This window comes from Tamandua tetradactyla, chromosome 11 (assembly GCF_023851605.1).
Source record: "Tamandua tetradactyla isolate mTamTet1 chromosome 11, mTamTet1.pri, whole genome shotgun sequence".
Classification (NCBI taxonomy): domain Eukaryota; kingdom Metazoa; phylum Chordata; class Mammalia; order Pilosa; family Myrmecophagidae; genus Tamandua; species Tamandua tetradactyla.
In genome coordinates, this window is record NC_135337.1 from 79,288,706 (window position 1) to 79,360,086 (window position 71,381).

Below are 71,381 nucleotides of genomic sequence, written 5' to 3' on the forward strand. Positions count from 1 at the left end.
ATCAAAATGGGTATCTTGGTAAGCTTATGCATAGACATAGTAAATAAAATATAATCATCGTAAAGCCTTTGTTTGTACAGTAAGTTTCATAAACCAATTTAAAATGAAGGCAAACCAGGAAAAATATATACACAGGTATTACAGTTTCTTGAATTCTAGATATTAAACCATTTGATTAGCTATCAAAACTGTGTACATTCTCAAAATATCAAGTAGAAAATTATTAGAAACTTCAACTTTGCTATAGTAATGACCTATATTTTCAAATTGTTGCTTTCAGGAGTTTGTGACTTTTTATTGCCGAGGAATATTCCACCGAGTGAACAGACCATACTTTATTCAGCCATCTGTTGAAAGACTCTTGGGTTGCTTCCAGTTTGGGGCCATCACGAAGAGTAGAGCTGCCATAAATGTTGATGTACAGGTTTTGTGTCTATGTTAAGTTCTCATTTCTCTGGGTTAAATTCATAGAAGTGGGATTGTTGGGTGCCATGTTAATTGTACATTTAATCTTGTAAGGAACCACTAAATTGTTTTCCAAAGCAGCTGCACCCATTTTGCATTCATGTGCTCCAGTTGCTACAAATTCTCACCAGCACTTAATTTAGGCTGGTGTTTTTTGGCCATTCTAACACATGTACATGATGTTAGCCCATTATGGCTTGGATTTGCATTTCTCTGATGACAAATGAAGCTGAGTCTCTTTTTGTGTGTTTATTTGCCACCTGTTCATCAGCTTGGGTGAAGCATCAGTTCAAGTTTTTCTCCATTTCACTCACTTGGTTGTTTGTCTTCTTATTATTGAGTGTTCAGAATCCTTTATATATTCTGGATCCAAGTCTATTGTTGGATATGTAAGTTTGCAAATATTTCCTCCCAGTCTGTGAATTGCCTTTTCGTTCTCTTAACTATGTCCTTTGCAGGACAAAAGTTTTTTAATTCTGATGATGTTCAATTTATTGTCCTTTTTTGGTTATGGATCATGCTTTCGGTGTTGGATTGAAGAACTCTGTTTTCTTCTAAGAGTTTTATTGTTTTAATTTAGGTCTATAACCCATTTTGAGTTGATTTTGTATACAGTATGAAGTACAGGCCAAGTATTTTTTATATTTATACCTGACTTAAAATAGGGTATATGCCTCCTCCAACTTTGTTCTTCTGTTTCAAAATCCTTTTGCTTATTCCTTTAACTTCCCATCTAAATTTTAGAATCTGCTTGTCTATGTCTACACAGACTCCTGCTGGGATTTTGATGGTATTGCATTAAATCTATAGAAGAATTTGGCTAAATTGGCCTCATAAGTATACCAAGCCCCCCATCCATAAACATAGTATGTCTTTCCATTGTTTTAGATTTTTCTTTTACTTCTCTCATCATGGTTGTGTACTTTACAGCACACAGAGCCTACACATATTTTGTTAGATTTATACCTAAGTGTTTCATTGATGGGAGCCCTTGTAAATGGTGCTGTTTTTTGTTGTTGTTTTTTTTAATTTCAGTTTCCAATTGTTTGTTGCCATGGTATAGAAATATAATTGATTTTCATATCCTACAACTTTGCTAAACTTTTACTTCCAGGATCTTTTCTGTAGACAATCATGTCATCCATAAACAGGAGTATTTTCTTTGTTCCTTTCCAATCTGATTGTCATTTATTTTTCTTGTCTTATTGCACTTTCTAGGGCTTCCAGTATCCTATTGACAACTTTGCCTAGTTCTTGAGCTTAAGGGAGAACATTAGCTCTCCAACCAGTAAGTATAACGTTAGTGGAGACTTTGTGTAGATGTCCCTTATCAACTTGAGGATGTTCCTTTCTATTCCTTTTTTGGGGAGAGTTTTTATCATGCACGAATGCTGAATTTTGCTAAAAGCATTTTCTTTGTCTGTCAACATGATCACGTGGTTTTTCTTGTTTAGTCTGTTAATATGGCAACTTATACTGCCAGATTTTTAGCTGTGGAACCTGTCTTGCATTTCTGGGATAAATGCCACTTGATTGCGGTGTATTTTTCCTTTTACATATTGCTGTGTTTGATTTGCTAATATATTGTTAAGGATTTTTGCATCAGTGTTCAGGAGAGATAGAGGTCTGTGTCTGCACTGTCTTTGGTTTTGTAACAAAGTTGTGCTGGCCACAAGTGTGAGTTGATAGAGGCATGAATAAAGCTGGTCTGGATAGGACTAATGTAAATTAGCATACAGGGTAAAACATTATATGGTCTGTATTTCAAAACTTCAACTTCTGTATGAGACCAAAGGAATAGGTGTTTATTTGTTGCAAAATGTATAGTTTTGGTAGCACAATACCTAATTTAATGTGTATGCCAGTTGATCCATAATTACATGGAATCTTGACTAGGGAGTTACATCTTGTTGGTTTGTACAGGTCAGTGTGACGCCCCTATACATCCCAGCATAATTTGGAAAGAGAATCAAAAAGTATTTGCAAAGTCCCTTGTAGGGATTGGGGAGAAAGAAGGAAATATTAAACTTCCCCACCTGGGAAATTCCTGATACTCTCACAAGCATTGGGGACAATCAATTTAATAGGCCAAGCCTTCAATCTTGGGGCTTGCCCTTATGAAACTTCTTCCTGAAAAGGAGAAACTACGCCTACTTATAATTATGCCTGAGTCACCCGCAGAGAACCCCTTTTGTTGTTCAGAGGGGGACTCTCTAAGCCAACTCAGCATGTGAACTCACTGCCTTCCTTCCTACATGGGGCTTGACTCCCAAGGGTGTAAATCTCCCTGGCAACGTGGGACAGGACTCCCAGAGATGAGCCAGGACCTGGCATCATGGGACTGAGAAAGCCTTCTTGAACAAAAGGGGGAAGAGAGAAATGAGACAAAAAGTTTCAGTGGCTGAGAGATTTCAGATAGAGTCAAGAGTTTATCCTGGAAGTTATTCTTAGGCATTATATAGATATCCCTTTTTAGTTTATGGTGTATTGGAGTGGCTGGAGGGAAGTACCTGAAACTGTTGAACTGTGTTCCAGCAGCCTTGATTCTTGAAGGTGGCTTATAACTTTATAGCTTTTACAATGTGACCGTATGATTATGAAAACCTTGTGTCTGACGCTGCCTTTATCCAGTGTATGTACAGATGAGTAAAAAAAATTAGAACAAAAATAAGTAAATCATAGCGGGGATAAGGGGTAAAAAAATAAATGGGTAGATTGAAATACTAGTGATCAGTGAGGGGAGGGTAACAGGAAGGGGATGTATGAGTTTTTTCTTTTTTCTCTTTATTTTTCTGAAGCGATGCAAATGTTCTAAAAATGATTATGGGATGAATACACAACTATGTGATGATATTATGAGCCATGGATTGTATACTTTGGTGGACTGTATGGTACGTGAAGATATTTCAAAATATACACTTTTAAAAAAATGAGTTGGGCTCTCTCTAAGTCCAACTCTGGAAGTAAAATCATTACTCTCTCCCCTAAGTAGGACATGACATTCAGGAGTGAAAGTCTCCCTGGCGACGTGGGACATGACTCCCAGGGATGAACCTGACCCTGACACCATGGGCTCAACAACACCTTCCTGATAAAAAAGGGAAAAAGAATTGTAACAGATAAGGTATCAGTAGCTAAGAGAGTTGAAATAGAGTCAAGAGGCTACTCTGGAGGCTACTCTTACTCTAGCTTCAGCTAGATATTGCTAATTGCCATGGTTTGCCAACCCCCAACCAACATCATTCCTTTTAAGCCTAAAGAACACCCAGGGCTCTATCTGAGATTCTACAAAAGTTTCACGCACTAAGTTTACTTTTCAGAAACCTAAAATCTTCAGATGGTTTCTAAGCCAGAAAATTCTGAAACCCAGAGGGGCCAGCTTCTCCAAGAACAGCAACTAATTCCATCCCCCATCCCTTATTATCAACAGTCCTTTCCAACATGAAAAAGTTACATTAGGCATAGCTCAAATGCCCCTAAAGATTGGGAGGAAGATCAAAGGAGAAGGAGGAGTTATAACAGAGAAGATAGGATTTAACAAATGAGCAGGACTTCTGAATCATTATATTGATATTTCTTTTAGTAAACTGTGAAATCTGTTCTGCGACTACTCGTTACAATATACTTTGAAATTTATTGCTTTTTGTTATATATATTTTACAATTAAAAACAGTTTTAAAAAATGAGTTGAGAAGTGTCCCTATCTCTTCTATTTTCTGGAAAGAGATTGTGAAGAATTTGGTTTTATTTCTTTCTTAAGTGTTTGGTAGAATTCAGCATGAAATTATCTGTACTGGGAATTTTATTTTGGGGAAGGTTTTTAACTTCAAATTTACTTTCTTTTACAGGTGTAAGACTGTTCACGTTATTTATTTCCTCTTGAGTGGGTTTTGGTAGCTTGCATCTTTCAAAAAATTGGTCGCTTTCGTGTAAGTTATCAAGTTTATGTGTATTCCCTTATTATTTTTTAAATTTCTGTGGTGTCAATTGCGCTATCACTTCTTTTGTACCTACTGTTAGTCATTTGTGTTCTTTTTTCCCCCTTGGTTAATCTAGCTAGCTTTATTTATATAATATAATTTTAATAGATTCATTAATTGATTAATTTTCAGAGAGCCATCTTTGATTTCATTGATTTTTCTCTGCTGTGTTTCTGTTTTCAATTTCATTGATTTCTGCTCCTATCTTTGTTTTCTTCTTGCTTTGAGTTTAGTTCGCTCTTCTTTTTCTAATTTCTTACAGTGGAAGCTTAAAATATTGATTAGAGATCTTTCTTGTTTCCTAATACATGTTTAATGCTACACATTTCCCTCCAACACTGCTTTAGCTGCAACCCACAAATTTTCACTTGTAGGATTTGAATTTTCATTCCGTTCAAAGTGTTCTCTAATTTTCCTTGAGACTTCCTCTTTAACCCACTGATTATTTAGTAGTGATGTCATTTAACTGTCAAATATTTGGGGGCTTTCCAGAGGTCACTCTACTACCGATTTCTAACTGGGTTCTGTGCTGGTCAAGAGAACTTACTTTGAGTAATTTCAACTCTTTTAAAGTTGGTGAGATTGGTTTTGATCTGTCTTGGCGATATTCCATGTTTGCTTGACATATATGTATATTCCGAGATTGTTGGAATATTCCAACAATGTATATTTCCATGCATGTATATTCCAAGGTTGTTAGGTGCAGTGTTCTATAAATATTAATTAGGTGAAGTTGGTTGATGGCATGTTCAGATAATCTATAGCCTGTTTTTCTGTCTACTTCTATTGATTTCTGAGGGCGTAATGTGTAAATCTTGAAGTACAATTATCCGTCAATTTCTCTTTTCAGTTCTATCAGCTCTAGCGTCACCCATTCTGTACACACCCATTTAGGGTTATAACATCCTCTTGACCTTACATAAGGCCCCTCTTTACTTCCTTGCCTTTCTTTATAATGATACAACTGAATGAAGCAACCTTAAAAGTTCTGTTTAATTTTTCCCCATTTTGAACTTTTTGCAAATGATTTGTCCAGCATGGATTCTGGTGTGTCTGGTTTCTAGAGATCCACATTATAATTGTGTGATCAATTCACAGGGTTGCATGTGACCGCGGTCCATTAATTCCCGTGACCACAGGCAATTCCATATGATGACACCACACTTTTTTCACCCGCTCTACCTTTGATGGGCATTTGGCTAACATTTCCTTCAGTGGCTTTGGAGGTCCCGGTGCCTTTTGATGACCATACATGTAGCTTTCCGTGGAGAGCTTCCCCGTGATGGAAGTGGTGGGTACGATAACTTTTCAGATACTAGCCATTTTTTTTTTGCACAATGTGTATGCACCAATTTACACTCCCACCAGGGAAAAATCTGGCAAATTTTCTTAGAGCTCAATCTATCCCATTAAAAATGATTCTCCTTTATTCAGAACACACTCCTTGCTCCTTTCTTTTTTGGAATTAAACGTGCCCTTTCCATTTAGAGAAAACAGGAGATTTACATAGTATCAAAGGACCTCCCTGGAAATGCCTAGAATTACAGAGGGAAAGGAGAAGCTTTGCAGAGTAGAGAAGCTGGGCCAAGTGATGGAAATGACCATCCACCATCAGTAAAGGGAAAGATAAAAAATCTCCTGTCACCTGATGGCTTTACCAGGGAATATTTCCGGCCAGAGATGCATAACCCAGACGGAACCACCAGGAAACGCCCAACAAACCCAAACTGAGGGACTTTTACAAAATAAGTGACCTGCACTCTTTGAAGGCCATGGTCACCAAAGAAGCAAGGAGCTGGCCAGGAAATGCAGGTTTTGCTGCATGCCTGCTGAGGGCTGGGCAAGTTCTGGCCAGCTCCTTGCTCCCTCTGAGCCTGTGTGCTTACCTACAAGCCTGGAAGGGGTGGACTGTAGTGGAAGCTATGAGGTCCCACCCAGACCCTCTCTGAGGCCGCGGCCCCTCACTTCCCAGCTGCTGGGGGTTCTGGTTGCCGAGGCTCACAGCTGCTGCCTCCTTGGACGTGGCTTTCTCAGGGGTGACCCCAGCCGGTCCTGGCATTCAAAGTCCCGGCCCCACTCTGAGCATCTGCAAAGGACCAGTCCAGTGCCGGGGCTTCCCGTGGGATGGGCCAAGGCCTCCTCCTCCGCCCAGGCCTTATTCCAGCGAGCCCCCCTGAATTCAAGGGGTGTAACTGGATGGTCATCAAGACCCTCTGTACCCCAAAGGCACGGACAGCCCGGAGAAGCCCAACTCTTCCCTGGTCACCCATGTCGGGCTTCTCTGCAGGGTCACAGCAAGGCGCACCTGGCTTCGTGGCTTCCCCGAGCTCCCTCTCAGCCCTGCCCTGACTTGGGGGCTTCACGTCTTGTCTCCCCAATGGGACCAGGCACCCCTACACCGACCAGTGCCCCTGGGTGCATGGATGAGAAAAAGGCCCTGGCTGGGAGTGGGGAAGCCTGGGTTTGAGTTCTGACTTGGGATTCCGACTCAGGCCCATCTCAGCCACTCGGGGCTTCTGCTTGCGAAAGAGAAGCTGGAAACCGGGGGCACTTCTCTTGGGTGCCAGAGCAGGGCCGATTTTGGGGTGCAGTGGTGCCCAGTGGTGTGAGAGGCTTGGCTGTCTTTGGCGCGGTCTGGAAATCCCACGTCATTTGTGTTCATTCTGCCCCTGTGGTGTGGCCTGTCCTGGTGACAGCTCCCTCCCGCCCCGGGAGGGTCTTGCCCCTCTGTCCCTTGGCTTCCCTTTCAGAAAAGCAGGGATGATGGCAGGGCGGGAAGGATGGGAAAACAGAGCTTTCGGGGCTGCCTCAGGCGACATCTGGTGGGTGCAAGGGGAATGACATCCACATCAGCCCTGGCATGCTCCCCAGATCCCGAAACCTACTCTCCACTCCGGACCTCTGCCTGGTCTCACCTGGACCAGCCCCGGGTCCCTGGCTCCCATCTCGGCCCCCGAGTTTGTCCTCCCTCACCTATCATCAATCCCTCCTGCAGCAGCCAGAGGGTGCCTGAGGGTCCCCAAGTCAGGGCCTGTCCCTTCTCTGCCTATAGCCCTCCATGGCTCCCACCTCCCTCGGGGAAAAGCCTAAATCCCCTCCCTGCCCTCCCCTCCTCCCACACTCCCTCTTACTCCTCCACTTTGGCCACATGGGCCTCCCTGCTGTTCCTCCAGCTTGTCAGGCCTGGTGCTGCCCCAGGACCTTTGCACAGGCTGCTCCCTCTGCCTGGAACGCCCTTCCCTCAGGTGATATCATGGCTCATTCCCCTCACACCTTCGGGTCCTGCTCCTGTGCCACCTTCTCTGAGAGTTATAACAGAGAAGATAGGATGTAACAAATGAGCAGATCTACTGAATCATTATATTGTCATTTCTTTTAGTCTCCAGTGTCTTGGAGTGACTAGAAGGAAAAACCTTGGACAGCCCAAGTAAAGCAGCAGCCGTGCTCTTTCCCACTTCCAGCTGTTGTCCTTCACAGATGACAAGCCCAGTGACAAGGGCCATCTTCCCCCCTGGGGGAGCGGCAGCCCCAGTACCTTGGCGGGCGCCAGGCACACAGGGGCCTCAAGGCACAACTGACCGATGAGCCTGGAGGCAAAGCCAGAGGAAGAGCCTCACTTTACCTAAACAGACACCCCAGGGGGCCTGGAAGGTTCAGGAGCAGGTTTCCATCCCCTCAGCCCAGCCCAGTCCCTGAAGCGAAGCCCCGCAACCTGCAGATTTCACTGGGCAGGAGGGAGAAATGAACCACGCGACGCAAACCCAAACTGGGTGATGCCAGAGGCAGGGGCTCGCAGGCCCAGGGCCCACCCGCACCCAGGGCCCCAGGTGGACATGGTGGCCCCGGGTGCTCAGAGCCAGCCTGCAGGCTCAGCTGGGGGCCAGGGGACACCCCAAGGACCCTCACCCCCACACCCTTGCAGGCAGCAACAGCAAATGAGGCCAGAAGGGGGGGGGGGCGCACAGGATTTAGGAACAAAATTTATTCCAATTTTAAAACAATTCATCTCAGGAGAAAGATATGAAAAGTTGATTTCCATCAGGTATTTCTGGATCGAGGGGCAGGGCCCCGAGCTCCGGCGCGCAGCCGCCCTGACCCGGGCCACAGAGCCGGCCCTGCAGGCGCCTCCCTCCCGGCCCCGCGCGCTGCGGCACATGCATCGCCAGTGACGGAAGGTTTAAAAACAGCATTTGATATGATGTTCTCTTTTAAATAGGTGAAGGTTTAAATTGTCTTAAGTCGGGACCGTGTAACGTACAAGGATCGCCAATTGGCGTCCAAGCGCTGGCACCTCAGCCTCGGGCAGGGGACGTTGGCACAATGACGCTTCTGGGGTGAGGGAACAACAAGGTGCAGGGGCACCCATCCGACCTGGTGCAACTCCGGACACCTGGGCCTGACGCAGGGGTGGGGGGCACTCACAAGAACACAGTGATGGAAATGACGTGTGTCAGGCAAAACAGCCTCACATATGCACACCAGCCTCTCTCACCAGCCTCACACGCACACACACCAAGTTCCCCCTCCACACACATCAGCCTCACATGCACATACACCAGCCTTTCACATGCACACGCCAGCCTCACACTACCAGCCTCTCACACCGGGATGGACGGGGAGTGTGACAGGGCTGACAGGGGTGGGTGGGGGCCCTAGGGGGCTGCCCTTCCAATCCCTCCTGCTCCCTCCTGTCCCTACCCCTACAGCAACCCCACCCGGGTCCTCCCAGGGCACATGGAATTGTCCTGCATGAGACCCTCTGGGATGGGCTCAGGCCAAATGGAATACTGGGGGTGAGGGCTCCCCAATGCAGAGGGTCCAGGTGAGGTGGTTTGGCAGCTTGGTCCCCGGGAGGCATTGACACTTGCACCTGCCTTGGCTGCATCCCCAGCCCTGGTCTGTCACCTGCCTGCACTCACCTGAGCCATAGCAGGGGCCCACGGAGGGCCCCGTGTCCTGACTGTGATGGGGTGGCAGTCCTCAGAGCTGAGGTGACCATCACTTGGCCCCCAGAGGACTTGAGCTCCTTGGGGAGGGCCACCCCTGGTCCCCGATGTGGGGCAGCTCCGCCCACCCCAGGGGCCACGTGCTCGTGGGTGGGGACTTGGGACACCTTCAGATTTATGGCACAAACCCTCCCACTAGGGACTTGGCACAAAAAGGGCCCTTTGGGTACTGACACAAGAGATAAAATGGCATGAGAATGGTGGGTGCCGGCCCAGCCCCCTTCCGCCCCCACACAGGGCTGCTCCCTGGGCACGTGGCTGCCCCCCACCTTCCAAGAAGAGCCCCCCCCGGAGCACAGCAGGCCTCCGCCACCCCAGCATGGGTGAGCAGGTGTCTGGGTGGGCTGGCTCGTTGGGTGGCTCTTTCCCGGGGAAGGCTGGCAGATCAGCAGTTGCTTGGACATGGGGATGTAAGGCCCGATGTCGCAGGGGGGGTCAAAGGCATCGCTGGCGAGTTGTTCTGTCACAGCTGTGCAAAGCCCACATCTCCTGGCGCTGGCGTGGCCAGTCGGCGGCAGATGGAAACACCACCCCCCTCTCCTGGATAGCTCTGCGCTGGGGGCCTCCAGAGTCCCTCAGGGAGAAACGGTTCTTGGGGAGCCCCTGGGCTGGGCAAGCAGGCAGCCGGCCTTCCTGCGCCCTCTGGGACCTCGGTGGGGTGGGAGCAAGTGGTGGGGCCTGAGGCACACAGGCAGCACCTCCCTCCATCTCTCGGGGACAGACCTGAGAATATTCTGAAAAAGTCCCCACGCCATCCTCACTGCTTCCAGAATGGTTACAATTCAAAAGGAAACCAGAACACACCTCCTCACCCGTGTGGACCTACTCGCATCCTCAGGACACTGCGTGGGGTTCTCCTTCGCCTGTCCCGGCTCCCCCCACGAGACCCTCGGGTATGTCCAGGCGGCAGCTGAGGGCCAGGATGGGGCTGTGGGCCGGGACGGGGCTGTGGGCCCTGGAGAGCGCTCCAAGCAGGCTACAGCTTGGCACAGGCAGCACAGTCCGGAGCCCCCACACCCCGTGTGACTCTGCAGCGCCCGCAGAGGGCCGTGGCCAAGGGCTGTGGGGGGTGTCTCTGACCAGACGGACTTCTTTTTTCACCCCCTCAAAAAATCATGGGTTAGGCACTTCCCAGGGTGGCCAACCAGGGGCGCCCCCTACTCCCGCATTTTGGAGTCGGGCCAGCAAAACCTTGGCATCCTCAGCGACTGTGCATAGAACAATAACTTAAAAAAGGAGAGAAACAAAAGTCACAGTCTCCAGGGCTCCAGAGCTTTCATAATAAGAAAACCAGGAGGAAAAAAAGGAAGAAAAAGCGCCCCGCCTGCAGCCGAGGCTGGCCAGGAGGGCAGGGGCTGGGTGGGGACAGCGGGCGCTGGGACACCTGGCGGGAAGGTGCAGCCTGGGGGGGTCCCGGGGGGGGACGTCCAGGACACAGGGCGTCCCTGGTCTCATCTCCGTTTGCTGCCTTTTTCTTTTCTTTTTTTAAAAAAGAGCGAACCCAGGTCCAAGGCGGAGAAAGGCCGCAGCGGCCACCGCCAGGGGAACTGGCGCCCCATGGGGGAGACGGAGGACGGCGGGCAGCTCCCATAACTGCAGAATAAAAACCATTTGATAAAAGTAGGAAAAAAGACTGAGCCCCTCCTGCGGGGTGGGCGGCAGGGCCGGGCCCCGCCGGCGCGCCCTGGGTCCCGCCGGCTCACACCAGGTTGTACTCCTTGAGGTTGAGCTGCAGGATGGTGTCCTTGACGGCCGCGAAGACGAAGCGGATGTTCTCCGTGTCGGTGGCACACGTGAAGTGTGAGTAGATGATCTTGTCGCTGTCGGGGTTCAGGTCCACGAACATCTTGAGGATGAACTCCCGGGCGGCCTGAGCGTCTCGCTGTGGCCCTGCAGGGCATGGGGAGCTGGGCTCAGTCTGCCGCCCCCGCCCCACTGGCAATCCAGACCACCCAGTCCCGGCTCCCCCACCACCCCGCCCCCATCTGCTGACCCCGTCCTTTCTCGCGGCTCCCCATGACCCCAAGGCCAAGTCCCAGGCCCTGCACCAAGCAGGAGCCCACCTGCCTTACTCCTGATACTTCACGCCGCAACCCCTCACGCTGGTGCTGTACCCCCCAGGCACCCACACTCGCCCACAGCTGCATTCGGGCCTCCTTGGCCCCTCCCATGCCGGGCAGGCCCTTGGCTGTCCCCTAGGGGCCGTGGGGAGACTGTGGGTGGCTCTACCCACCCCCACGGGAACAGCGGCCCCAGGCAGCTCAGCCATCCCACTCCATGTCCCAGGGCAGCAAGCAGTAGGGGGACCCCCCCCCCAAGAGACACAGTGGGCCTCCCCACCCACTAAGTCAGGCAAAGCCTCCGGGGCTCTCCCTGGGAAGCCCGGCCATACTCGAAGCCAACACAAATAAGAGGTGACAGCAGCCATATTGGGGTCCTGGAAACCAGGTGGATTCCCAGGGGGGCCCTGCGATCCCCAGCTGCCAAGGTCCCAGGGAGCCTGGCATCCAGAATGTCCCATCCAGGAGAGGCAGGGTGGGGGTGAGGGGCCCTGGGCCCCAGTGGTCCACCTATGGGCCATCAGGCCCACTTGAGTGCCAAGCCCCCAGCGGGTCTCACCGTCAAACTCGGGGAAATAGTCCACGAGGTGGGAGTACAGGATCTTGTCCTCGAGCAGGTCCTTCTTGTTGAGGAAGAGGATGACGGAGGAGTTCTGGAACCAGGGGTAGGTGATGATGGTCCGGAACAGGGCTTTGCTCTCCTCCATCCGGTTCTGCCAGTAGGAGAGACATACGGGGGGAGAGGCAGGGGTCCCTCATGGGTCCGTGGGGTCTCCAGGCACTCAGAGGCCCCTGCCCAGGCAGCAGACCATGGGCAGCACTGGGGGCCCCTCCACGCTCCCGGCACAGTCGGGGACCCCAGCCTCAGCGCCTTCCCGGTGGAAGCCCACGGGCAGCCCTGCCCCTTCCTGGGAAAGAGGCCAAGTTCGCAGAAAGGGCTCGCACCCCAGGACTCACTGCCCCCCCCCACGCAAAGAGATGGCCCCCAGAGCCCAACTCCAAGTGGAAGCCCTACTCCTGGCCCCTGCACTCTGCACCGCGGGGAGCCCCACCTCGTTGTCGGACTCCACGAGGACTTGGTCGTACTCGCTGAGGGCGACAAGGAACATGATGGAGGTCACGTTTTCAAAGCAGTGGATCCACTTTCTCCGCTCAGACCTCTGGCCACCAACGTCCACCATCCTGGAGGGACACAGAAGGGCCCAGGCAACTCAGACCCTGGGCTGGAGAACCAGGAGCCCATGGCCCGAACCTGCCGTCCCATGGGTGGGTAAGGGGGCGTCCCAGACTCTCTATTCTCCCGGGGAGGCCTGAGGCGACAGGGGACCACGAGGCAAGCCCACAGACATCCTCAAATCCCCTGCTGGGTGCTGGAGCGTCCCCCCAAGAGATCTGCCCTCAGCCCCATGAATGGCTTCACTTGAAAACAGGGTCTTAGAAAACATGATCAAACGAGGCAAAACTGGATCAGGGAGCCCCTAATCCAACAGGGTCCTTATAAGAAGAGGGCATCTGCACACAGAAACACTGGAGGAAAGACATGTGGCAGGAAGGCAGACTGGGGAGATGTGTCTGCCCGCAATGCTGGCCGGGAACCGATGGAAGCTGGACCAACCCAGCGGGAGCCTCCCCACAGGTCTTGGGGCAGTGAGTTCTTGGTGCCACCCTGGCTCTGATCTCAGACCCTAGCCTCTGGAACTAGCTCAGTGGCTTTATGCCCCCCCGGTGTGTGGAACTTTACTATGGCAACCCCAGGACCCTGACACCATGGGAGCTGGTATTGTGAAGATGCGGGCAGAATAGTGGCAGATGCCCCAAGTCACAACAGGGCCCTCCACCCAGCACGCCCACCTCTTCCTCGCCTGGCAGGGTAAGCTCACTTTGGAGAAGTGGAGGCACCTGAGACAGGAGTGGCTGGGGGCCAAGTGCCAGCACCATGAGGGAAGGTCGTTGCAGGGATGGCACACGGCCTTGAAGGTAGCAAGGAGGGTGCCCCAATGTGTGTCCCCCAGGCTCTAGGCCCCGTGGGCTGTGCAAGGACAAGAGACCCCAAGGGAGAATTCCTCGAGCCCACCAACCTGACTGTGAGCCCTGGGATCCTGCAGTATAGGGGCCGGAACATCCTATGGGTCAGCCTGGGTGGGCCCAGTCAGGTCCCTCGGGGGGGCTCTGGGCCCCCACCCTGGCGCCTTAAGCTCAAAACCAATACCCTCTCGATTCGGCTACTTCAGCTCCCCAGCCCGTGCCCCAGCAGCACCCTCTGATCCACTCAGCATGCACCCACCCCAGGGCTCCAGCCCCCACCGCCTCATCCCCATCTCACTACGCCCACAATCCCGCCCCCAAATCGGCCTGGTGCTTCCTCTGTGCTGCCACCATGCCCCCTCCCTGTGAGACCTGAGTTATCCATCTCATCTCCGGCCCTATGTGAGGGGCTCTGGGGGCAAAGATCTGAGTTCGGGGAACCTTGGCTGTCCTTCCCCCGATGCTTGGTGTCAGGGCAGTGAAGGGCCCTCTGATCAGCATCCCGTGCTCAGCGGCCACACCCTGCCCGCCGTGCGCATGCCTACCTGAAGATGATGTTCTCCAGGTCAAAAGGGTACTCGATGATGCCGGTGGTGGGCACGCGGACCCGCAGCACGTCCTGCTGGGTGGGCAGGTAGCCTGAGGTGGCGATGCGGTCCACGTCTGCCAGGTAGCTGCAAACAGTACCGGGCGGCTCAGTGGGGTGGGGCACCTCAGGGGGGCAGGGTGGCTCCGGGGGCAGGGCGGCTCAGGGGGTGGGGCGGGGGGCTGAGGGGGAGGGTCAGCTCAGGGTGAGCAGGGGGGTGTCTCCTGAGGGCGGGCAGCTCAGACAGAGTGGCTTGGGAGGGCGAGGGCAGTTGCGGGGTGGCTCAGGACAGAGGGGCGGTTCCAGGGCTGCTCGGGAGGGTGTTTGGTCAAAGGCTGCTCAGGAGCCACCCCGGGACCTTGGGGCCATCACCAGAACCCAAGCACCCCTAACGGACAGTGAGGCACCCAGCGCGAGGTCCCGGGAGGCAGGCGGAAGCAGACTCGCTTGCTGGGCCCTGAGGGACAGAAACGCCCCAGCAGAGCAAGAGCTCCAGGGATGCAGACCCCAGCTGATCTGGAGGAGGTTCTAATGGAGAACCCCAAAGTCGGGCTGTCCAGAGGGTGGAAGTGAACCCCACTGGGGCTTCCAGAGAGCCCTGGTTGGACTGGATCAGAGGCTTTTTCTTAAACGTTTCATTCGATAACAACTTAAGATTACCAGAGTTCCCATGCAACTCCACACTTGGTTTCCTGCCCCCAGGGGGGAGCTGACAGCCACACAGGGACATTAACAGAAGTCCAGGCTTGACTCGGGTTTCTTCAGTTTCTCCTAACATCCTGTGTCCCATCCAGGACCCCATGTGACACTCAGTCACCGAGTCCCCTGAGGCTGCTCGGGCTGGGCAGCTGGTGGCCTGAACGGCTCTGAGCTGAGCTGGCTGGGTGTCTGTGGGGTGCTCCCTGACCATGTGCGTCTGGAGGTTTTCTCGAGATCAGAGTGGGTGCTGGGCGCTGGGTGCTGGGAGGAGGCCCTCAGGCTGCTGTCCTTTCCGGGAGCAGCCCTGCGAGACTAAGCATCGTTGACTCAAAGTCCATGTTTCTCTGGGCTGTCCCCAAACTTCCCCATCAGACGAGGGGCAGAGGCAGAAGGGCCAGTCAGGCCCAGCCCGGTCCCCTGAAAAGAACCCCCCAGAGACCACCACTGGCAGAGGGAGGCCCGGGGAGCCACCCATGAAACCTGAGCGAGGGAGCCAGGAGGGAAGGGAAAGGAGCACCCCTCACTAGGGAGGGGGCCAGCTCACAGCCACACAATCTCCAGCCACTCATTAAAGCACAAAGTGTCCAGGGTAGGGGACAGAGAAGCCCCGACACCCCTTTAAAGTAGGGGGAGGTCCAAATGTACCAGCTTTGTCATCTGTCCCCTCTTAACCTGGCTTCTCCCTAGGGCCTGCCCCTGGGTTGGCCCCATGTGCAAACTACACACTGGTCTTCAAAACTGAGGGTGACTGGAAGGCAGCACGACCAGGTGCATAAAGAGGAGCAGGCCGGAATGTCCCATCAGAGGCACGAGGGCCAACAGTGACGCCCTCCTCGGCTTCCACCAAGGGGGTACAACCTCACACCAGCCCACTCTTGTTAAATGACACATGGCTTAGCCAGGCCGGCCAGTCCTGCCGTGTGCTGGGCTGGAGGGCAGGGTTTTATGCCTGAAAGAAGGGGTGGGAGGTAGGGCTCAGCCAAGTGTGGTTGACCCAACTCTGGGGGCTGCTGGAGGGGCTTTGGGAAAAGTTCCCTGCACTCACTATTTGGCAGAGTCAGAGAGCTGGAATTCCCGCCTCCGGTCATAGCACTCCTGGATCCCCGGGTCATTCCACAGGGTCTTGATGGCATTGACGTACTGATGCTCGAAGGTCGTGACCTTCTCCACGTCCACTTCCCGGATGAGGAGTGCGTTGGCCTGCATGAGTGGGGGTGGGAGGTGTGAGCACTGCCGGGCTGCCAGGAGCCTCACACGAGCCCTTTGCTGAGGTTCTGGCCAAGCTAAGCAGCATCCTGGTGATGGCCAAGTCGGAATCATCACCTTGAATCTCCTCCCACCAGAAAGAGACATGGGAATGGTGAGAAAGGGGGGCAATTCAACTTCCTCATTTGGAAAAGGCCTGATATTCTCGCAAGCAGTGAGGAAAATAAAATCAATAGGACGAACCCTCAATCTTGGGGCTTGTTCATATGAAATGTAACCCCACAAAGGACAGGCTAAACCTACTTACAATTAGGCTTAAGAGTCACCCCCCAGAGAACCTCTTTTGTTGCTCAGTTGTGGCCTCTCTCTCTCAGCCAACATGGCAAGCGAACTCACTACCCACCCCCTCTCTATGGAGGACATGACTCCCAGGGGTGTGTAAACCTCCCTGGCAACGAGGGACAGAAATCCTAGAATGAGCTGGGACTCGACATTAAGGAATTGAGAAAACCTTCTCGACCAAAAGGGGGAAGAGTGAAATGAGACAAAATAAAGTGTCAGTGGCTGAGAGATTTCAAATAGAGTCGAGAGGTTATCCTGGAGGTTATTAGTACGCCTTATATAGATATCACCTTGTTAGTTTAAGGCGTATTAGAGTGGCTAGAGGGAAGTTCCTGAAACGTACAGCTGTGTTCCAGTAACCATGTTTCTTAGAAGATGATTGTATAATGATATAGCTTTCGCAAAATGACTATGTGGTTGTGAAAACTTTGTTCTGACGCTCCTTTTATCTATGGTATGGACAGATGAGTAAAAAATATGGATTAAAAATAAATAATAGTGGGAACAAATGTTAAAATAAATTGGTAGAGGGAAGTACTAGTGGTCAACAAGAGGGAGGGGCAAGGGTTATGGTATATATGAGTTTTTTCTTTTTATTTCTTTTTCTGGAGTGACGCAAACGTTCTGAGAAATGATCATGCTGATGAATATACAACTATGTGATGATATGGTAAGCCGTTGATTGTACACCGAGTATGGAATGTTCATACGTTAAGAATGTTTGTGTTTGTATCTTGATTGATTTTATTAATAAAAATTAAATAAATAAATAAATAAATAAAATAGCACACACACGCACACAAAGAAAGAAGGAAGGTCTGTGGGAGACCCGTCCTCAAGGCAAGGGCCCAGAACACGACTCTGCTGGGATGGCAGCTCCTCGAGGGAGGCCACCCCTCTTGGTGGAGGTGGGGAGGAGGCCCTCAGGGGCCAGGAAAGGATCATACATACAAAACACGCACTCACTGGTGGGTCAGTAAGTAATATAACATGACCAAATGGGGCTGTGTAGACCTATAGGTCCCGCTGATGAACACTGCAAATATAAGTACGTTCTTGCATGAACTACTTCAGAGGTATGATTCTTATACAAAGAGTGTTTAAGTTCAGGGTACAGGGGAGAAACTGCTATTGCATGCCAGGGAATATGTTCAACAGGAAAACATCAGCACTACCACAGCAACACCAGGGATAAATAATGGGGGGAGGAACAAGAGTTAAGGAACTGTTTAGATTTCCTATTTGGTGAGGGTGTGTTTATTGGTTACCTTCCTCTTGGAAACAATGAAATTATCTAAAATTGAGAGTGTTGATGGACTGTGGACTTTGGACATTATACATGATGCTAATGAAGCAGGTGGTGGAAGGATGCACTGGCTGAGAAGTAGATTGGCAAAGGATGGTGTATATGTATTATCGGATATTGTGCTGCTACAAAAAGGAACAAAGTTGTGAGGTATGCAACACTGTGAATGAACCTATGGGACATTTGGTGAGGCAAAATAAGCCAGAAACAAAAGAGCAATTATTGCATGGTCTCATTTAGAAGATGCTTATAAGGAAACAGGGGTCTAGATTGTAAGGTCTTGTACCAGTCACATTTTGTTCGAAGTGGTAATTGTTATGTTGGGATTTTTAGAGGCTGTTTTATATATGTATAACATGGTATTCAGAGATAAAAATGAAGGCAATCAGGTCGGGCTTAACGTAATTCAGAACACAAGGGTAAGGAGGATACTGTGTATATTTTAGAACCTTATCTACTCTTTGAGATCAAAGGAAGAAAGGTTTATTTTGTCCAGAACCTAACTTTTCTGTAGCACATAGTCTATCTCAACCCCTCTAGACAGCTCACTCAAACAACCAAAATACACGGAGCCCAGAATAAAAATGAGGGCCTCTAATCCTGTATAGCTTAATGAAATGCCTGGATATATCCCAGAATATATTAAGCACATAATCGAAAAGTATTAGCGAAGTTCCTTGAGACATGGGAGAGAAAATACGGAACTATTAAACTTTATCATGGAGGAAACCCCTGATACTGTGTCAAGCATTAGGGAGTGAAATCTAAAGGCCAAGCCCTTGACCTTGAGGCTTGCTCTTATGAACAAGAGCAAGACGTGTAGACCTATAGGTCCCGCTGATGAACACTGCAAATACAAGTACGTTCTTGCATGAACTACTTCAGAGGTTCATGGAAGAGAACCCCTTATGTAGTAGAGAAGCTTAGCCTACCTATGGGTATGCCTAAGGGTTACTTCAGAGGACCTCTTTTGTTGCTCAAATGTGGTCTCATTCTGTCTTAGCCCAACTCTGCGAGTGAAATCATTGCCCTCCTCCCTACATGGGACATGACGTTCAGGAGTGAAAGTCTCTCTGACGACATGGGAGATGACTCCCAGGGATGAATCCAGACCTGGCACCATGGAATCAACAATTCCATCCTGACCAAAAGGGGGAAACGAAGTGTAATTAATAAAGTATCAGTGGCTGAAAGAGTTCAAATAGAGTCGAGAGGCTACTCTGGGGGTTGCCCTTATGCAAACTTCAGTTAGACATTGCTACCTGTCATAATCTGCCAAATCCCAACCAAAACAATTCCAGCCGATCCTAAAGAACACCTAAGGCAATATATACTATTCTACAAAGGTTTCACGCGCTAGGATAACTTTCCAGAAACCTACAACCTCCAGATGAGTCCCTGGTCCAGATAAGTCCTGAAACCTAGCCCAGCCTCTCCAGAACAGCAACTAGTTCCATCCCCCATCCCTTATTACTGACAGACCCTTCCAACATGGAATAGTTAGAATGGCCATAGCCCAAATACCCCTAAAGAGTGAGAGAAACATCAAAGTTAATGGCGGAGTCATACAGAAAAGGTAGGATTTAACAAACAAGTATGACTGCTGAATCACTATATTGATATTTCTTTTAGTCCAGTATCTTAGAGCAGCTAGAAGGAAAAACCTAGAATTGTGGAACTGTAACCCATACTAAACTCTGAAATCTGTTCTACAACTAACTGTTGTGCTGTGCTTTGAAATTTATTGCTTTTTTGTACATATGTTTTTTTTTTTACAAAAAAGAAAAAAAAAGTTGATTGCGATGATAAAAAAATACTTGTACCTTCTGGCTTCCAATGTTCTGGAGCAGCTAGAAAGAAAAATCTGAGAGTTTGGAATGGCAGCCCATGACAAACTCTGGGATCTGTCCTGTAACTACTTGTTGAAGAGTGCTTTGAAAACCATTGCTTAAAGGCAAAATGGTAGAGGAAAATATTATCCAAACAGTAATAACACTAAATGTTAATGGACTGAATTCCCCAATCAAAAGAATAGACTGGCAGAATGGATTAAAAAACAGGATACTTCTATATGCTGTCTACAGGAAACACATCTTAGACCCAAAGATAAACATAGGTTGAAAGTGAAAGGTTGGGAAAAGATATTTCATGCAAATAACAACCAGAAAAGAGCAGGAGTGGCTATACTAATATCCAACAAATTAGACTTCAAATGTAAAACAGTTAAAAGAGACAAAGAAGGACACTATCTACTAATAAAAGGAACAATTAAACAAGAAGACATAACAATCACAAATATTGACGCACCGAACCAGAATGCCCCAAAATACGTGAGGAATACACTGCAAACACTGAAAAGGGAAATAGACACATATACCATACTAGTTGGAGACTTCAATTCACCACTCTCATCAATGGACAGAACATCTAGACAGAGGATCAATAAAGAAATAGAGAATCTGAATATTACTATAAATGAGCTAGACTTAACAGACATTTATAGTACATTACATCCCACAACAGCAGGATACACCTTTTTCTCAAGTGCTCATGGATCATTCTCAAAGATAGACCATATGCTGGGTCACAAAGAAAGTCTTAACAAATTTAAAAAGATTGAAATCATACACAACACTTTCTCGGATCATAAAGGAATGAAGTTGGAAATCAATAATAGGTGGAGTGCCAGAAAATTCACAAATACGTGGAGGCTCAACAACACACTCTTAAACAACGAGTGGGTCAAAGAAGAAATTGCAAGAGAAATTAGTAAATACCTCGAGGCGAATGAAAACGAAAACACAACATATCAAAACCTATGGGACGCAGCAAAGGCAGTGCTAAGAGGGAAATTTATTGCCCTAAATGCCTATATCAGAAAAGAAGAAAAGGCAAAAATGCAGGAATTAACTGTCCACTTGGAAGAACTGGAGAAAGAACAGCAAACTAATCCCAAAGCAAGCAAAAGGAAAGAAATAACAAAGATTAGAGCAGAAATAAATGAAATTGAAAACATGAAAACAATAGAGAAAATCAATAAGACCAGAAGTTGGTTCTATGAGAAAATCAATAAGATTGATGGGCCCTTAGCAAGATTGACAAAAAGAAGAAGAGAGAGGATGCAAACAAATAAGATCAGAAATGGAAGAGGAGACATAACTAGTGACCTCACAGAAATAAAGGAGGTAATAACAGGATACTATGAACAACTTTATGCTAATAAATACAACAACTTAGATGAAATGGACAGGTTCTTGGAAAGACATGAACAACCAACTTTGACTCAAGAAGAAATAGATGACCTCAACAAACCAATCACAAGTAAAGAGATTGAATTAGTCATTCAAAAGCTCCCTAAAAAGAAAAGTCCAGGACCAGACGGCTTCACATGTGAATTCTATAAAACATTCCAGAAAGAATTAGTACCAACTCTCCTCAAACTCTTCAAAATAATCGAAGTGGAGGGAAAATTATCTAATTCATTCTATGAAGCCAACATCACCCTCATACCAAAACCAGGCAAAGATACTACAAAAAAAGAAAACTACAGACCAATCTCTCTAATGAATATAGATGCAAAAATCCTCAATAAAATTCTAGCAAATCGTATCCAACAACACATTAAAAGAATTATACATCATGACCAAGTAGGATTCATCCCAGGTATGCAAGGATGGTTCAACATAAGAAAATCAATTAATGTAATACACCATATCAACAAATCAAAGCAGAAAAATCACATGATCATCTCAATTGATGCAGAGAAGGCATTCGACAAGATTCAACATCCTTTCCTGTTGAAAACACTTCAAAAGATAGGAATACAAGGGAACTTCCTTAAAATGATAGAGGGAATATATGAAAAACCCACAGCTAATATCATCCTCAATGGGGAAAAATTGAAAACTTTCCCCCTAAGATCAGGAACAAGACAAGGATGTCCACTATCACCACTATTATTCAACATTGTGTTGGAGGTTCTAGCCAAAGCAATTAGACAAGAAAAAGAAATACAAGGCATCAAAATTGGAAAGGAAGAAGTAAAACTATCACTGTTTGCAGACGATATGATACTATACGTCGAAAACCCGGAAAAATCCACAACAAAACTACTAGAGCTAATAAATGAGTACAGCAAAGTAGCAGGTTACAAGATCAACATTCAAAAATCTGTAGCATTTCTATTCACTAGTAATGAACAAGCTGAGGGGGAAATCAAGAAACGAATCCCATTTACAATCGCAACTAAAAGAATAAAATACCTAGGTATAAATTTAACTAAAGAGACAAAAAACTTATATAAAGAAAACTACAAAAAACTGCTAAAAGAAATCACAGAAGACCTAAATAGATGGAAGGGCATACCGTGTTCATGGATTGGAAGACTAAATATAATTAAGATGTCAATCCTACCTAAACTGATCTACAGATTCAATGCAATACCAATCAAAATCCCAACAACTTATTTTTCAAAATTAGAAAAACCAATAAGCAAATTTATCTGGAAGGGCAGGTTGCCCCGAATTGCTAAAAACATCTTGAGGGAAAAAAACGAAGCTGGAGGTCTCGCGCTCCCGGACTTTAAGGCATATTATGAAGCCACAGTGGTCAAAACAGCATGGTATTGGCATAAAGATAGATATATCGACCAATGGAATTGAATAGAGTGCTCAGATATAGACCCTCTCATCTATGGACATTTGATCTTTGATAAGGCAGTCAAGCCAACTCACCTGGGACAGAACAGTCTCTTCAATAAATGGTGCCTAGAGAACTGGATATCCATATATAAAAGAATGAAAGAAGACCCATATCTCACACCTTATACAAAAGTTAACTCAAAATGGATCAAAGATCTAAACATTAGGTCTAAGACCATAAAACAGTTAGAGGACAATGTAGGGAGATATCTTATGAATCTTACAATTGGAGGCGGTTTTATGGACCTTAAACCTAAAGCAAGAGCACTGAAGAAGGAAATAAATAAATGGGAGCTCCTCAAAATTAAACACTTTTGTGCATCAAAGAACTTCATCAAGAAAGTAGAAAGACAGCCTACACAATGGGAGATAATATTTGGAAATGACATATCAGATAAAGGTCTAGTATCCAGAATTTATAAAGAGATTGTTCAACTCAACAACAAAAAGACAGCCAACCCAATTACAAAATGGGAAAAAGACTTGAACAGACACCTACCAGAAGAGGAAATACGGATGGCCAAGAGGCACATGAAGAGATGCTCAATGTCCCTGGCCATTAGAGAAATGCAAATCAAAACCACAATGAGATATCATCTCACACCCACCAGAATGGCCATTATCAACAAAACAGAAAATGACAAGTGCTGGAGAGGATGCGGTGAAAGAGGCACACTTATCCACTGTTGGTGGGAATGTCAAATGGTGCAACCACTGTGGAAGGCAGTTTGGCGGTTCCTCAAAAAGCTGAATATAGAATTGCCATATGACCCAGCAATACCATTGCTAGGTATCTACTCAAAGGACTTAAGGGCAAAGACACAAACGGACATTTGCACACCAATGTTTATAGCAGCATTATTTACAATTGCAAAGAGATGGAAACAGCCAAAATGTCCATCAACAGACGAGTGGCTAAACAAACTGTGGTATATACATACGATGGAATATTATGCAGCTTTAAGACAGAATAAACTTATGAAGCATGTAATAACATGGATGGACCTAGAGAACATTATGCTGAGTGAGTCTAGCCAAAAACTAAAGGACAAATACTGTATAGTCCCACTGATGTGAACAGACATTCGAGAATAAACTTGGAATATGTCATTGGTAACAGAGTCCAGCAGGAGTTAGAAACAGGGTAAGATAATGGGTAATTGGAGCTGAAGGGATACAGACTGTGCAACAGGATTAGATACAAAAACTCAAAAATGGACAGCACAATAATACCTAAGTGTAAAGTAATCATGTTAAAACACTGAATGAAGCTGCATCTGAGCTATAGGGCTTTTTTTTGTTTTGTTCTGTTTTTGGTTTTTTTTTTTTACTATTATTATTACTTTTATTTCTTTTCTCTATATTAACATTCTATATCTTTTTCTGTTGTGTTGCTAGTTTCTCTAAACCGATGCAAATGTACCAAGAAACGATGATCATGCATCTATGTGATGATGTTAAGAATTACTGATCGCATATGTAGAATGGTATGATTTCTAAATGTTGTGTTAATTTCTTTTTTTTCCGTTAATTAATAAAAAAAAAGAAAACCATTGCTTTCTTCTCTCTTTGCTTTGTATAAATGTTATATTAAACAATTAAAAAAAAAGTTAAAAAAAAAAAGAATGAAGAGATATAAGTGCTGGAGAAAATGTGGAGAACTCTTCACAATAGGATGCACCTATTCACTGTTGGTAGGGAAGCCGCGAAGTGCAGCCCCTTGGGAGGGCAGTGTGGTGGCCCCACAGGAGGCTGGGGGTGGGACTGCCAAGTGATCCTGCAACCCCATTGCTCAGTATATGCCTGAAGGAACTGAGAGTGGGGATGCGAAGGGATGTTTGCACAGTGGTGTTTGTGGCGGCAGTGCTCATGATCTGCAATGGATGGAGGGGGCCTAAAGGTACATCGACTGAGGAATGGAAGAAGGAAGTGTGGACTACTGAGCAGCTGCAAGAAGGAATGAAGTTGTCAAAATAAAGTCTCAGTGGCTGAGAGAGTTCAGAGTCAAGAGGTTATCCTTACGCAATATATAGATACCCCTTTTTAGTCTATGGTGTATTGGCGTGCCTAGAGGGAACTATCTGACGCTGTTGAATTGTGTTCCTGTAGCCTTGATTCTTGAAGGCTGTATAACGATACAGCTTTTATAATGTGACTATGTGACCGTGAAAACCTTGTGTATGATGCTCCTTTTAGGATATGGACAGATGAGCAAAAAAAAAAAAGGATAAAAAATAAATAATAGGGAGCGATAGAGGGTAAGAATTAGGCTGAAATATCGTGGGTCAATGAGAGCGATGAGAAAGGGGTATGAGATGTATGAGTTCTTTTTTCTTCTTTTTATTTCTTTTTTTGAAGTGATGCAAATGTTTTAAAAGTGTTCATGGTGAAGAACATACAACTATGTGATGAAATTGTGAGCCACTGATTATATGTTTACACTGTATGTATATGGATCTTTTTCAGTAAAAATATTTTAAAAAGGAACGAAAAAAAAAGTGCTCTTCTAAAAATCTACACGAGAGTAAGACCCATGAGATAGATTTCAGCCCCTAAACACGGAAATGGAACAAGCTGTAGCAGCAGCACCAGGTGCAGGCATTTCTAACGGGGAGAAACTGAGTCAAAGAATTGCCATTTAGGGGCAGGGGCAGGGCCAGGAATGGGCCTTGGAGTACCTGGCTGCAAAGCCTCTATGTCCAACAAGCACTTATTAAGCACCACAGATAACAGGGCCTGTGAGGCAATAATGATGGTAGGGGTGTGAGAGAGGCCATGCCTGAGTTTACAGAACGTCTCCAGGTGTCTAGGCTGCTGAGTCACACATGACTAGGGTGGGTGGGGGCATCTGACTCCACCTTACAGGCAAGGTTCAGGGTCCAGGAGCCACCCCTGCCACCACATGGGATGGCCAGGCACAGCTCCTACCTGCTTCTGCCGTGGTGGGCCTCGCAGGCCTCTGCTGAAAGACACCACTCCAGAGAGCTGCAGACACACATACACTCAAGAGGCAGTGCAGTGAACCCAGCCTGCCTGGCGTGTCTGCCCTTGGGACCACTCAGGCTTTATGACTAGGGAAGGAACGTGCCCAGGCAGAACCCCAAATGGGCAACAAGGGGGTTCTCCCAAAGGCTCCAGACCCAGACAGCTCCCTTGGTGTCTCCCAGACCTGCGAGGCTCTCCCGACTTGCCGACTCCTCGGTGATGCTCCATGGCTCCCAGTTACCCCCACCACCCAGTCAGTCAATCTTCGGCCCCCTTGGCCCCCCAACCTCGGCCCCCACCCTACCTCACCCTCCTCCCACCCTTCAGTCTGGGTGGACACAATGACATCTCAAAATGCAGTACAGGGCCTCCTGCTCTGGGAGGACTTGGACAAAGAGTTGCCAGTTCCAGTAAATCCTACTGACTTGGGAAACTTTTAGAGCAGGGGTTGGCAAACCATTACATAAAGGGCCAGAGAGGAAATATTTTCGGCTTTGGGGGGCAAGTGGTCTCTGTCATGACTACTCAGCTCTGCCACTGAAGCAAGAAAGCCACCACAGACGGTACATAAACGAATGCATGTAGCAGTGCACCAATAAAGCTTTATTAACACAAACAGGCAGTGGGCCACGGGGATCCACAGTCCAGATATGAACCTAGACACTCAAGAGACACAGGTGGGAAAGAGTAAAGAAAGAGCTGAGGCAGGAGGCAAAGAGGGACCCAGAGGGTAGAAGGCCCACCCAGGCCCCTTTATGCATGCCCTAGTCCAGGACAGCTGGGCCTCCAGGACAATGCCAGGCCCCAGGGGGATCCCTGATTTTTTTCTGGGAGGAGGGGCTATCCTCAAGAGAGGAAGACTCAAGTCCGAGACATACCAGAAATCTGAGTTATTGTTATCTTAAGCCTTAAAGGAAATGAACTAATTTGAACTACTTCCCATGTCAAGCTTCATCCCTGAGCAAAGTTCTGTGGCTGGACCCTAGGTCTGTGAGAGCAGAGTTACCAAAGGGAAGCCAAGAGCCCCTCTGCTGGAAGGCTCAGGGAAGTCACTGGCCAGGGATGCCTGGAAAGTTCCTGAGGCTGCTGGAGAGGGCCTGGAGGCCTCCATCATTTCAGAAAAGCCTCCACGCAGGACCCTGGAGAGCTGGCCCCACCCACAGCATGTGAAGGCCCCTCCAGGAACAATGCACCACTGCCCCAGTGCCCCTGGCAACAGGGTGTCTGCCAAGAGGCTCCCAAGAAGAGACAGCAAGCTGCAATACCAGGGGAAGCCTAGGGATAGCAGCTCAATTTGCTGCTAATTTGCTGTGCAACCCTGGGCAAGTTGCTGCCTATCTCTGAGCCTCAATTTCCTCATCTTTAAAATGAAGAGGGAATATTTAGAGTGCAATCATAAAGACAAATAATCCAATTTAAAAATAGGCAAGGGAGGGCAGGCCACGGTGGCTCAGCAGGCAGACTTCTCACTGGAGACCTGGGTTCAATTTCTGGTGCCTGCCCATGCAAAGAAAAAAAAAAACAGGCAAGGGAGGGTGGTGCAATAATGACTCAGTGGCAGAATTCTCTCCTGCCATGCCAGAGATCTGGGTTTGATTCCCAGAGCCTGTCCATACCCCCCAAAATAAATAAATAAAACAGGCAAGGGATTTGATAGACACTTGTCCAAAGATCGATAAATGGCCAAAAGAAGACAATGTCATGAGCCATCATGGAACTGGAGACCAAAACCACAGTGAGATCCCTTCACCCTCATTCGGATGGCTAGAATCAAAAAGACAGATAGTCATAAGTGTTGACAAGGATGGGGAGAAACCAGACCTCACCTCTGCTGTTGGGAAGGTGAGATGGGGCCGCCTTGATGGAAGACCATCCGGCAGCTCCTCAGAAGGTTAAACAGGGAACTATCACAGGACTCAGCAATTCCACCCCTAGGGACCTACCCGGAGGAATGAAAGTCTCCATCTGTAGAAAAACTTGTGCACAAATGTTTCTAGATTCATTAATTATAGTAGCCAAAAGGTGGCAACAGCCCAAATGTCCATCAACTGATGAAGAGATAAGCAAACATGGTCCACCCAGACAAAGGAATATTACCTAGCTACAAAAAGGAAGTAAGTTTGGAGACATGTGACAACACGAATGGGCCTCAAAATAATGCTGCTGAGTTAAGTCAGACATAAAAAAGATACTGTCGGCGGGCCGCGGTGGCTCAGCGGGCAAAGTGCTTGCCTGCTATGCCGGAGGACCTCGGTTCGATTCCCGGCCCCAGCCCATGTAACAAAAACGGAAAAACAAAATACAATAAAGCAAGAAAATGTTTGGAGATGTTTCCCTTTCTTCCTTCCTTCCTTCCTTCTATCCTTCCTTCCTTCTCTCTGTCTTTCCTTTAAAAAAAAAAAAAGATACTGTCTGCTTCCACTGATGGGCAATGTCTAGACGAGGCAAGTCCAGAGACAGAAAGCAGAGCTGAAGTTCCCGGGGGGTGGGGGTGGGGAACAGCCGCTAGCAGGCAAGGGCTTCTGTGGGTGATGAAAGAGTTCCCCAGGTCATGTGACTGTACTAAGCACAGCTGGACTATGTGCTTTTTAGTGGGCAGCCTGTATATTTTTTAAAAAGGGAAAGGACCAGCCCCGGTGTCCCCATGAGGGCTGGTTGCAGGTGTGAAGCCCCTGGGGAGATAGGCAGCCCCCTCGGTGCCTTGGCTTCCCCGTTACTTGGGAGGACCGTCGTGAGGCTCAACTCAGTCCTGCACCCCAAAACCTCAGCCGGCCCCCATAAGGCAGCTGGTCCTCAGCGGCCTCTGCCTCCCAGAGGGAGCGGATGAGGAGCGAGGCCTGGGAGCCCTGTCCCCCGCCCGTCTCCCAGCCCCCGGCGCACCCACCTTGTTCTGCTCGTCCTTGTAGAGGATGCGCAGAGTCTCCATGGCCCTGACCATGGCCTGCATGGCGGTGAAGATGTTCTGGTAGACGAGCTTGGTGAAGCCCCGCTTGTCCTCCTCCGAGTAGCCGGCGCCATGGATGATGCGCATCTGCTTGATGAACGTGCTCTTCCCGCTCTCACCCGTACCTGCGGGGCGGGGGGCCGAGGGGTCAAGGGCAGGGGCCTGGCCCAGGAGGAGGGACGTCTGCCACTAGGAGCGCGGGCGGGCGGCAAGCGGGCCAGGTGCCCACCACCCGCCCAGGGGTCAACCAAAACACGGGAGTTTAAGCCCCCAGAGCAAGGCCACTTGGCAGGTCGGCTGCAGAGTTGGGCTGCAGGAGCCTGTACTGCCAGCACCTTGCTGAAGCCCACCCATCCTGAGAACACGGGCTCTCGAGAGTGGGGGTCATCAGTGACCTCTCCCCAACTCCTGGGTGGCAGGCATCTGACATACTTCAACAGCAGCTGACCACCTTGCAGAGCCCTTCCCTGTGTTTGCTCTCCCCACTCACACCCTCATTTGACATAAGAAACAGGCTCACAGAAATGAAGAATGATGCTTGAAAAGCACCTGTTACCAACATATAAAACGTCCTAAGTGAATATCGCATGCGTAGTGAGTACCATGTGCTTCATAAGTACCACAGGCTTAGTGATTACCTTAGGCTTACTAAGTACCCTGGGCTTAGTAAGCACCTAGGCTTAATGAGTACCACAGGCTTACTGTGTGCCATGGACTTAGTAAGTACCACTGGTTTAGTAAATACCATGGTTTTTTTAGTAAATATTGAGCTCCCATTCCTCCCAGATAACCTGCCCAGTAAGGTCGGGAAGTGAACAATGGAATTAAAGCTCAAACCAGCTCTTCAGAGTCCAAAAAACAACAGCAGCAGCATCCATGAGGCCCCTTCCAGTAGCAACTCAGCTAGTGCCCCCAATGAGCACTTCTAGGGGTCAGGCGCTGTCTGGGGCCTTCAACCGATTTGAACACGACACAGATGAGGAAACTGAGGCACAGGGAAGTGAGATGTCTACCCACAAAGTGCTCTGGCATCTGCGGAGGGCCAGGCCGCCCTGCCTCTGCCTGAGCACGGACTTCCCGCAGGACAAGGCTCCAGGTTCAGCTCTGGGGCACTCCCTGCCAGGCCCCGTGAGGGCAGATTTCCCTTTGGGGCCAGAATTGAGTACTCGCATCCCAGGCCCCATGGCCTGAGGGCCGGTAAGGTCACACGGTTCTGTACCAGTCTGCCAGTCCCCCAAGAGTTCCCATCCCCACTGCCCCAGCTCGGCCTGGCACCATGCCTAGTGGCAGATGCCCTGCTGTGGCAGGAGGGGCCCAGACACATGGCGCTGGGTGGGTGAGCCACTACTGACCTGCATGCGTGAAAGGCATAAGAAGGGAACCTCGGCGTTGTATGTGACCACAGTGAAAATTAAAACCAAACAAAAGACGCGCTTTTCAGGACACAGAGCACGCAAGGCTGTCTATGCGGACACGCTCGCAAGGCTGCCATCACTCAGTGAGGGGCCTCCCGTTCCTGTGCTCCACGCCAGGGTAGCCTGGGTGCCCAACAGTTCTGCCAGGCCCCTCAGGGCCCATGTCCACATCCACTCCCAGCCAGGAGCCTGGATGTCGCTGTCAATGCCTCTCCTGCCGGCACCTGCTCTGCGCACTTCTGCCAGAAGCACCATGGGGGCGGGGGGGGGGGGGGCGGGCAGGAGCATCACGGACTGGCCGCTCACACCGCACCTGCCCTCTGTGCAATGAGCAAGAGTGACACGGGCCGGCTCACAGCTTCCCGGGGGTCCACTGTGCCCGTTTCCTAGCCATGGCTCCGCGAGGCGAGAGCCACTGCCACCCACACCCAGGCTGGCAGGACTGGGGCTCTGGCTCCCTGTGAGAGCAACAGGATGGGGAAGTAAGGTTGTAGAAGCATCCTGGGGAGGACCCCACGCCACACCACACCACCTGGTCCCGACCCGAGCCCCCACCCCTAGTCGCCATGTCTTTGCTGGGCCCCTACGGCTCCTCTGCCCCCATCCCTCCACCCTGCCATTTCCACCTCTCCTGCCCTGGGGAGGCCCACCCCGCCCCTTTCTGAGCAGTACGCCTTTCTGCCCACTCAGTTCCTGCACATGGAGGCCCTAACATGGTGCTGGTTCCTAAGTGTCCAGTGGCTCCTTTCAGAGAGGGAGCCTAATTCCCTCCCTTCGAGGGGGGCTAGGCTTGCTGATTTGCTTCTAAAGAAGAAAGACAACAGGAGTGATAGTATAACTTGTGAGGGTTGGTCCTTCTGAGCCCACTGTCCCCGGGCTCTCTCCCTGCCCTGGCTCTGGGGGCAGCAGCCACCATGCCATGTGGAACCACGTGGCAGGGAACCGAGGCCCCCACCCCGGCTCTGGGAAGGGACTGCCTCAGAAGCGGCCCCTCCAGCCCCAGGCGAGTCTTGTGCTGCTGCAGCTCCACCATGAGCACAACCAAAACCTCACGAGAGACCCCAAGCAGGACCCCAGCTATGCTGCTCCAATTTCCAATGCTCAGACAGTGTAAGAGAGTAAGCATCTGCTGGGTGAAGCTGCGAAGTTCTGGAGTCGGTTTTAATACACAGCAACTGACAGCAGATGTTCTCAGAATGCGCTGCTTCAAGCCCCCTACCCAATGGCCTCCTACAGGTCCCACCTGCCTGCACTGAAGCCCCCCAGCCCCCTTTTGGGGTCCCACAACTTCCCCAATGCCCCCCTCGCACTTTTCCAGCCTCCTGTCTCAGCACCTGCCAGCACTGTCCCATCAGCACTGCTGTACCTCACAGCCACACAAGACGCCTCCTGGTCAGGATCCACTCGATTCCTACCCAGCCTCCTCTCCAGAAAGACCCTGAGGCCCAGCAAGCAACTCCCCTTCGCTGTGCTTTCTGGAACATTCCCTATTGCCCAAAACAGGGTCCTCAGGTAGGCGTCTACTGCCAACCTCTTGCATGGGCGCCCAAGGACGGAATCTGCAGGTCCCAGGGTCATGTGCCGGGCCCTCAGTGCATGTCCGATGGCACCAGGCTCCTAAAGCCCTGTTCTCTCACCACCTTGAAGCCAGAGCTCGTCTGTGAGAACCGATCGCCAAGCATGGGACATGAGTGCAAATCTGCAGCCTGGCAGCACGGGTCTTCTTTCAGCATTTTCCTTTCCAAATCCTTTCCAGGATAAATAAAATTTTACTTTGCTTCTGTCATCAAGAGGTCATTCCCCCTGCCCCACAGGCTACACCCAGGGCTCCAGAGGGACCCAGTGCCCCGTTCCCCCAAAGCACGGCAAGAGATAGGGCCCTCACAGGGGAAGCGACTTCCAGTACAGTTTTCCTTCTGACACAGGACGGCTCCACACAGTTAATATGGGGCCAGATCATCCTCTAGGAAAGAGGCGTCCTGGGCCCTGAGGTGCTGGGCAGCATCCTTGGGCTCCCCCCACGATCCCAGGAGCTCCCCCTCCCAGCTGTGACAACCACAAACGCCTCCAGGCATCGTCCTATGTCCCCTAGAGGCAGTCATTCCCAGTTGAAAACTGCTGTTTTTGACAAAATATTACTACAGAAAGAAAATGGCCTGCTGATTCCTTTTGAAGGGTATTTTGCCTGCAAAAGGCAAGAAAGGGGCACCAGTTTGGAGCTTTTCACCCCCAAAGCAGGATAAGCACATCCAGGCCAGGCCGCAAAAGTGGCCAAAGGGTGTGGTCCCAAGGTAATGGAGCTCAGTGCCACATATGTGCCCCCTCGCCCCCACCCCTGTGCTGCATACGTGACTCCACAGACCACAGCCCTAGCAAGAAAGGAGCTGACTGGGCACCATGTCTTCAAAAAGGAGCAAAAATGAGGATGCTGGCCCTGCTCAACCAGGGCCACCAAGGCCCCCAGGGGTGGCCTGAGGATGCTGTGGGGACGCAGGACACAGGGGGATGCCGCCCAGGTATCCCGGGAGTACTCAGGACATGGTGGGGTGTGGCCTGGGCAGCTAGGGCAGTTGTGTGCTCACTGTACAGTCCCGGTTCCCTCAGCAGCTGTAGGGCAGGCGTGCCTGTCACAGAGAGCAGGTGGCAGCCTGCCTGGAGCCTGGAGTGAGACAGAGTTCAGGGCTAGGCCAAGGCCAAAGGGAGTGGGGTGCCTTTTGGAGCACAGGCAAAGGTGCTCTGGCAGTGGTGAGGGGCAGCCGGGTAGACAATTCAAAGACTCCAATAGGAAAGCGGCCCCCTGAGAAGCAGCTGCCAGGCCCATCCCTGTTGATCCATCCTGGAGAGCCCCCACGCCCTCAGGGCCCAGAAGTGGGTGCTGCCTCCCCCTACTAAGGCAGCTACTATTGAAAAAGCAGACAATAACAATTTGGGGAGAGGATGCAAGGAAACTGGAACCCTTGGCTGGTGGGAATGTAAAACGGTGCAGCCGCTGAGGAAGGAAATCTGGGGTTCCCCAAAAAGGCAAAGAGAACCACCCTCTGACCCAGGGATCCCAGGCCTAAGTACAGACACACAGAACGGACAGCAGGGACGCAGACAGATGCTGGCCCCTCAACGTTCATGGCAGCGATTCACAGTCGCTAGGGAAACAGAACACGGTCCACCCAAAGGTGGAAGAGTGCACGGCCATGAAGAGCCGTGAAGTGCTGTGACATGGACAGACCCTGAAAACCTCAGGCTTCTGGAGACAGGTACGTCAAATATGAAATATCCAGAGTATGCAAATTCACGGACAGTGAAAGTAGAGTGGCGGGCACCAAGGCCTGGGTCAGGTGGGGAGCTGCTGGGCAGGGAGTTTGTCTCAAAGGAAAGTTCTGGTCAGGGACAGTGGGGTCAGTGGTACAACATGGTAACGCAACTCATACGGGTGGAAGGGTGCCTAAAAATGGTCAAAATGGCTAATTGGATGTTTTCACAACAAACAGAAATTTAAAAGCACACAAGAAGTGAGCCACGTGCTACCAACACCTCTAGTCCAGGCTGGAATGGAAATTCAGCTTCTTGGGCGGCATGGACTGACCTCAGCTCGCCCCAGGCCCGTGACCCCACTTCCTGCAGCCTCAAAGTGCACCCCAACTGCTTATGCCACCAGCTCCATGCCTGCTAAGAGCCCCCAAGCACATGTCTTCACCTTCTGTCCCCCAGATTTCACACCGCAGCCCCTAGCAGCCCCATGGCCCCCCAAGAATGCAGGCTGCAGGGGATGGGGTGCACACAGGGGAAGGCAATGTCACCAGATGCTTCCAGGCAGAGGCCCAGGAGCTTCTGCGGTCCCTGGGGCAAGGCAGGAAAGTTCTCCACAGCAATATGTGGAATAGCAAAACTTCGGACACAAACTAAAGCAACAGGAGATGATAACCAAGTCTCTGCACATTCACATGTGGAGGCCGGGGGGCAGCCGGGCTCACCCACCTAGGGCATACACGTGGGGTACCCTGGACCCCGGCTGGCTGACACATCTCAACCCTGTGTCCGAGAAGACGGGGTGCTGCAGGACAAGCTCACGGGTCTGCCTGCAACAAAGCCGGCCTGAGACCTGGCTTGACTAACTCAGGGAGCTGTAGGGCCTGGGCTCCCCCGAGTATCCAAGAGGATCAGGAGTGGGTAAGTGGAGTGTGGAAGGAAGATAAGTGGGTGAGACCCTGCAGGGAAGGGAGCCTCACGAGGAGCTGGGGGCTGGGATGCAAGGGCCGGGTGCTCCCCAAAAGCAGAGAGTGGAGACTGGTGCTGCCCAGCTCCAGCGGGCTCAGGAGGATCCCGGGCGCTGCAGCAGAGCCAGTTAAGTAGTAACAGCAACGGACACAGACCATGCCCGGCACCCCTGAAGCTAGGAAGAGAAGGAACAGGCGCAGGGTCCAGGGGCCCGGGGACTCACCACTGGGGATGCTGCCTGCCCTGCTCCAGCCTCATGGATGCGGCTTACCTAGACCAACTGGTGGAGAGCACTTGTCGCCAGACAGCAAAGAGAACCAAGACCGAGAAGCTCCCGCAGAGATGCATCAGCTGGTCCTGCGCTCCGAAGCAACCGCACCCTCAAGGCCTCAGTCTCCCCATCTGAGAAATGGGTGTAAATGGGGGAGCAACTGGGAAATGGTGGGCAAGCGCCCCTCCTCGCCTGGCACCCAGCAGAAAGAGCAGAGTGCCCAAGAGCGCGGGATGGAGCTTTTTACTATGGGGGCGCGGAGGGGATGCCAAGGGGCCTGGAGTGCAGACACCAGCGCCAGGCCAAGCCTTCAGAAATTATGCGAATGGAGCCGTAGTTCCAGGTCTGTCATTCCAAAGGGACTAAGACCAGAGTTGTAGCACTAGAAGGACAAGCCAAGAGCGTCTGATGTGGGAGTCGGCAAACTTTCTTTCATGAGCAGGAAAATAGATCGCTCCAGCCTTGTGGGCCTTGCACTACTCAGCTTTGCCCGAGCGACAGGTGAACCAATCTGCACACCTGCGTGCCCCCGGCCGAGAACAATGCACCCTCTTACGGGGAACCCGAGGGCAGCCCCACACCAAGTGTTCATGGGCACGGAAGGGCTGCTGGTTGGGGGCTCTGTGAGCGGGTCCAGTGAGATGGGGCATTACCCTGTACCTGTGATGCTCAAAAAGGCAGAAGGACGGTGGAAGTCCCTCTGCGAGGGGGACAGAGGCGAGACCTCCCCCCATCAGAGGCGGAAGCCCACACTCCCACGTTTCCGCCTGCCAGGCCAGGCCCCCCCACCCCCCCATCCCACTGCTCTTTGGCTGAGATGCTGGACTGGGAAAGGCAAGATCCAGAGGAGGCCTTCAAGACACATGGTTCCCTTCAGCAAATGATGGCGGTAGGTGCTGGGCAGAAGCGTGGGTGGGGATGCAGTGCTGCTTCCCAGGGCACTCCTGGTTCAGTCGGGGAGACCAGCAACCCCAAAGGAGCCCATCTGTACCCATGCAGACCCCTCCAGGCCCGGGCCAGCCAGCACCAGGAGACTGGGAAACAAGAACCCCTTCCTGACAAAGCATCTCCCCATCTCAGGTTCCTCGTGGGAAAAACTAGCAATCGGGCACTAGGAACGACGTCACGATGGTGACAGGGGACTAAGGCTGGGGACGGGGACAGAGGGTACCTGGTGCCTGCCACGTCAGAGCCAAGAGGGACAAGCTGTCATGTCTCCACCACTTCGTAAGTGGAACGGGGATGGCGAGGGCACTGTCACGGGGCTGCAGAGGGCCCAAGGGAGACACACTCATTGGAGCAGGATGGACAGAGAGACTGAGGGCAAGCGGGGCAGAGGGTACATGGGATCTCCCAGCATAGTTTCTTATAGTGGCGTGGGACTGCAATATTCTCACTACAAACTCCAACTAAACAAAAGCCCCACGAAGTCTGCCTGCTCCAGGGACCCCAAATGTCTCCCCAGGCCTACCCCACCCCTGCACAAAATTCAGGACCCTTCCCACAGTCTTGCCTCCCCCCAGTCTAGCCTGGCCTGGGGTCGTGGCTGATCTCAAGTGTGTGTCAGGGACACAGGAGCCTGCGCCATCGGCCTCATGGCTCTCGGTGGAACATGACGGTCAACGCGGGGCCCCACAGGCAGGCAGAGGCGGAGGCAGGCGCTCAGTCAGGTTGGCATTCACCCAGAAGACGGGGCAACAGCAGCACTTTTCCCTGGGGCTGCGAGAAGCCACACTGAGATGGCGCGTGGGAAGCGAAGGGTGCGGCAGAGAGATGTGGCCATCAGCCTGATCCTAGGGTTGGCATTCATGCCCAAGGTCCTGGGACAGAACCTCTGTGACTCAGTTTCCTCAACTGCCCCACGGAGTTTCTGTCATGTTTCCTGACCAGAAACACTTTCCCTGCTCAACAGAAAAGTCATAGACTGAAAAGTCAGTGGGAACCCCCCATCCACGGTTTAGAGAATTGGACTCCAGGAGGAAAGGGGCTAAAGCCCACCACCTGCTCCAGGCAAGATGGAGGGAGCCAGCCAGGGGGCAGGGCCATGGGCCAGTGAAGACCTGGGGGGCTCCTCCCACAGAGACCAGAGGAATGGACTCCCACTCCATCTAGAAAGACCTGGGGGGGGTGCCCCACCTACAGAGACATGGGGGGAAACACTCCACCCGTAGACACTCAGCGGGGGACAATCCACCCACAGAGACCTGGGAGGGGGATGTGCCACTTACAGAGACCTTGGCGGGGGATGCTCCACCAATATAACTTGTGGGGGGAACATTCCATTACAGAGACCTGAGGGGGGACACTCCATTGCAGGGGGACAATCCACCTACAGAGACTTGTAGGGGGGAGAACTCTATCCACAGAGACCTGGGAAGGGCACACTCCACCCACAGAGACCCAGGGGGACAATCCACCCACACAGATCTGGTGGGGGGTGTGTGTGAGGAATGCTCCACCTGGAAAACAGAGCCATGATGCCTGCTCCACCTGCCCACAGGGTCCCTTTGAGGGTCAGGGGCAGTATGGCTGGAAGCCACCAGCTGCTCCATCCCTAGTCACTCTGGAAAGGGCTCGAGTCACCGCTGCTGGTGCTGAGACCAGCTTCCAGGAGAGGAGGAACAGAAGCCACCTCTGAGGAGAATGTGAATGCCACTGACCCAACTGATTCCTAGGCCAAGACCTTGAAAGGCAAAGCAGGGAGACTGAGGTGGAGCCTGGAGCCCCGGGGAACATGCCCCAACTTGGGCAAAGGAGGGATGTGGCCCGGCGTGTGGGTGGACCACCTGTAACGACCCAGCCTCCCCATCCACAGCAAGCACCACCTCCAAGGCCCCAGGGCGGGTGGCACCTGGGGTCAGGGCAACTTCTGGTTGCAGCTGGGGCAGAGCCCCATCGGGATCCATAACTGTGAAAGGTAAAATGCATAGTAAAGCCTTGACTCCGGGTGGAGGGCAGGGGGCCCAGGGGCCCTTGGCAGGGTACACACCACACTCACAAAACCGAGGGTCACACACTTGCACCTGGGAGCAGGCAGGTCTGGGCTAGGCCGGGCAAGGCTGATATTTTCAAGTGTGCATGCACAGTGTGTGTAACCATGTGGTCCCAGCCCCTGGAAACTCGGCCCAGCAGACTACCACTCCGATGCCACCAGCTTTGGCCACAGGCCCACACTCAAAGATGGGCCGACCTCCAGGCCAGGGGTCCATGAAACCAAGGACGCCAATGCGGCTCAGGGCGATGGGCTTTGGACCTGACACCCCTGCCTGACAGAGGGAACTGGGGCTCAGGGAGATGCGGTGGCTTCCAAAGGTCCCAAGGCTACCACTGTGGACTGGATGGCTTTAGGGCCCCTGGCTCCCCAGCTCGGCCTTTCCTGTCCCCCTGCCCCAGGATGCCCGTCTCCTCACGCTGCTGGGGGATCACCACTCAGGCAGAGGGAAAGCCAGGGAGGAGCCCCTGGTCAGCCTCAAGGGCTCCAAGGAGGAGCTGTGACTGTGAGGCCAACGGATGAGAGGAGGGGGGTGGGAGGACCAGGACCTTGTTCCCCGCGTGGCCTTGATGCCCCACAGGTGACCTGAGCCCAGGACTGCAACAGGATAGACCTCTGGACTCCATCCCGGCATCTTATCTCCACCAAGGCGGCAAAGTCTGCCGGGTGGCACCTGGGCCATGGCCCCTGCTGGAGGGGGCTGAGAGGCCCAGACATCATCGCCACAGGACCAGGCCATGCCACCGGCTCCACCTCCACCTGAGGGCTCTGAGCAAACAGACCCAAGCTTGGGACACTGTCCCTGCAGTATCACCACAGTATCATTCGTGCAACACAGGGTTCTGAGCCCCCAAGCCCAGCCCAATCCCACTCTCCAAGCCAGCTGGGTGCTGGGCCTGGGTACGTGCCCTGCCTGTGTCCACCCATCTCTCCAGGGACAAGACCAGACACTAGCAACTAGAGAAATGAACCCAAATCTCAACCCTGGGGGCTGCCCTCCAGAGACCCCTGCCCGGCTGGATAGGAAAGGCCCACTCAGGGGCCAATGGATGAGGGGAGGGGGGTGGGAGGACCAGGACCTTGCCCCGCATGGCCTCGATGTCCCACAGGTGACCTGAGCCCCGGGCTGCGACAGGATAGACTTCTGGACTCCGTCCCGGCATCTTATCTCCACAAAGGTGGCAAGAAGGAGGCCACCGGTCAGCAGGGATGCCACAAACGACGATGGTGGTGTCCCTTACTCGGACATGCTTTCACCCACCTCACCCTGCATCGTCCTCACAATCACCGGCCAGGTCAGTGTAATTACTCCTGTTTAACAGAAGGGGACTCTCTGGGGCTCGGGGAGGCAGATAGACGAGGTCTGGGTGGCCCCGGCTTCACATCGCCACCTGTGGCCCGGTGTCTTCCAAGCCTGGGGGTGACTTGGGGGTGACTCCCACCTCCCAAGGCCCTCCTGACAGTTATTCACAGAGAGGTGATGCAAAGCGTGTAGCAGCAAGACCAGAGGTGACAAGACAGAGCAGCCAGCTCCCCCTGACGAGCTCTGACCTGCCCAAGTGCTTCTCTGACTGTCGCTTGGAATCCTGTGGGGGGGGGCTGCACCCCCATTTTACAGTTGAGGAAACCAAGGCGGTGAGGCATGGCTGGCTCGTCCAATGCCCCCCATCCCACCCTCCTCCGAGGGTCTCATCCACTGTCCCCTGTCAGCTGGCACAGGGCAGCCCTCTGAGTGACCCGCCTACCCTGAGTGCAGGGACAAGGTACAGGCCACGGAGCTGCCCCTGGGGCCTTGTTTTTCTACAAATCGGTGTGGGAACCACGGGCAGGTGGCAACGAGCCCCCAGCCACCCTGCAGCCCCTGTTAGCATGCATTCACTGGGCCCGATGGGCTCACCCTCTCCATCTTCCCTGGGGGTGTAAGGCCAGTGATCACACTGCCCCTCCAAAGCCACTTCTGGCAGGCCTGGGACCTGCAGGGCTCGTGCTGGTGCCTGGGAGTGGGGGGCTGACACCACTCACTGCTGCCCCATAGAGGGAACAGTCGGGGGCCCAGGCAAGCAACGGGGCTCACAGGCATGCACTCAGTGATCCTCAACAGGGGATGAGTTGGACCGTCTGGTGATGTCTGGGGGCATTTTGTTTTGTGCTGCTGGCATCGAGTGAGGGGACCCCAGGGAGGCTGCTCAACACCCCACAGGGCCCAGGACTGTCCCATCCCACAGAACGAGCTGGCCCCGTGTCAGCAGTGCCAAGGGGAGACCCTAATAGAGGAGCACTGCTGAGCAGTCCAGGAAGGGATGTGTTCATGGAACAGATCCTGGCAGCACACCTACCACGTGCCAGACACACACTGGGGGTTGAGGAAATAGTGAACAAGTTGCCATGACAACGTAGCCATGGTGGCAGCGAACATGGGAGGGGGGGTGGTTGACACAGGGCTGAACGTTTATCGCAGGTCCTTGCTGAGTCCACGACCTCAACCTCCCTTTACTCACAAATGAGGAAACTGAGGCACGGGCCTGAGGTCATACAGCTAAGTAGCAGCAGTGGGCCCTGAATCCCAGCCGTCTCCACAGCCCATGAGGGATGCAGGTCCATGGACCCAAGGACTGCCCACGGGCCCAGCAGGAACCGAACACCCGGTCCCTGTGCTTTAGCAACAGCCTGGCAGCAGTGGGGGGCAGAGGGGCAGAGAACTCAGTCAGGGGTCTTCTGCAGGGATGGGGAGGGAGGAGTGGGGCCGGGGGACGCTGGTGCAGTCAAGTGCAGGCAGCACCTGGACGACCCACCTGGAGGCACCAGGCCCCAGGGAAACTGGCCGGAGCAAGACAGAAGCTATTGGAGCCTCGAGGAGTTGCCAAAGTACCCCCCCAAACCTCTCCCCCTGCCAACAACGCCGAGGTCTGGGACCCAGGTTCTGGGAGCAGCCTCAAGTTCGGCCAGGATATCTGCACGTGGGGATCTCCAAAGCCCGTGGCTGCCCTGGCCAGGAGGCCCAAGGAGCTCGCGGTCCTCAACAAGCAGGCCAGCAGGCTCGAGTCCATTACCGGCCGCCACCGAGTTGGGACCCGGCCCAGTGGCCTTCCCAGAGTCCTCAACCAGGCACCCCGCTCCCAGCCCTGTAGTCAGGGGGACCTTCCTCACTGCAAGCCCCACCTTCCGGGCCAGGAGTAGCGACTGAATTGAACGCCCCCCAGGTCTCACCACGGAGAAGGCTCTGCCACAAAAATCAGAAAGTGAAACCTGTGGTTAAACATCTGCGGGAAAGCACTTCCTTGCCCTCACCGCAGCGGCCGGTGGGCCGGGACTGGAGGCTCTGCAGCAGTGTGTGGGGGTTCAGCCTGGGACCCAGGCCCCGGTTCGAGAGGCCGGCACAGCCAACCTGGGGGGGCAGGTAGGGAGCCTCGGGGGGCTCCTGGAGGCTTCCCTTGCGGGGAGTAGCCTTGGGCTCTGGCCAGGACCCCTAGCACAGGAAGCAAGTGCACCCCAAGATCAGCACTTCTCAGGGCCCCTCCTGGGACCAGCAGGGAAGTTGAGGAAGAGGTTAGCTCTGAGCAACACTTCTGGGCTCCAAGAAAACAGATGCCTTTTAGCAAAGAAAAAAGACATTAAAATTAAAGTCCAGAGGCCCTCCGAACGCTCTGGGGTGAGTCACTGATCAGCCCAGCCCTGCTCAGGGCCGTCCCGGGCGCCCTTCCTGCCGTCGGCAGGAAGACAGCACCATGACCCTGTGCGGAGCCTGTGGTCCCACTACGTGCCCGGCCCTGGAGGCACACCCTTCCCGCGGGGTCGCCCCGCCCCACGCCGGATTCCACGCCGGATTCCGGGCCTTCTCAGCGTCCTTTGGGGACCCGCAAGGGCCGGACAGGAAGCCTTCAGAACTAACCACCCTGCTTTATTTAGAAATCCCGCCGCCGCGCCAGCTGCCCCTTGCTTGGGGACATGGGGACCCCGGCCACAGGGATTCCCACAAAGTCATCAAGAGGAAGCCGCTAAGTCTGCCACAGCCAACAGAGAGGGGCCCGGCCCAGATGGTGAATGGGAGAGCCAGCAGCCCTGCCTCTGCGCCCCGGCACCCCTGCCTCTGCGCCCCAGGCCTGCGGCGGGGGATAGAGGATGCCAGTCAAGCACGCGCTCAGTGACCTAGGCTCATCCACCCAGTCCTCGCCACCAACAGGCCAATGATTGACAAGGATGGAGACTAGAGTCACAAGCCTAATAAACTCTCTCTACATATACACAGACGTATATATGTTCACATATACACTGACTCCTGAAAACACATACACACACACCCACACACACACACACACACACACAGCTTTGGGTCTTACAAAAATATTCACTTTTTGAGGTAATTCAAGCAATACCTATACGATTTCTTGAACCACTTATGGTGATTATACCCCAGGTTTTCAACAAATGCTTTATGCTGTTCCACCGTTTGAGAACTGGTGGGGGCAGTTCTCAAACGGGGGTTCTGCTCCCCAGGAGACATCCTCGGTTGCCATGAATGGAGAGGGTGCTGCTGGCATCAGATGGAGGGGAGGGGGGCCCAGGGAGGCTGTTCAGCACCCCACAGTGCCCAGGACACCCTCACCCCAGAGAACAACCAACTCCGTGTCACAAGGCCGAGGTGGAGAGACCCTGCCTTATGGAAAGGAGATGCACGTGTGAGGAGTAAAACGACTTCTGAAGTGGAGCTGCAGAGGCAGCACGGGAAAAGGCCCCGCTGGTCCTAGAGTCCAGCTCACCAGAGACCGGCTCCAGGACCCCCAGGGCCAAGTGGAAGGTGAGCGAGGCGGTCAGCAAGTCAACACGCTGCTCCACCTGGCTCCACACGCAAGTGAAAAAGTAGCAACCTTGGGGCCGAGAGGCCAGAGTCTCACACCCAGAAACCAGCCCTCCATGGCAGCAGAGGCCACAACCCGCTGTACCAGCCTCCCTGTACCCCATCACGAAACACCTCAAAGGAGCCATGGAGGGGCAGGGGAAAAGGGCAAGGAGTCCCGTGGAAAGGGCTCCTGCATGGGGCTACACCAGCCAAAGCATTTTGGCACTGGACCACAGAGGACTGGAAGGGATCCAGGAAAAGCAGACCCCAGCTCCTACCCCCGGTCAGCAGGAGTGCAGCCACCTCCCCACGCTGGGCACCTGTGCCTGACCCTCCATTTTCCTCCCTGCAAAATGGGGACATGCACTGGCTGGCTGGAAGGAGAGGATGAACCACAGAAGTGGGAGGGGCCTCTCCCTTGCCCCCTCAGCCTACAGAATAGGGACTCGCAGCCCCTGCCTCAGAAGGCTGTTACCAAATTCAAGGCTTGAACGGTAGCTAGGAAAGCTGGTAAGGCAGTGCTGCTGACCCAAGGGCCTGGCGGGCCAAAGTGAAGACTGCCATGCTCAAGCAAGAGATCCAGGAGCCTTGAGGCTGGAGGACTTCCCATAGGAGGCAGAGCCGGGCTCAGCATTGAGGGCTTCTCCTCAGGGATTCTGCACGCTTTGGGGTTCAGGGATCTCTCTGAGAAGCAGATGACCCTGGACCCCCTTACCCTCTGGAAAGCTCACAATCCAGCAGGACTGGCTTCTCCATGGAGGAGCCCTGGCTAAAAGGGCCTGAGACTGAGGCTTGAGGGGACAAAGGAGAGGGACACTCAAGGGGGAAGGGAGTCACCCAGTGGGGAGGGGGCACCCTTCAGCAGACACCAGGAAGCTTGCGGGGCTGAACAGCAGCACTTTCAGATTCACTCCAAGCCTCTGCCCCAGGTCCAGGCCTGGCCGGGTCTCCCAGACAGGAGTACGGAAACTCAGCCCTACGCTGCGGCTACCAAGCTGCTCAACTGCATCCTTGCCCCCAAGTTCTGTCCTAAATCCAAAGTGTCTCACCCGGCCACCCAGGCATGATGCTTGAAGCGTCATGCCACCAGGGCCTTCCAACCCTCTCCTTCCAAAAGGAACACATCCACCACTCACCACAAAAGCTAGCCTGTCCCATGCCATCCTCCAAAAATGCCCCTCAGATTTCACTGCAAGAATTGCCTCCCAATTTAAAGTCACCTCTCTGCTTGTGTGAGTTTCCTGGAAAGGTGGCCTGTTCTACAACCTTTAGGTCAACTGGAACTTATGTTTTAAAGAACACAGGGCAGGTCTTTCATCGACAACTCCTCTCAAGCAATTTCCCGCCAAGACCAGCCACCTTCCAACCCGCTGACCAGCACCAGTTTCTCCACCATCAGACTCAGCGCCTCTATACCACGGCCATTCTTCAGAGCCCCCCCACCCCCCCACCCCTCTGCAGCAGCCCCTCCCTCGCCCCCTCCAAGCTACCTCTGAGCAACACGCAAGCATTCCCACCTTGCCCACAGTCCGGGAACTAAAGCAGGAGCTGGGGAGGGGCAGGGAAGGGAGCAGGTTTCTGTTTAGTAAACGACCTCCTGCCTTTGACTGCAAAGGTGCGTCCTTCCCCAGCCCATATTTGGAGTGACAACACTTTGCAGACAGCTGGGCAGACTTGCTCCCTGTAACAGGTGTGCCTTGGGGAGATGAAGACCTGAACTCAGACTTTCTCCAGGAGGAGGAGGATAGGGAGGGCAAACTGGCCCCAAGGAGGCCCTTCGGGTTAAATCCACACCCCAACTCCCCTGGAGAGTTTAAGGAAAGGAGGGGAGGGTGGAGAGTTGGCCAATTCTGAAAACTCAGGCAAGCTCCCACTGTTGTCAACTCCGCCCCAGCCTCTAGCTACAGCAGGGAAACCCCAGGGAAGAAAGCTGGGCTTCTTCCCTCCAGGGCTGTATATTCTGTGGGAGCTGGTCCACCCCCACCCCCACCCCCCAGCAGAGGAAAAAGGAGGCAGGGGAAGGGTTCTGAAGGGTCAGGAGACATCTCTGGCGGGGGTCAGACCTGTAAGTAGGGGACAGGGCTCCACCTGGTGGGAAGAGTCAAAATGGGATCCTGGGAGAGGAGGGGTGCATCTTGCAGAAGACTGCCCAAAGGTCTGGCCCTGAAGAAATGTTGGGGGCAGCAGGACAGGGTCAAAGGCCAGCCCTGGGCCTGGAGGAAAGGGGTGGGTGTGGGAGTTGCCCCATGAGAAGAGGCAGGGAGCAGACCCTGAAGGGTTCTCAAGGCCCAAACTGGACAGTAGAAGCAGAGGCTGACTCCAAAAGCTTTGGGAGACCCAATCTGGACAGCAGAGCCAGATACTGTCGTGGGAGGGTTCTGGGGCCCCAGCTGGAGAGCAGAGGCAAGGACTGGCTCCAGTGGGGTTTGGCACCCAATCTGGACTGCAGAGCCAGGAGGTGACCCCAGAGCATTCTGAGGACCCTAACTATTAGTACAGCAGTAGCAGGGGCTGATCTCAGAACTTCTTGGACCTTAATGGCCAGTAATGGCAGGTGATCCTTGAGGGTTCTGAGGCCCAAACTGGACAGCAGTGACAGAGACTGAACCCGAGTTCTGGGGCCCCCATGGACAGTAGAGACAAGAGCCGGCCCCAGTTGAGTCTGGGACCCAATCTCGACAGAGGCAGAGGCTCATCCCGTAAGGTTTGGGGACCCGAATTGGACAGCAGAGCCAGGAGGTGACCCTGGAGGGTTCTGGGGCCCCGATGGACAGCAGAGACAAGAACTGGCCCCAAGGGGGCTTGGGACCCAATCTCGACAACAGAGGCAAAGGCTGATCCCGGAGCAAACACAAGGGCTGGCCCCAGTGGGGTCTGGGACCCAATCTGGACAACAGAGGCAGGGGCTGACTCCAAAAGGTTTGGGGACCCGACCGGAGAGCCGGGGAGCGCCGGCAGGCCCTCCCGGCCGCACTCACCCAGCAGCAGCAGCTTGAGCTCGCGCCGGGCGTCGCGCTTGTCCCGCCGCAGCTGCTTCTCGATCTCGGCGTTGATCCGCTTGGATTCCTTCACCTCATCGCTCAGGCAACACGCCATCATGGACTCCAGAGTCATCGTCCCGGCCCCGGGCCGCCCCGCGGCCGCCCCCGCCTGCCGCCGCCGCCGCCGCCGCCCCCCGGGCCCCGGGCCCTGGACGGAGCCGCCTTGGCCGCTGCCCGCCTCGGCCCTCGGCCCCCAGCCCGGCCGGGTCCCGCCTCGGCCACCGCCTCGCGCAGCCGGGTCCCTGCTCGGGCCGCGCCAGCCGCGCACTCCCGCCCGTGCGCCCGCAACCCTCGCGCCGCCGCCGCCGCCAACCGCAGCCGCCGAGACCGAGCGACAGCGCCGGACAACCGAACCTTGGGCCGGGAGAGCCGCGGCAGACGGGCAGGCGGCCCAGCCAATGGCAGGGGGCAGAGGCCCCGCGCGCCCACCGGCGGGGGCGGGACTAGCGGCGCGAGCCGGGCCTGGGCGGGGCGTCGGCTGTGTGCGGGCGGGGCGAGGCGGGGCCTGGGCGGGGGCAGGGGCGCCCGCGGGTTAGGTTGCGCCGACGTGGGAAGGGGGACGCGCAGTCTGGAGTCGGGGCGGGGCCGCCCGGGATTGTGGGAATGTGGAGGACTCGGCCTGGTTGGCTCGGCCCCGCTCGGCTTCGCTCGGCCCAGCTCGGCCCTCGCTCGGCCTGGCCAAGGAAGCAGGGGCGCCGCCTGGACTGCGGTGGTCCTTGGGGGTTCTTGGACCCCCTGACGCGCGATACGCCGTACTAGCCTATCCAAGGTCGCCAGTGTGCGGGAAGCTGCCTCTCCCGGGAAGTCCGCTGGGAATGGTCCTTCCACGCATCCATTCTTGAAACAAGCATTAATGAAACACCTACTGAATATAGCAGACGTGGACCAGGCATTAATGTGGCGCTTACTATATGTTGAGAGTGGAAGAAGCATAAACCAGGAATTAAACCAGCATTAAACAAGCATAAGCCAGCAGCACTTGATATGTATCAAGCATAGTTCAGGCATTAATGTGGTACCTGCTATATAGCAAGCAAGGAATGTGCATTAGGGCGGTGCCTGCCATATGCTGGTCATGGAACAAGCTGTAATGCAGTGCATGATTGCAGAACTTGCCATATGTTGGGTATGGAACAAGCATTAGTGCAGCACCTGGTGTATGCCAACCAAGGAATGTGCATTAATTCAGCCTCTGCTACCTACCGTGCATGGGCCAGGCATTAATGCAGCACCTGAGAATTAATGGAGTGTCTATTATATACCAGAGGGGGTATAAGCTTTAACGGAGTGCCTGCTGCATACCAGGCACTGCTTTATACCAACTCTACCCAGCTGCTATTTTTAGCCACATTTTGCAGATGGAACTAAAGCAGCCACCGGATACTAACGACATAAGTGTGTTCCCATTGCATTGTTGAATTTGTCTGTAACCCTTCTCCCTCTCTGGCCTCCCGCCCGACTCCTACTTATCCTCTAGGTCTCAGTTCTAACATCACTTCCTCAGGAAGACCTTTCCTGACTCCTCAGATCGTGCTGAGTACCTCTCTTGAAGCAAGATTTGAAATCATAACTTCTTCCGTGGATGTATCCGTTGACTCAGTTTCCCCAAACGGAAGCAAGCTCCTTGAGGGCAGGAAGGGAGTGGTTCTAGACATAGTTGGAAAACCATGGCTCTCAGGCCAGGTCTGGCCCACTGCTAGGCTTCTGTACGGTTCACTGAACCTTTTTAAAGGGTTTGGGGGGGGGGGGCGGGAAAAGAAATAAAATAATATTTCCAGATGTGAAAATTATATGGAATTCAAATTTAAGCATCTATAAACAAAGTTTTACTGGCACACAGCGACACCCGTTGTTTTTATGTGTCTGCGCTGCTTTCCTGTTACCGTGGCTGAGCGGTGGTGCCAGATGCCCCACAGACCCAGAAGTATTCCCTACCTGGCCCCTTACGGAAAAAAATCTAGGACAAAGCCCAAGCGCACAGTAGGTGCTCAATTGATGCTTTTCAAATGAAGGAAGAAAAACAAAGGCACCTGGTGTGTTCTTGGGACTGGAAACCCATGTGACAGCCAGGGAAATCGAGGCCCCATTGCTCACAGCTTCCCTGGCTATGGGACACTTGGCCTGCCCCCTGCCCCCACCCCCTACCGTTCTCCCCACCTGGCCCTGCCCAGATTCAAAGCTTTTCCTTGACATGCTGTGCCCCCTGCCTTGAGATAAGAGGGAGAGCAGAAGGTCAAAGTTTCCGTTTATTAGTGCATTGGGTGTGGGAGAAGATTCGCTGCTCAGATCCCGTAGCTTAGAGGTTTCTATCCCCCATGTCAGCTGGACCCAGCCCAAGCAAGAGTCCCTAAGGATCCCCCCTGCCCCGCTCCCACAAATAGACAGAAACTTCATTTATGCAAAGAACCCACATCCAGGAGTAAAACTGTGAATGAAAATATTGTCCTTCAAGCCTTTGTCTCAAATGCCTCCACCTCCAAGAAGTCTTCCTGGATCTGCCCCAAACTAATGCCATCCCCTCACCCTGACACTCTCTCTGGCTACACCCTGTTGAATTTCCTAGCACTTTTCATTGTCTGAAATTATCTTCTTTATGTCTGTCTTTACTCATTGATTTTTCCTCCCATCCTAATATAAGGTATCTTTGTGTGCCTTGGTCACTGCTGTATCTAGAATCTGGCTGGCACACAGTAGGTGCTTCATACGTATTAAAGAGAAGACTGAATAAGTGGATAAATTATTGCTATTGTTTGTCTGATGCGTTAAGTGGCCTCATCCTTTTTACACCAATGGCGGTTATGGATTTATTTGCCTGGTTGTTTGTTGTCCATCTCGGCCACCAGGCCATGAGCACCAGGACAGTAGTGGCCAGGAGGGCACATCTTGGTGACCTTTGGGTCACCCATGTTCAGCACAGGACCTCAGGCCTCTTCCCTTCTCCACCTGTAACCCCACCCGGGCCACCCATATCCATTCTTGGGATTTTTAGATGTCCTGACAATGCCCGGGGTCCTGCCTTAGCTCCAGATGGGAGGTTCAGCTGCTCCTCAATGCCCCCAAGGTAGGGAGTCACCTGCCATCTCACCTTCAACATGGGACAACTGGGCCCCAATCTTACTTCCAGATGGTTCTACCTCTGAGCCTTTGCATCTTCTGTTCCCTCTGCCTGGAACAGCATCCTTGCCCCCCACTCCAAACCCACTCCCCCAAACTCCTACTCCAGGTCTCATCCGAAAAGCTTCCTTCCTGACCCCCCAAAACTCAATTACACCCCCCTCCAGTAGTCTCTCTCTCTCTCGTATGCTGTGTCCTTTTCTTTCACAGCGTTTGTCACAGTTTGGAATGGGATCTAATCATTCAGTGATGATTCTTTATTGAGCAACTACTATGTGCCATGAGCCAGATTGGATATTTTATTGCTGGAATCGTTTTACTACATGTGTGAGCTCCATGCACACTGGCAACTTACCCTTTTGTTCACGGCTGCGTCCCCAGGTGTATAGCAGGTGCTCAGTAAATGTTTGTGGAATTGATAAAGCAGCCCAGCTCTCCCAGGTATTTCTCCTCTTTCTTTGAAGAAAATAATATTAATAATAATTGGACTTGCCTCCTTTTTTCCCTTCTCTGCTGCTCTTCCTTGCCTCCGTCAACCTTAAAACTAGGGATCGAATCTGACTTGATCCCCAAATTTGACTGCTCGTATGGATGGTGGAAAGGTGATTTAACTTCTCTGTACCTGTTTCACCATTTGTAAAAATGGTTATACTATTAGTTCTCTCTCAAAGAGCTGTTATAAATATCCGACAAGAAGGTTCTTGTAAGGTACACAGAGGTGCTTAATAGATGCTTCAATGTTTCAATAGTAGGAGACTGTCATGGGTGGCCTCTACAATGGCCCCCCAAGACCCCTGCTTCCTGGTATACCCAGCCTTGTATAATCGCCTCCTTGGAATGTGGGTTGAATTTAGTGATTTGCTTCTAAAAAATAGCAGACGGCAGGTCTGATGGACTGTCATTTGAGAACTTAGGTTATAAAATGACTATAAATTTCACCTTGGGTTACCTCTCCCATGCTCAGAGAGCCCAGCCGCCAGCTCAAGAAGTCCAGGCGTCCAGGCTATCCCATTGGATAGGTCACGTGGTGGAGAACTGGTCCCTCCAGCCAAGAGCCAAGTGAGGGAGTCACCTTGGAAACAGGACCTCGACGTCCGGGGAAACCTTTGGCTGCAGCTAACATCTCAACCACAACTTCGTGAGACACCGTGAGTCCGAAAGACCTGCAGAGTCACTTCCAAACTCCCAACCCTCAGAGACTGGGCGAGATCATAAAGATTTATTGTTTTAAGCTACCAAGTTTGGGGCTATTTGTTACGTAGCAATTGGTGACTGATACATGCACCCAGGAGCCAGGAAAACACATTTCCTCACAAAGTCTTGGACACAGATGTTCACAGCAACTTTATTCATAACTTCCCCAAACTGGTGACAACCCAGATGCCCATCAATTTGCATAACGATGCCCTCAATTTGCATAAACAAAGGGTGGCCTGTCCATCCATGGACTATGACTCAGCAATTAAAAGGAACAAACCACTGAATCCTGCTGCAACGTGGCAGAATCTCACATGCATCATGCCAAGGGAAAGAAACCGGACCCCAAAAGAGTATGCGCTGCGTCATTCGTTTTATACAAAAGTCTAGAAAATTCCGACTACAGAAACCTAGAGTGACCAACAGTAAGTTGGCGGTCAGCTGGGGACTGAGGGCTCAGGGCAAAAGGGAACTTTGGGGGGCTTTGGAAATAGCTATAGGGGTTGCCCAGGTGTATACATAGGTCAAAACTCATGAATTACTTCGAATACCAGCAGTTCACTATATGTCGATTGGGCCTTAATGAAGCTGTAAAAAAAAAAAAAAAGTTCAAGGCAATGGTGCTTATAAAGTACAGAGTAGGCACTAAATGAATGCTTAAAAGTTTAAAAACTGAAGACCCAGAGGTAGGTGCAGGCAGGCTTGGAGCTGCAGCAGTGGCAAAGGGGCTAAATAAGGTGCGAGCAGCTTGGAGCTGCTGTTTGGTCCATGAGTACTTGTTAAAATCCTCCAGCCCTGCCCTCAGCATTGAGTAGTCCGGAGGAAGATAAAGGGGGGAACAGAAGCCAAACAGGGAAAAGGGAGGGTGTCTTGTAATTCTCATCCCTTCAGTAAGTGTGCTGGGTGCCAGGTTGGGGCCTGGCAAAGCCTCCAGTGGGTAAATTCAGACCCTGTCTTGTTAACATCACTGCTTCCAGATGGGGAAACTGAAGCCCAGGCAGCGATGGTGAACCAGCCCAGAGCTAAATGTTGACTCCAGCTTCCCTAACCTAGGCCCCGATAAAGGCAAAGTCCGGGCCACGTGGGAGGGCCCTCCCTCCTTCCTTCCTTCCCTCCCTACCTTGGAAGTTTGCTTTCCCTTATCTTGGAGAGCTCGATTTTATGAGGGTTCCAGGGGCCAGGATACAAGGTCAAGGCCATTTCCTGGCCCAGAGCTGAGAGCAAAGGTGAGCAGGGCCCAGCCCCGGGGGAGGCAAGTTAGAGGGGCGCTGGGGGCCACAGCAAAGGACTCCGGGCCTCGGTGGTGAAAATGGGGCAGCCGTAGCCTGGAAAGAAACTCATCAGTGTCTCGTGACACATGGACTCTCAGCGAAGATTCAAAGAGGTGGCTCCCGATTTCAAAGTCCCTGTGTACCCCGGCACTGCCCCAGCCTACAATCATAGCAGGTAATTTATTTGCTTGCTCTTTTAAGTTTTTTTCATTGATGACAAAATCCAAGAAGAATTTTGCATCTGTCCCGGTCACAGCCGTGTCCCGGTGCCCAACATGGGGCCTGGTTTACAGTTGGCACTCCATAAATGTTTACTACGGAGCCCAGGGAACATGAGCTCTTACTCTCTACAAAAGATTATATAAACGGCCAAGAAGCACCAGAGGAAAGAGCAACTCCAAACCACAGCGAGATGCTCCTGCATGCCTGCGGGAGATCACTTCGGCTAACGTTGGCCCAACTATCCCAGGAGGGGTCTTAATCCTACAACTGGACGTCTTATAGGGAAGATCACAGAGAGAGAGAAACCACGTGCAGAAGCCAGGAGCAGAAAGTCAACAGAACCCAGAAGAGAAAGATGCCAGGTTTCAGAAAAGCTCAGGACCAAAGGATGGCGGGCAGCCAGCTCCAGAATGCCACAGCCTTGCTGATGCCCCTAGTCTGACCCTCTCCTCACCTCAAATCCATGAGCTGATCAATTCCTGTTTAGCAGCCGGGAAACTAAGACAATACCCAAGAGAATGGAAAACACGCATCCCCACGAAGGCTCGTAGGTGAATATTCATTGTAGCATGATTCACAAGAGCCCAAGATGGAAGCAACCTCAGCATCACAAAATGTGGTCCAGCCAGCCAATGGAATATTATTCAGCCATTAAAAAGGAATGGAGTGCTGGTCCATGCGACAATGCTGCCGCACTTTGAAAACGTTTTGCTAAGTGAAAGAAGTCAGGCACAAAAGGTCACACGTGGGATAATTCTATTTATATGACCTGTCCAGAACAGGCCAGGGGCTGGGAGGGGGGTGACTGCTAGTGGGCTTGGAATTTCTTGGGGGGTGATGGAAAGTTCTGGACTAGATGGCGGTGAGGGTTGCCCAACTCTGTGAATGTACTAAAAAAAAAAAACAAAACACCAAATTTATACTTTAAAATGATGTACTTTCGGGTGGTTCAGTGGTAGAATGCTCACCTTCCATGCGGGAGACCTGGGTTCAATTGCTGGACAATGCACACCCCCCAGCCCCTAAAAAAAAAAAGGTGTACATTATGCTATGGGAATTATATCTCAAAAACACACATATCAACAATGGAAAAAAAGAATTTCCATCCAGGCTGGCACACAGAATTCACAGGTGCCCCAGATTATCAAGGCCCAGTGGACACAACAGAGCCAAATTGTTCAGTCAACAAACACATGGCAAGCACTTACTAGGTGACAGTCATTCAGTCAACAAGCATGTATCAAGCACCTGCTGTGTGCCAGGCATGGTTCTGGGCACTGAGGACACAGTTGTGAAGAAATGGGACAAAAAAATCCCTACCCTCGGGGAGGTGGCTTTCTAAGCAGAGAAGACAGAAGAGAAGCAAATGTAAAAAATTCAAAAATATTGGGCGTCAGCGTGGGTAAAGATGAAGGAGATAAAACGAAGCAGGGAAGGGGCTTGGGAAGAGAGCGGGATTTTAGACACAAGGAATAGGAAGGCCTCTCTGAGAAAGCGAGTAAAGCACCAGCATATCTGCAGGAAGGGTGCTCCTGGGAGAGGGAACAGCATGTGCAAAGGCTCTAAGGCAAGACTGGGAATGGGATGTTGATGGAACAGCTGGGAGGCCCATGTGGCTGAAGCAGAGGGAGCAAGGTAGAAAGTAGGAGGGGGGGAGCACGGAGGGGATGGGGCAGGGCATGCAGGGCCTAGTGGGGCCTCTGGAAAGAGATGGGTTTCTTTCCCAAGGGAAGCGGGAGCCATGGAGGTCTGTGGGCAGAGGAGGGATGGGCCTTGACTCGGTTGCTCACAGGCGCCCTCTGGCTACTGTGGGAAGGACAGACAGTGGGGAGTGAGGGTGGGAGCTGGGGGACCAGGGAAGAGGTGATTGCACAGGTCCAGGCAGGCAATGGTGGAAGCAGACCAGGTGGAGACAGAGGGAATGATGAGAAGTGGGGTCCTGAGTTCAAATCCCACCTCACCTTCTAATGAGTGACATGGTCTTGGGCCAGTGACTCAATCTCTCTGGACTTAATTTGTAAAATTAAGATATAACAGTTACCTGCTCAAGGGCCAGGACTAACAAATTCCTACTCAGCCTTCAAAACCTCAGTTCACATGCCCCCACCTCTACACAGACTTCTCCAGCCTGCCTCTGACAGAGACTCAGCAGCCTTCCCATAGGCTTCTCCATTCTCAGGCCCTCCCTCCACCCCACCCCTATATGACCAGATCTCTGAGAATGTTATCATCTTCAAGTCTCCCTGAAACTCCCCTCATTGACTTGCTACTTACATGCAGAGTGAACTTGTTGCTGTCCCTGCAGACTCCATAGGAGTTCGTACCCCTGAGCTTTTGCATATACTGTACCATCGACCTGAAACATTCTCCTCACCCTCTCTACTTAGCCAAGTTCCTATAGCCCGGCTTCAATGTCTCCTTCTCTACCACCTCCTTCCCCTACCCTCACCCCAGAAACCAATTTCCTGTCCCTAAGATCCTACCCCCATCCCCACTGTCACCCTGCTGCAGGTTCTATCCTCTGTGCAAGCCTCAACCTCACAGGACTGGGAACATCTGTGCCTAGTCTGTCTTCACCAGACTAGGGGTTTCTCGATAGACAGAACTGGTGAACTTCTATTCATTCTTCAAAGCCCCAGCTTAAATACCCCACCTCTGCATAGTCTTTGCCATTCTCCCTCTCACCCAGATACTTCGTTCCTATCCCTGAGCTCCCCAGCATCAGGTCTCCCCTTCAGCCCCAACCCTGACCCCCTTGTGCTGAGTACTTCTATGTCCTAGTGTCCCCCCAAGACAGTGGACTTTTCAATGGTCAGGCCTCAGATCAGGCCCTACTGGGGCTCCAGATTCTGCCTAGCACGGGGATGGGCACAGAGTGGACATAAAGGATGGCAGTAAATATGAAGGAATGAACGAACAAATTGAGGCCCCTGCAATAAACTAATTCTAGCTTGCACCAGGATTTCAGTCAAATAACTGAGCCAAGACTTTCTCTTACCAAAAAAAATTCTTATAAGCCATTTCTTCCTCTGGTCTGGTTGAATTTCTTATTCCCAAGTAAGGACAAAACAGCTTACAGTCAGGGGCTGCAGCGGCTGGCACTGCAGGCTGCCTCCTGCACAGCTTCTCCCGGCTTGCCTCCCCTATCATGTGCATCAGAAATAGCTGGGGCTCTGGTTCTATACACAGAATTGGCCCTCAGGCCAGTGATTTAGACTCTTCAGAGTCAGGTCTGGGAAGCTGCATTTTTAACAAGCACCTAGATGATTCTGAGCCCAAGGAGATCTGAGCTCTCAGTGACGTCTCCATGTGCAGCCAGGAACAACCCTTGCTCTGTTCCCAGGAGACATAGATCCAGTGGAGAAGGCTTTTTGCGTTGAACTTACAACTGAATTTAAACCTGAGTCAGGGCCTGTCCCTCCTCTGCCTACAGCCTGCCATGGCTCCCACCTTCCTTGGGGTAAGAGCCCAAACCCTCCCTATGGCCCACTGGGCCCTGCATGCCCTGCCCTGTCCTCTCCGTGCCCTTCCTTCCTCCCTCTCTCCCTGTCTGTTTCAGTCAGATGGGGCCCCTTGCTGTTCCTCTTACACACCAGGACGTGTCCTGCCCCCGGGCCTTTGCACGGGCTGCCCAGATCACTCCTCTCCCTGTGTGGGCTCCCTCACTGCTCGGTCCAGCCTTTGCCCATCTCTCTGACCTCCTTTTCCACTCCCTCCCCCATCACTTTATCTATTTATCGATTTATTGTTGGTACAGACTCAAGCATTCTTTCTTTCTTTTTTTAAATTCATTATTGCTTTTATTTTGATGCTCTGAGTATCCCAGATTTGGCCAGTGGGGCCCCACAGGCTGTGTCCTTTTGATGGATCCCCATCACTTTTCAGCCTTCCTTTACTTTCTGGCACAAAGAGATGTACCAGGTTCATTTTGAATTTCCCATGTACTGGTCCTGGAATTGACCAATTCTCCAGTAAGCCAGTAGCTGGATACTGAGTGTGTTCATTGCCACTGGGATATCTTGTCTCGAGGCCCCCTTTGCAGAAAAATCTAGCAAATGTATACACGGATACATATAAATGTATATACATACATCCTGCCTCACTTATATCACTATTCAAAACCACTATTGGATATTCCATCCGTCCTCATTATTCATGGATTCCGTATTTGCACATTCACTCACTCTCCAAAAGCTATGTGCAACCCCTAAATCAATACTCATGGCCCTCTCTGGTCCTTCACCGACATGCAAGGAGCAGCAAAAGATTTCAGCCACCCAACATGCACACTCTCGGCTGAGTTCCAGCTCTCGGCCTATAAACAAGCGCCCTTTTCAGAATCAATTGAGTGCCAGGTGTCTTGCATTTTTTTTGTGCTTTTCATGGGCGATTTTGTTGTTGAAAATGGACCCCGAGGGCGGGCCACGGTGGCTTAACAGGCAGAGTTCTCGCCTGCCATGCCGGAGACCTGGGTTTGATTCCCGCTGCCTGCCCATGCAAAAAAAAAAAAAAAAAAAAAAATCCCGAGCATAGCACCGAAATGCTGTCCAGTGTTCCAAAGCATGAGAAGGCTGCCATGGGCCTGACTGAGAGAACACGTGTGTCACAGACATGTGTGAGTTTTAGTGCCGCAAGTTCAAAGTTGACGAATCAGCCGTATGTATTCAGTAAGCTGTCTTTAAACAGAATCCCGCACAGCAAACAAAGTTACGTTTCCATCGGCTGGCGAGACATTGTGATCGGAGGTTCGAGGGAACCCCATACTTCCCCTAGGAGCAATAGTTCGGTATTTGCTAATTCAGTAGAGCGTTTACAGAATGTAACCACCACAAATGGTGAGAGTCAATTGTACTTTCTTCTACCCTAATGCACATTAAAAAAAAGACAGCACTTTTGAAATAAATGCCGTTTATTGTGGAGCAAAAGCTACTGCGCCAGCCTTCAGGAAATGCTCACCTGTTCTAACACCTGCCCTTCTACAGAGGGAGAAACTAAGGCTCAGAGAGAAAGAATGGGGTCTGGCCCCTAGACACGCCCTGACCTACCTGTGGCTGCAAAGGCTTTTGGTTTTGATTTCTTTGAAACTCTGACCATCTTGGTTCCCTTATCTCCCTTTATCTGTGGCTGGCAATAAAGTCACCAAGGTTCCTGGCCAGAAATGGATGGGAGGGAGAACGGGGGTGGGGGGCAGGGATCTACGTGTGGAAGGCTTGCAAGGGAAGGCAGAGGCAGGAATCTCGCCCTGCCGGAGAGGACTCGCACACTGCTTTTGAGCTCTAACTTCCTACCAGGCTCTGTTCTCAACAAGCATTACTAATGCATTTATCCCTGGTCCACAACGATGACTGCAGGAAGTGGATACGATTGTTCGAGGCTCACCCCAAACTCAGCCTGCCAAGCTAGCCTGTCTCATAGAAAAAGGCTGAAGGGAGGGGGATTTGGGACCTAGAAAGGAATTCTGGTAGGAGGGCACAAGGAGGGGAGAGCCTGGGGAAATGCAGCTCAGGCAGGATGGCCAGATTTAGCTAATAAAGATACAGGATGTTGGGGCGGGCCGCGGTGGCTCAGCGGGCAAGAGTGCTTGCCTGCCATGCCGGAGGACCCCGGTTCGATTCCCGGCCCCAGCCCATGTAAAAAAACAAACAAACAAAATATAATAAAATAAGAAAATGTTTTCCTTCCTTCCTTCTCTGTCTTTCTTTCCTTCCTTTCCTCCCTCTCTCTTTAAAAAAAAAAAAAAAAAAAAAAAGATACAGGATGTCCAGTTAAATTTAACTTTCAGATAAATGGCAAATGCTGTTTCAGTATAAGAATGCCCCCATGCAATACTGTTTTCAATTTGGCAACCGTAAACCCAAGAAAAGTCCCTGTCTTCCCCTCCCCCTCTCTAGGCAATCTCAGCCCCATATCCCTCCCTCGTGGGGTTGATAGTGTCCTTGCCCAGCTCTGTTTTCCCTACCCAAGCAGGGACACTTCAAAGATGAGCTCCAAAGAACTCCTACTCACCCCTCAAAACCCCAGCTCCAATGCCTGCTCCTCTGAGAAGCCTTCCCTGATCCCACAGACAGAACCTTACTCCCTATTCTAAGTGTCATAGGCTTGACCACAAGAGGCCTCTGGCCAAGCCTCCCTTACACACTGGAAAGGAGACAGATGATGGAGCAAAAAATGTTCAGACTCAGGGAATCAGACGGACCTGGATTTGAGTCCAGCCTTCCTGCTAAATCACAGATTTATTCCCCTCTCAGACTCTACTACCTCCTCTGTTTAATAGGAATGGCATTTCCTTTCTGGCACAGGTAACATGTGGATTCGTGATTGATAGAACTAGCACCTGGCATATAGCAAGTGCTGCAAGCAGATTTTTAAGTGCTTGCTCCCTACATGAGTGGGAGATGCCAGCCCAGAGACACTCCAGCTGGGGGACTGCTTGGTCCATTCGAAAATCACTGAAGGGGGAGAGAGAGAGAGACAAACAGTCTTTGCAAGTCTAGGGTCTGCCAGGAATTTTTTCAGGTCCTTCATAAATATTATCCACATCGGTGGTTCTTAAAGTTGAGCATGTGTCAGAACCACCTGGAGGAATTACTGAAACAGATTCCCGGGTGCACCCCACCCCAGTTTTTCTGATGCAGCAGGTCCCGGGCGGGGCCTAGGAATCGGCATTTCTAACAAGTTCCCAGGTAAAGCTGATGCTGCTGTGCCAGGGCCCACCCTTGAAGACCCACAGATCAACAACACAATCAGTTTCCCTGATTGGGGCAAGTGAATCTCAGAGAGGTTAGGTGATTTGCCCAAGCTCACACAGCAAGTCCAGCCAGGAAACAGATACTCAAGGAAATGACAAGCAGAGGAAATTGAGGGCATCTTTCAACTTGGTTCGGCTGTTATTTATTTGTTGTCTACTAGTTGCCAGGAACTTGACAATGACCAAGAGAGACCCAACCCACCCCTCCCCAGGTTCAGAGTTCAGGGGGAAAGAACGGACCCTAAACAACAAACCAAATGAGATTTTCATACTGTAAAGATGAACTAGAAAGATCTGATTTAATGGGGTAGTCAGGGAGGGCTTCCCAGAGGAGGTGACATCACCTCTGTCATAATCTAGCATTTGCAGTTCAAAGCGTGACTCTGAACCTGATGGGTTGGATTCGAGCCCCAGCCCCACCACTCTATTGCTGTGTGACCTTGGGTGAGTTAATTATCCTCTCTAAGCCTCAGACTCCCCACTTGCCAAGAGGGAATAATAATAATTCATATTTCAAATCAGGGTTGGACAAATTTTTTCTGTAAAGGGCCAGATAAGAAATATTTTTTGCCTCTGCAGCCCTCATGGTATCTGTTGCAACTACTCCTTTGTAGTGTGGTAGCAGCAGCCACACGTAAAGCGAGGGGCATGGCTGTGTGCCAATAAAACTTTATTTATGGAAGCTGAAATTTGAATTTCATGTCATTTTCGCCTGTCAGGAAATATTAATCTTTTTATTCTTTCAGTCATTTGAAAATGTAAAGACCATTATTAGCCAAGAGGCTGTACAAAAACAGGCCAGGGCTGGATTTGACCTGCGGGCCATAGTTTGCTGACCCCTGCCCTTATTGGTTTCTTTTTTTTTTATTGGGTTGTTTTGAGGATTAAATGAATTATTAGATATGTAAAGCTTAAAACAAGACCTGGCACACTCAACAAGCATTTGTTGAATGAATGAACAAATGGCAAAAAGGAGCCAGCCATGTGAAGACTCAGAAGACAAGTGCCAGGAAGAGGAAACAGCACATGCAAAGGACCTGGGGCAGGAACATGCCACAGCTTTTGGAGGGTTTGATGGAAGAAAGAGACGTGGGAGGCAGGTGGGGAAGACCTGTGAGACTGGACACAGCGAAGAGCTGGGATTTTCTCCCCAGTGGGGGCGGGGAGCCCCAGAGAGCTGGCAGAGAGCTCTATCTGATGGGCTTGGCAATCCTGAATAGACTCTGGCCCTTCCTTGGACCTCAGTCTCTCTCTCCCTTCTCTTCCTCTGGCTTCTGCAGGAAACTCCTGCCTTTAGAAATCCCAATGAGTGGCCTTATATAGTCAGGCTGTGCCAGCATCAGCTGTGCCCACCCTGGAGGCAGCCTGGCACAACCGCAGCCTGCACAAAACAGCCATTGTATAGCAGAGAAAATGATTCCTTTGCTCTCTGCCAGCCTCTCACCAAGGAGCAAATCAGAGAGGCCCAGAGATCCAGCAGTCCCCAAATTGCCCAGTGTGAGGGATCTCGAACTGTCCAGACCTGTGTTTGCACCCCCAGCTCTTCCACTCAGGGCTGGGACAAAACGAGGCACTTGCCTGCAACACAATGTTTATGCGGGAAAACAGGATACTCAGCAACCAAGACAAATAAGGTTTCCCACAACGTTTTTAAAAATCAAAATTAGTGCCCTTGAATTCATGATGAAAGAAATATCAAAAGTAGAAAATTTAAAGGGACTGGTTCAGGTTGGCTGATTTTTCCCTTTGTCTCATTCTCCAATGCCACACGACCAGATGTTTTCTGAGCAGGTGTTTATGCTTATGTCTAGTAGTTAATATTGTTATTTATTTGTTTGACCTAATTTGATTTCAAATTGGAATTTGTGTTGTCAGTGCAATTTCAGTTTTAATTGTCATTTTATTTTTAAGTATATTTTCATTATAATTGCACAGTAACCAGGCTAGGCCGAACCAAGAGAAAAAAAAGTATTAAAATGGATCCTGTCTTGAAACGTTGATAATTGAGTCACTGTGGATTTTTTTACATTAATTTTGATTTTTTTAAAGTATTGCATTAAAAATTATTTGTCTTAAGGACTGAGTGTTTTGGCACACCCCCTCCCCGCCCCTAAATTTTGCACGTTGTCCCAGCCCTACCTCCACATCAGTGACATCATTGTTGCAGGAAAAGTGGGGAGGGAGTGGGAATTAAATTAGATCATCCTTGTAAATTCCATTGTCATATTTAGCAAAGGAAAATGCAAGGCACCCAGATACATTTGAATTTCTGATAAATAACCCAGCATCTTTTAGTATAAGTATATCCCATGCAATGCTTAAGGACACGCTTATACTGAAATGCAGTTCATGGTTTACCTGAAATTCAAATTCAACTGGCTGACCTGGATTTCACCTGCTTATGAGGTCCCTGCCACGTGATGGATGTTCAATGAATGTTTCTCTCCTTATGCACCTGAGAGTCAGGGAAGGGAAGGAAACAGCCCTAATTCCAGACTCCTAATCTCCTGCACCTGGAAGGTCAAAGGTCTAGAGAAAACCACCTGTGCTCCTGGGTCCTCAGTGTCTCCACCCATAAAATTAAGATAATACAGCCAATTATTGCCATTTGTGGGAGTTATATTCTATAAAGTCCCTGTAAAACACTGAATTAGCAAATATGGACCCCTTGCTCCCCAGGGAAAAACACAAGGCTTGATTCCTTCCAGCCTCATGTCACTATATTTCCATGAACCAATCAACACATAACCTTATTTAACATTTATTGCAGATTCTCTGACTTGGGGCTCATGGCCTGAACGAAGCTTCACCCACACACCTATTTTCTCCCTTAAGTCCACTGCCGACTTCTTGTGCTCAGGAATGCTGGACAGCACTTCGGCACTACACTTGGGAGCTATTTCAAACCGCGAAATCCCCTGCAGAAAGCACTAAAGTGCAAACAACGAGGCACAAAATGTACCCGTTGACAGTCTGAGAGCTGTCATCGTCTTGTTCAACCACAGCTGGAAATGTGCGTGTCAGGTGACTCAAATGTTTTGTGGCCGAGTATTTCCGCAAATGTCCGTGAGAGTGTGGGGAGTACTGATTTGGGGGCTACAGATAACTTTCAGCGAGCGGGCAAATTTGCAAATATGGAACCAGTGAGCAATGAGGATCAAATGCAAGTGCCAATTACATTGGGCCATCGCGTGCATTGACAGAGAAGCTGAGCGACGAGGGCGTATCCAGCCCAGTGCTTACAACATACTCAGAGCCACCAAGGGGCATGCCAGCCTTCTTGGCAGGGCAGAGACCGTGCCAAGGAGTGGCCCATTTTTTATGCCAACGGTCATTTCAGTTTTATGGACTATCCGGTCTTCACCATGTCGACTTGTCTGGGCTGCTGTACTGTGAAAGCAGTCACAGCTGATGAGCAAGTGAATGGGCATGGCCACGTGCCTATAAAACTTTATTGACAAAAACAGGCCGAGGTCACAGTCTTTCCAGGGACTTCGCCTACCTTGCTTCAAAGCTTCTCTGACCTTCCGGCTCCTCTTCGGGTATATCTGGCTCCTCCTCAAGCTCAACCTCACCAAGAAACTTTCTTTTAAGTCCACTTCTGTGAGGTCACAGCAATCACCTCCAGTAACCCCAGCTTACCCAGGCAGTATACCACTGCCCCCACATAACCATCAATGGTTTTTAAACTCGCCTTTAAGGAGACTGAAAAGTTGGGCAAAGATGTCTCAGAAGCCACCTAGTGGACCTAGGAGAGGCCCAAATGCGTGCTTCAACGAGGATATCTCTTCATTGAACTAATTTCTACGCTGAGCTTCCATGTAAGAATTCATTAAAAAATAAAAGATGTCATGGCCCAAAGAAGTTGGAAATCCCCTGCAATATATCAATATATTTCTAAATAGTAATATGTAATATACAGTGATACCATATATATGTGCTCATGCCTCTTTCATTGTGGGGAAGAAGCATTTTGCTCCTTGTCCCTTTAGCCTGCCTGACCCCAGACTTCTTCTTTTACTTCTTCTTTTTGCCTATATTTTTATTGAAATATCTTTATGCACCATACAATCTATCTCTAGTATACAATCAGTGGCTCACAATATCATCACAGTTGTGTACTCAACACCACGATCATTTGTAGAACTTTTGCATCACTCCAGAAAAAGAGAAATAAAGAGAAAAAGAAAATAAAAAAGCATATATCCTATACCCCCTCCTCCTCCCTCTCAATGACCACTAGTATTGCACTCTAATCAGTTATCCCCTCCCCATTATCTATTTTTTTATCCTTATATTTTTTTACTCATCTGTCCAGACCCTGGATAAAAGGAGCATCAGAAACAGGGTTTTCACAATCACACACTCACACTGTAAAAGTTATATAGTTATACGGTCATCTTCAAGAATCAAGGCTACTGGAACACAGCTCAATGGTTTCAAGTACTTCCCTCCGGCCACTCCAATGTACGTAAACTGAAAAGGGATATCTATATATTGCATAAGAATAACCACCAGGACTCTGAAATCTCTCAGCCCCTGACGCTTTGTTTTGTCTCATTTCTCTCTTCCCCCCTTTTGGTCAAGAAGGCTTTCTCAGTCCCTTGATGCCAGGTCCCAGCTCATCCTCGGGAGTCCCGTCCCCAGGGGGTCATGTCCCACGTAATGCCTCAAATCTTCTTACTCACACGTCGTACCCTCAGCCCAGGGTGCAAGCTGGCTTCTCGTTCACCAGAATCCTTCTCCAAAGCTCCCAGGGGAGACAGATAAAGGGGCCTGTTCACCTATTCACCTGGGCACCACACAGGTCCCACCCCAAAGGCAGAGGAAGGCAATGCAGGGGCAGAGTTTCCCACACGAAGAGAATGGCTGCTTGACACACGTGGCGGCACACCCCTATTGTTAAACAAACTGGCACATCTCTCCAAATGGAAAAAAAAAGAATAATAATTTAGAGCTCTACTTCACATTGTGACACACAAAAAACTCCTTGTAGATTATAGATTTACATGTACCTGTAAAGAATATAAAAGCACCTAGAGGAAAACAGACAATCTTTTTGGATAATTTGACGGTGTGAAAGCCTTCCGAAAAATAATCTGAAAACCCAGAAGACAAAAAAGAAAAGACTGACAGATTTGACGACCCTAAACCTCAAAAACTTCTGTTAAGTGGGAAGATGCTATAAAGACTAATGGAAAAAATGACTGCTGGGTGGGCCATGGTGGCTCAGCAGGCAAGAACACTCGCCTGCCATGCCAGAGGACCTGGGTTCGATTCCTGGTGCCTGCCCATGTATTAAAGAAAAAAAAAAAAAAAGACTGCTAAAAATATTTTCCGAAGCATTAATATCTTTAACATAAAAATCATAAAACCTGACAAAAATGGATAAATAATATTAACAAATAATTCAAAAGAAGAAAAAGGTGGGCTTTTTTCTTTCTTTTTAAGAAAACAACTTTTTTTTTTCGTATCTGCCATTATGCACTCCTGGAGTTAACTTGTGGTCATTCTTTCGTACTGTTGGTTGGAGTGTAATTTGATAATTTCCTCTGTTTTCCAGAGGACAACTTCTTGGCAATAGCAATGAAAAGAGTCATCATGTGAACTCTTAAACCCAGCAATTTTGCTTCTGGGCATCTGTCACAAAGAAATATTAAAATAAATGGGGGGAAAAAAAAAACAGGCAGAGGGCCATAGTTTGCTGAGTATCTGACCGTGCATTCACTCAGTTTGTCCTGACCTAGCCATGAAACAGTGGAAGCACAGAATAGGAAAGTGACTTACCCAAGGTCACACAGCAGGGAAGCAATAGCCTGCAGATTAGAATCTAGCAGCCTGCTTCAAACCTTGTCCCCCTTAAAAAAAAAAAAAAACCACCATTGTGAAACATAAAATACTTATGGGAAAGTATGGACCGCAATTTTTGGACAGTATAAAAATAATTGTTGGGGGAAAGCACCCTTGGCCCAGGAACCCCCTCTCTCTGGGTGACCCTCCCCAATCAGAACCTCTTCCCTGCCACAGAGGCAACCTACACCCTTCCTTTTGGGATAATCCTGTCTCTTCTTTCCTTTTCCACTGCCTCATTCATACTCACACTTGGGCGTCGCCTGCTTCTAAGCATCATTCTCTGCCTTGGGCAGCCAGCCCTCCTCAAAAGCTGGTACTTGTGTGTGCAAAATGCATCTGTGTTGGGGCGGGTAGCAGTGGTCCCTTCCCAAGCTGTGGTTGTATCACAACTTATTTATCTGTTCTATTGTGAACCAGTCTGGGGAGTCAGTTCCGGTTTGGGGCTTTCTCAGCCACCCTTTCTTCTCCTACTCCTCTTTTATTTTCACGTCTGCTAATATGCACTCCTGGAGTTACTTGTGGTCACTCTTTTGTACTGTTGGTTGGAGTATAATTTGATAATTTCTCCTCCCCCTCCCCCTCCTTCTTTTTAATTTTAACCTTTTTTTTTTTTTTGCATGGGCAGGCACCGGGGATCGAACCAGGTCTCCAGCACAGCAGGCGAGAACTCTACCTGCTGAGCCATTGTGGCCTGCCCAGTTTTAACCACTTTGAAGTGTATAATTCAGTGGCATTACTTACCATTTAAAATACTGTGCCACCATCACCACCATCCATCACCAAAACTGTTTCATCACCCCAAAATAGAAACTTTGCATCCACAAAACAATAACCCCCCATTTCCCTGTCTCCAACACGCACCCCCACCCCCGATCCTGGTTATGTCTCATTCGCTTTCTGCCCCTACTATAATTTACCTATTCCAGATATTTCATATATTGGGAATCGCACAATATTTGTCTCTTTTGGTCTGGCTTCTTTCAACTCAGCAACATGTTTTCAAGGCTCATCCATGCCGTCGCAGGTAGCAGAACTTCCCTTCTTTTGACGGCTGAATAATATTCCATTTTATGGAACGACCCCATTTTGGTCATCTGTTCACCCAGCGACCGGTACACCCACCTTTACTTTTCTGACACCGCTGCGAACATGGGTCCAACCTGCTCCCTTAGTCATCTTTTGTCTGCTTTTGTTAAACGTTTTTTATTGGGAAGCATAACATATATACAAAGCCATGAAAGAAAAAGCAATAATTTTCAAAGCACACTCCAATAAGAACTTAAAAAACAGATCCCAGAGTTTGTCGTGGGCTACCATTCCACCATCTCAGATTTTTCTTTCTAGCTGCTCCAAAACACTGGAGGCTAGAAGGAATATTATTATAGTGATTCAGCAGCCATACCCGTTTGTTAAATCCCATGTCCTCTATTATACCTTCTCCTCCTCCTTTGATCCTTCTCCCGATCTCTAGGGATCTTTGGGCAAGGCCCCTTCTTGTCAGTCGTTTTTTTTTTTTTCTTTTCAGTCTGTGGGTGGAGAAATCAATTTAATGGATCATGACCCACATTTTAATTTTAAATGAGATGGAATAGGAAATATCATAATGTATCACCCAGTGCACCATGGATGTTATCTCCTGACACCCTGATTGCATTTATGGATATATTTAAATGTGTGTTCTGAATCTGTAGACATAAATATTTTTTTCAGTGGGAGGGGAGGCTTCACAATTTAAAAAAATCAACAACAGTGTGAAGGCTCCCTGCCCTTACTGCTTCTTATCTCATAATTTAAACATTTACATGCGAGATGAGTTGATTCATTAGGAGAAACCAGGAGACCTCTGGGGTTATCACGAATGCGGGGGCGGGGGGGGGGGGCCGGGGTGCTGATGGCATCAAGTGTGGGGGAGGAGGGAGCCCAAGGCGGCTCAGCACCCCACAGTGCCCAGGACGTCCCCACCCCGCAGAATGACCCGGCCTCGAGCTGAGCTCTCCAGCGATCCCAAACCCAAGGCTCCAAGCTCTCCCTGGCCGCCCGCGCTCTGCAGGACGCTGGACGGTAGCGCCGCGCCAAAGCCCAGGGGCGCAGGTTCCCGGGGAGACGCTGCCCCCGCGCGGACGGCCCTGGCAGCGCAGCCGCGGCACCTGCGCCCAGGTGTGTGTGTGGGGGGGTAGGTAGGAGGGCCCCCACCCCCACCCCTCCCTGCATCAGCTTCCCAGGCCTGCGCTCCCGGCAGGGTCCCCACGCGGCGCCGTCCAACAGGACTTCCCAAGTGGCCGCTGGGCACTTGCTGTGTGGTCCGGGGGACCGAGGAACTGCAGCTTTCCTTTCGGTTCATTTCAATGAATTTAAATGTCAATGCAAATGGGCACACGTGGGTGGTAGTTAACCTGCGTGGCCAGCTTAGGTTTGTAGGGAAAGCAGACGCACGTCCCTGGGCGTGGATACCTGTGTGTGTGTGTGTGTGTGTGCGCGCATGTGCGTGCACTCCTGCGTGTGTGTGCGCCTGTGCGTGTGTATTTGCATCATGTATCCCTGGGTAGGCGGACACGCTTGTATTCATGACCATTTTTTAAATTTCTATTCATTGAGTCCTTCCTGATGCCAGATCCAGTTCTCAGCACTTTACCACCACCACCCCGCACCCCCATTGACTCAAGGTAGGTATTGATACTATGCCCATTCTACAGAAGAAGACAGCAAGGGTCAGGGAAGAGAATGGCTCCAGTATTCACCCCCGGTGTTTGAAACCCCAGCTAAGGGAACTTCATACCTCATGTTTATTCAATTCTCCCCACAACTCTCTGGGACTGTTAAGATTCCCATTTTGCAGATGAGGAAACTGAGGCTCAGTAAGGGCAAACACCTTGTGCCAAGTCCACTCAGTGATTTAGCTGCCAGAGTGAAGATTCAAACCCAAGACTATCTATCATAAGTTGCCTCCTTGGAATGGTTTGTGGGGAGTCTGGGGAGGAACTTGGGGAAATACACATGGGCCTGAGAACAAGCTAGGACCGAGTTTGAATGTGCCGTCTCTCTGAGCTGTGTGACCTCAGGAGAGCATCTTGCCCTCTCTGAGCTTCTGAGTCTCCTCAGCTATGACTGCATCCTCCTGAGTCTAATTTGGAGATTCAATTATAAAACTCACACAAAGGACTTGAAGCATTACCATCTCACAATAGGACCTCGGGAAACACTGCTGGGAATGTGAGCTTGGTGGTGGAGGTTCAAAGCCAGGTCCCTCTGCTGACCAGCTGTGTGCCCTTGGGCCAGTTTCTTGACTTCTCTGGGCCTCAGTTCCCTTGGCTGTAAAACAGAGCGATAACTGCGCCCACTTCAAGTATTAGGAACAGCCCACTGGTGGCGAAACTGGGGCCAGCCCTTGGTTCTTGGGTGACAGTTGCAAAGCCATGACTCACTGCTCCCCACAGTCCCCAGGTGCCCCCGGGGACAAGCGCTAATCACCAGGCTCAATTACTACCCAAGCCCAGGGGAAATGGCAGGAACACCTTTTAAAGGCCCTTAAACACCCCAACAGTGACTCCCGGCCTTGCCCACACCAGGTTCCCAAGGGTGACAGCTAGAAACTCTAGGGAGAATGTGAGGAACAAAAACAAAACGTGTTTCATCTTCAAGCAAGGCCCTGGGGTGGGAACGAGGACCCAGAGGCTTGGGTTCCCAGCCCCTGCTGGCTGGGCGGTCTGTAGGCAGACTCCAACTTTCTGAGTCTCTACTGTTCCCATATGCAAAATGGGTCACCAGCAAGTGACTGAATATGTGAAAAATGCATAGAAGGCAGAGCAATCAAAGGAAAAAAAAGATAGATGGGACCTCATCAAAATTTAAATTTCTGTGCATCAAAGGATTTTTTAAGAAAGTGCAAAAGACAATAGAATGGGAGAAAATATTTGTAAATCATATATCTGAAAAGGGTTTTTATACCCAGAATACGTAAAGAACGCCTACAGCTCAACAGCAAAAAGACAAACAAAACAAGTACAAAATAGGCTGGATCAAATGGTAGTATCTAAGTTAGTTTTTAACACTGAGAATTTAAGAACTTTGCTATCCGAATATGCAGATTTTTTTCCTTGTGGCTTAATTTTAATTTGGTTTATGAAACTTACTGTGCAAACACAGGCTTTACAATGATTATATGCATACTTTATTTAAATATACCTATGATAAAGCTAACTAAGATATCCATAGTTTGTGGTTGTAAGTATATTGTTGGTTTTCTTAAATAAAAAAGTGTGTAAAAAAAATAAATTTTTAAAAAAATGGGCCAAAGACTTGAACAGATATTTCTCCAAAGAGGAACTATTAATAGCCGATAAGCATATAAAAAGATGTTCGACATCATTAGCCATCAGGGAAATGAAAATCAAAGCCAGGAGATACCACTTATACCCACTAGTGTGGCTAAAACCAAAAAGACAGACAATCACAAGTGTTGGCAAAGATGGGGAGCATCTCCAAGTCTAGAGCATTGTTGGAGGGAATGTAAAATGGTGCAGCCATGGCAGGAAACAGTCTGGCAGCACCTCAAAAAGTCAAGCGTAGAATTACTATAGGACCCAGCAATTCCATCCTTCAGTATCTGCCTAAGAGAAATAAAAACATAGGTTCACTCACAAACTCATACGTGAACGTGTGTCGCGTTATTCCCAATAGCCAAAGTGTGAACATCACCCAAATGTCTACCAACCGGTGAATAGAGCAGCAAAATGTAATCCATCCGAACAATGGAATATACTGAGCTGTGAAAAGGAATGAAGTTTTGCCACATGCTAGGACCTGAAGGAAGCTTGAAGATATCGTGCTCAGTGAAAGCATGCGGACAAAAGGCCATATATTGCATGCTCTCATTGAAATGAAATGTCCAGAAGAGGTCAATTTGTGGATACAGAAAGGAGATTTGTGCTTGCCAGAGGCTGGAGGGTGGGGGGTGGCATGGGGGTGACTGCTAAGGGGCAAGGAATTTATTTTTTTATTTTTTTCTTCTTATTAATTTTTTCATTTTTTAAAAAAATACCAATAAACACCAAACAAATGCAAAGCATTCTTAACTTTTGATTGTTCCTTTCTACATACATAATCAGTAATTCACAATATCATCGCATGGTTGCATATTCATCATCATGATCATTTCTTGGAACATTTGCATCTATTCAGAAAAAGAAATAAAAAGACAACAGAAAAAAAATTCATACATACCATACCCCTTACCCCTCCCTTTCATTGACTACTAGCATTTCAATCTAAATTTATTTTAACATTTTTCCCCTATTATTTATTTTTATTCCATATGTTCTACTCGTCTGCTGATAAGGTAGATAAAAGGAGCATCAGACACAAGATTTTCACAATCACATAGTCACATTGTGAAAGCTATATCATTATACAATCATCCTCAAGAAACATGGCTACTGGAACACAGCTCTACATTTTCAGGCACTTCCCTCCAGCCTCTCCACTACATCTTGACTAACAAGGTGATATCTACTTAATGCGTAAGATAACCTCTGGACTCTGTTTGGAATCTCTCAGCCATTGACACTTTGTCTCATTTCACTCTTCCCCCTTTTGGTGGAGAAGGTTTTCTCAATCCCTTGATGCTGAGTCTTAGCTCATTCTAGGATTTCTGTCCCACGTTGCCAGGAAGGTCCACACCCCTGGGAGTCATGTCCCACCTAGACAGGGGGAGGGTGGTGAGTTTGCTTGTTGTGTTGGCTGGAGAGAGAGGCCACATCTGAGCAACAAAAGAGGTTCTTTTGGGGGTGACTCTTAGGCCTAATTTTAAGTAGACTTGACCTATCCTTTGTGGGGTTAAGTTTCATATGAACAAACCCCAAGATTGGGGACTCAGCCTATAGCTTTGGTTGTCCGCACTGCTTGTGAGAATATCAAGAATTCAACTTGGGGAAACGGGGTTTATTTTGGGGGGAAGAGGGAAAAAACATTCTGGAATGTTTTGGCGGCAATGGTTTCAGGAACTCGGACTATCCTAAAGCTCCTGAATTGGACTCTTTAAAAGGTTAATTGCATGGAATGGGAATTATGTCTCATTAAAGACTTCTTTTTTATTTCAATTACAGTGTTAAAAAAAATTGTTAAGGGGGCACCAGAAGACTCAGCGAGAAAGACAGATAACGTTGTCGTGCAATATTGTAAAAAAGGAAGAGGAAAACAAGCAAAATGAATAAGAAGTGTCCGTGATGAACAAAGTATCAAAATTGAAAATACAGGCAGAAATCAACAGAACCGGGATGAGGCAGAGAAGGGGAATGTGGCCAGTGGCCCCTGCCTTTATGTAAAATGTTGAGATTGGACTCATCATGGGTTTTTATGTGCTAAGCATTATTTTTTAAACAGTGCATTGAAATATTATTCATCTGGGTGATGGAGGTTTGGGGCACCCCCTAAAGTTTGTAGGACTATTGGGCTGTTAGAATCGTTTTCCCCAGCTCAGACCTTCCCTTGGAGTGTCACGGTCTGTAGATCAAGGCCCTACCTGACATTTTTTTTTGGGGGGGAGGGTGTTTCCATCAGGATCTCAAACTCAGTGTGTCTAAAACTGAGCTCGCCAGCTGCCCCCAGCATTGCCCAATTCACCGCCCGCCGGTGGCACAGCTCAAAGGCGAGTTTCAGCCTTGCCACCCACCTCCCACTGGCTCTCACATCTGACTGCCTTGCCTCTTGTGTGCCAGGGAGAGTGTGTTAATGACTTTTAAAATCTGGGGGGCGGGGGGGGAGAATGAATCTCATCATCGTGCATGTGTAATAAATGAATCCAGCCTGGCCTCTATTTGTCTTGAGACCAATACCATTGTAAAAGAGAATTCTTAATATTGGGGGGGAAAGAGATAAACCCGCCAAAGTCCTAAGGCCGCCCCGCCTCCTGCCCTCCTGAACCTAACACCCTCTTGGGACACTCAAATTCCAGCCATGGCCAGCACCCTGAGGATAAATCCGAAGTCCAGGTCATGGTCCACGAGGCCTTGTGTGCCCTGCTCCAGCTCTCCCTTCTTTGTCTGCCCTCTTCTTCCCCCTTTCCCTACCCCTGTCCTGAGCTGCCTTGGTCCTTGCGCAGGGCCTTTGCACATGCAGTCTCCTCCATCGAGATGGATCATCGTTGGCTAACTCCTGTGTTGCTTCCTAGCCATTCCATGCACATGCACACGCGCGCGCACACACACACACACACACACATACTCACACCTGCCCAAGTCCAAATTCTCCTGGAACGAAATTCCCCACCCACTTCTCTCAGTTTGTCCTCTGACTTTCAGTGGGCAGGGTCTCCCTCGGCACCGCTGACATGGGGTCGGATTGTTCTCAGGGGTGAGGGGAGCCCTAGGGCACCAGGAGGTGCTGAGCTCCCCCCGCCCCCACCACCTGATGCCAGGAGCCCTCCCACTCCCCAGTCGTGAAAACGCAAACTGTCCCCAGACACTGCCCAGTGTCTCCTGGGTACAGAAGGGAACCCCTGCCTTGCAGTGATGATGGAATGACGGCCCGCCCTCCCACCCCCAACACATTCTTCCCCAGCCCCCCCAGCCCTCCCACCCCCGCTCCCAAGGCTCCAGGGGTCCAGAGAAAGTGGGAAGGGACAGCACCCGGGACTCATTGCACAGGAACCAAATGCATCCTGCAAGGGGAGCAGAGCTGGCCCCTCCACCCATCTGCATTGCCTGTGCAGCCCAATTCCGAAAAAGAGGATTTGCACGTGGACAAACATTTTTTGAGCACCTATGTCCTGACAAGCCCTGTGTAGGGAAGGAGAGATTAAGCCCCTGCCCACGTGGGGCCGGCATTCTAGTGGGAGCGGGGTGGGAGGTAAAGGCACAAGTGTACACTATAAAGACAGACAGAGAGAGGCACTATAAAGGAACGTGGAG

At 50.6% G+C, this 71,381-nt stretch overlaps 1 protein-coding gene across 2 annotated transcripts; it reads right to left on the reverse strand.

Annotated features, from left to right (window-relative positions):
- Positions 1-8,394: 8,394 nt before the first annotated feature.
- GNA11 (G protein subunit alpha 11) lies at positions 8,395-45,176 on the reverse strand. Of its 2 annotated transcripts, XM_077121202.1 has the most exons (8): positions 45,010-45,176; positions 28,245-28,429; positions 15,867-16,021; positions 14,082-14,210; positions 12,564-12,693; positions 12,071-12,224; positions 11,157-11,341; positions 8,395-11,044 (listed from the first exon to the last, which is right to left on the reverse strand). In XM_077121202.1, the coding sequence occupies exons 1-8, from the start codon at positions 45,143-45,145 to the stop codon at positions 10,937-10,939; spliced, it is 1,182 nt and encodes a 393-aa protein (XP_076977317.1). In that variant the 5' UTR covers positions 45,146-45,176; the 3' UTR covers positions 8,395-10,936. The 2 variants fall into 2 exon arrangements, with proteins under 2 accessions (XP_076977317.1, XP_076977318.1); XM_077121203.1 differs by having other exon boundaries at positions 8,395-11,341.
- Positions 45,177-71,381: the final 26,205 nt, after the last annotated feature.

Excerpts from the sequence above, each read along its gene's own strand:
- GNA11 (XM_077121202.1), bottom strand. The coding sequence starts at position 45,145 with ATGACTCTGGAGTCCATGATGGCGTGTTGCCTGAGCGATGAGGTGAAG. Across the intron at positions 16,022-28,244 it reads ACAAGGACGAGCAGAACAAG|GCCAACGCACTCCTCATCCG; the intron begins GTGGGTGCGCCG and ends CCACTCATGCAG. Across the intron at positions 12,694-14,081 it reads CTGGAGAACATCATCTTCAG|GATGGTGGACGTTGGTGGCC; the intron begins GTAGGCATGCGC and ends GTGTCCCTCCAG.